This window comes from Lactuca virosa, chromosome 2, assembly GCF_052849685.1.
Source record: "Lactuca virosa cultivar CGN04683 chromosome 2, Lactuca_virosa_CGN04683_v6, whole genome shotgun sequence".
In the NCBI taxonomy this organism is placed as follows: domain Eukaryota; kingdom Viridiplantae; phylum Streptophyta; class Magnoliopsida; order Asterales; family Asteraceae; genus Lactuca; species Lactuca virosa.
The window spans coordinates 243,977,823-244,049,911 of NC_136427.1; positions in this window are offsets into that span (position 1 = coordinate 243,977,823).

The window sequence follows — 72,089 nt, forward strand, 5'->3', positions numbered from 1 at the left end:
AGGTATAATTTATGATATATAGAGAAATAATACATGATTCAAGTGTACTAGAATACACAGTTTTACAAGAAACAAAGGTTTGATTCAAAACAAATCAAGGGATATACAATTTTCATATACATGTTAAGAATACTAATTCAAGGACATACTGTCAATCATTTATTTCAGAATGATTGGGTTTTCATAACTAATATACATGTAACATTTATATGCTTTTTATGAGTCATTCAATTCAGGTTGTTTAATTCATTTAGACAACCAAGGTGAAGTCCTGATATTATAACCAGAGTCTCCAGTCAGGGGATCGAAACAAGTTGTGTGTAGATCTATGTCGGGATTGACAACCCCTCACTCAGGCTGCTAGCGACAGTCATGCATACACGCCAATGAGTGGCAATTGTTATCAATAGTTTAAACGCCTACAAAGCGTTTGTTTCAGGCCATCATGTCGTAGTATGGTTATAATAACTCATTAAAAAGATATTAACAATACGTTAGTGTATAATCAACTAAACGTAAGTACACCTTCAAAGTACCAGTTTACATAATACAAACTACAATAGTACAATACAGTTTTCAATAACAACTGGTGAAACCAGGCACACTCTCAGTTACAAGTTTTACATAAAGGAATACAAATACAAAACATTGATTTACAAATAGAACGGTTTTATGGGAATAAAACTACTTTTCATATACAACAGAAAATATAGGATTTTCTGGAACAGCTTACATATGCAAGATACAGAGACACCCTTTTCAAACATAAACACTTATGCACTCACTCAACTTTATGTTGATACTCCCTTTTGAAATTACTTGTATTCTCAGGGAAACAATAAACAGGTACTCCCTGAGCTTTTTGAGAAGATGGAGCTACTTTGAGTCATATCTTCTTCTTTTGTATAACTATTTTGGTTTCAATATACAATGATTGAACACATGTAAATACTTATACTTTTTAAATACAATGGTTGTTTGTACTTTGATTACTATGATGCATGTGTTGTGATACTACAAATGAAGTCCTCCACCCCCAGACGTTTCCGCCGTCTGGTTTGGGGGTGTGACAGATTAGTATCAGAGCATTGTTTATAGTGAACTCAATATATCAATCCATAAAAGATATACAAACTATAAATACATCGGGGCTAAGAGCTCTGACTACAAGTATACTTTTTGAAAATTCTAAGTATTTTTACAAGAAGTATACTAACATTCATACCTACAAGTACAGTCTCACAGTCATAAGAACTTAAAAGTATTTGGATGTTGAACACTATAGTCAAACCTGGGCAGTTATGTAATCATATCTGGAATTAATATAGCTTGATCAACTATATTGATTTGAGATATGACCAACATGTGTTTGGGAGTGATAGTAGTGTTGCAGCTTGTCTAAAACTTACCCTACATACTCAAAATAACTATAGAATAGAACACAAAGATTAAAATACTACAGAGAGTATTTTACTAACCTTACTTCTAATACAGAACCTATGGCTGAACACAATTTACCTGGGGACCCCTACAACCAACAAGGTGCGGGTTGGAATTCATACTCAGATGAAGAACCCTTTGAAGACAGCGAATCAAGTGGTAAAAATACAGAGCCACAAGTCTGCAACCCTGGGGAACGTCCTCTGAGACAAGATGAAGCAGAACCCATGCCCGAGTGGGGCCAATATATAAACCATTGGAGTCGGCAAGACGACCAACGCCCTCCTTACAGAATGGAACGAGGTTTCTATAATGTCTCTAGAGGAGGAACAACCAATAGAGCTCTTCCAGTTATAGTAAACCGAATGCCCGGCAAGCCGATCAATCAAGGATTTCGATCAATCGAATCCTCCATGTGAATACGGTTGCGCAGGCTAACACTGTAGATATCCTTGGTCTTGATGAAATGCATGATGACACCCATCATCATACAGAAGCCCTTTAGAGGCAAGTCAATGTTGCTCAATCAGAGATAAGAGAATTGAGAGAGCATCAAGCTGCCCAAGAAAGGCGCTGGAAAGCACAAGACGAAGCGGAACCCAGCAACCGTCGTTGCAACCGCCGCAAGTAGTGTTCGCACTACTTCTACTTTCTACTTTCTATATCAAATGTATATACTACTTTTCACGATATGTACAAAACCGGGTATCAATAAAACAATAAGCACTTTATTTCAACAAGAGTTATTACAATTTTCATAAACATCCTGTTCCAAAGTTTTGGTTGTAGTACAGACATGTTCTGGTGTTATTTTTCATGTTTTTCAATACGACCGTGAAAATTTTATTTTCGGTAGGTCGGTTTGATGTCGACACTTCCTCAGTATTGTGGTATATTATAGACCTGTTTTAAGGTCAAGTTTCCAGATTACATATACTTAATATACCAATACAGTCGACATGTATTTTCATACTCTTTGAAAAATAACCACTCAAATTCATATCATCCTATTCCAAGTAGTTTTTGCAATAGATTTCTATTTCCAATCCTTTACAAGATTCACGTTGAATTAAGTTTTCGTTCAGAGATATCAAATTCATATTCATTCTTGATATCTTACCATCTTTTATCTTTTAACTTGTATAGAAAAGATGCCTCCTCGTAGGATTTCCAAGACATGGCAATGAAGCACCGACGCCATCCCCACCACCACCTCCTCAATTTGACGCTGCTATGTTTCAAGCAGCGGTCACGGCAGCTGTAGCGGCTGTCATGTCTCATATCAATGCTCCTGGTGCTAGTGGGTCCGGAGCTGGTGCACGTCCTTCTAACCATGGCGAGGGTCATGAGCAGTCGCGAGAGTGCACTTATAAAGACTTCTCGAATGCCAAACCCAGGACCTTTAATGGAACTGGAGGAGTGATGGTTTGAAGACAATGGATTGAGAAGACAGAAGCAATTTTTGAAATTTGCGCCTGTCCGAAAGGTAGCAAAGTTAAATTTGCTGCTTGTACTTTTTCAGATAGGGCCCTAACATGGTGGAATGACCATGTTAAGTAACTAACTTTGGTAGTGGCTAATACGATGAGCTGGGAGAACTTAAAAGCCATGCTAATGAGGGAATACTGTCCGCACGGGGAAATTCAAACACTTGAGCAGGAATTTTGGGGTCTTATCATGGCTGGTGCAGACATAACAACTTACACGAATCGATTCTGTGACTTGGCGATTCTGTGTCCAAAAATGGTTGCTCTGGAGAGCAAAAAGATTGAAAGGTATATTTGGGGACTGTCGCCCCAGATACAGGCAAGTGTCATTGCCTCTAGGCCTGTTACCTTTGACAGTGCCAAGGAGCTGGCACAGTCACTTATTGACCATGGAAATCGTCAAAACTCTGTGGTTGCGGCGCCAGAACAACCTAAGGAGAACAACAACAACAGCAAAAAGAAGGGTTGGAACAAGAGGAAGGGCAAATCTCCTCTGGAACGTTTAAAGAAGCAACAAGTAGTGGCAGTCCATGCCACTACTGTACCTGCTACCATACCTGCTACTATACCTGCTGTTGCCCCTAATAACCCAGAACCAACTAAGCCCTATGCTGGTAACCTCCCTAAATGCAACAAGTTCAATTTTCACCACAACGGAAATTGCCAAGAAATGCAGTGCCGTAACTGCAACAGGAAAGGGCATACTGCCTGATTCTGTAGAACACCACCACAACCACTTAACCAAGTACCTGCCGCTGGAGTAGGTCGAGCATGCTACCAATGCGGTGATGTGGGGCATTTCAAGAGAGATTGTCCAAAAGCTGGAAATACCGGTGGAGTTGGGAGGATTCTAGCACTGGGTCACGAAGAAGCAGTGGCAGACCCTGCGGTGGTTACGGGTACGTTCCTTCTCAACAATACTTATGCATGCATTCTATTTGATTGTGGTGCTGAGAGGAGCTTCGTGAGCCATAATTTTAAACATATACTAAATCAAAACTCCCATCCACTAAATGAAACTTTCACAGTCGAAATGGCTAATGGGAAATCCGAATCCACCAACGATATATACATAGGATGTATCCTTACCTTGAATGACTTGTCTTTCCCAATAGACCTTATGCCGGTCTCTATCAAAAGTTTTGACGTCATAATAGGTATGGATTGGTTGTGCCCTAATCATGTCGACATCCTTTGCTATGAAAGAGCTATTCGCTTGAACATACCAACTAATGAAACTCTTATTATTTACGGCGACAAACCCGGAACAAACCTTCAGATCATTTCTTGCATCAAGGCACAAAAATATCTTCGTAAGGAGTACTATGCTTTCTTAGCTCATGTGGTAGACAAAAAGCAAGAGGTGAAAGACATCGCAAGCATTCTCGAGGTCTGCAATTTTCCCGATATCTTTCCCGATGATCTTCCAGGAGTGCCTTCCGAACGACAAGTCGAATTCCGAATCGACTTAATCCTGGAGCTACCCCTGTATCCAAATCCCCCTATCGTCTTGCACCTTCTGAAATGCAAGAATTATCCAGCCAGCTTAACGAACTCCTTAGCAAAGGTTTCATAAGACCAAGATTCTCACCTTGGGGAGCACCGGTTTTGTTCGTAAAGAAGAATGATGGATCATTCCGTATGTGCATAGACTACCGCGAGCTGAATAAACTTACCATCAAGAATCGATATCCTCTGCCTCGCATTGAATATCTGTTCGACCAACTTCAAGGTGCGAACTACTTCTCGAAAATAGAATTAAGATCCGGGTATCACCAGTTACGGATTTCGGAGGACGACATTCTCAAGACCGCGTTTAGAACTCGTTATGGTCATTACGAGTGTATAGTGATGCCATTCGGATTGACGAATGCACCTGCTGTGTTCATGGACCTAATGAACAGAGTGTGTCGTCCATTCCTGGATAAATTCGTCATAGTCTTCATTCACGACATCCTTATCTACTCAAGTAGCAAGGAGGAACATAGCCAACATCTTCGTCAAGTATTACAAACCCTTAGAACAGAAAAACTCTATGAGAAGTTTTCAATGCGAGTTTTGGATTAGGAAGGATGAATTCCTAGGTCACGTGGTCAGTTCAGAAGGAATACGCGTGGACCCTTCCAAAATTAAGGCAATTGAAAACTGGCCAGCACCAAAAACACCTACAGAAATCCGACAATTCTTAGGTCTCGCTGGCTATTATCGCAGATTCATCCAGAATTTCTCCCGAATCGCTAAACCGCTTACCAACCTGATGCAAAAGGGTGTAAATTTTAGTTGGGGAGAGAAGCAAGAAAGAGCATTCCAAACGCTCAAACAAGCCTTGTGCAGTGCACCGATCTTGTCTCTACCCGAAGGGACATAGGACTTTGTAGTGTACTGTGATGCTTCAAATCAAGGGCTTTGGTGTGTTCTTATGCAAAGAGGGAAGGTTATATCCTACGCCTCAAGACATCTAAAGACACATGAGGTCAACTATACAACACATGACCTTGAGCTAGGAGCGGTGGTGTTTGCTCTGAAGATCTGGAGACATTACTTATATGGCACGAAATGAACAATATTCACGGACCATAAAAGTCTCCAACACATCTTCGATCAGAAAGAGCTGAACATGAGACACCGACGACGGGTGGAGCTACTGAACGATTACGAATGTGAAATTCTGTACCACCCTGGTAAAGCAAACGTAGTAGCTGACCATGACAATCCATTCACATCTGTCCACACAGATCAAAGAAGCTCAACTTGAAGCCTTGAAACCCGAAAACGTGGCAGGTGAAACTATGAAAGGAATGGATAAGAACTTCGAAGTCGGGAATGATGGAGTCTATTATTTCATGAGCCGGATCTGGACGCCAAAGTTTGGTGGTTACAAAGACATGGTTATGAATGAAGCTCACAAAACCCGATACTCCATTCATCCAGGTTTAGACAACATATATCTGAACCTTAAGAAACTGTATTGGTGGCCTAACATGAAGGCCGAAATCGCTACCTTTGTGGGCAAGTGCCTTACTTGTGCCAAAGTCAAGGTAGAGTACCAGAAACCTTCAGGTTTATTATAACAACTTGAAATCCCTGAATGGAAGTGGGAGCGGATTACAATGGATTTCATAAACAAATTACCCAAGACTTCGGGTGGTTATGATACTATTTGGGTAATTGTCGACAGATTAACCAAATCCGCACATGTCTTGCCGATAAAAGAAGCCGACAAGATGGAGAAGCTAACAAGAACTTACCTCAAGGAGATTGTTAGACTGCATGGTGTGCCAATATCCATTATTTCGGGCCGAGATAGTAGATTCACCTCTCGTTTCTGGCAGTCTTTACAAAAATCTCTAGGAACTAGGCTGTGTTGGGTTTTGAGCATTCTAACACTTCCTAAGTGTACATGCAACCCTATTAAACCTTGGATCTATGTTTGTCTAAGATACATGCAAAATATTATTTTCCAAGGTTTATAACCTATCTAGCATGGCATGGGGTACTTTTAACCATAAAAGTACTAGATGAATTACATACCTTTTGTTGATTGTTGATTCCTTGGAGTTTGAGAGCCAAGCATCAATAATGTGAATGCCTCAAATGGAAATCACAAATCACCAAAAACTTGGAAAAAATGTATGAGAGAGTATACTAACTCTTGATTTTGGCCACCACACTTACACACACATTAGGCTGTTTTTCATGCAACATAAGCTTGTTTATATAGTGTACATGGTTAGGGTGAAACCCTAATAACCCATGTCTTTTCCTCTTCCAAGGATCCATGGGTAAAAGCTCCATGGATCATCCATGGACTTCCATATAAGCTTAGCCCATTCCCAAATGAGTGTTAGCCCACACCATATAAATATAATAGCGCATGATTTAATTAGTCTTCCTTTTAATCACTAAATTAATTCATAATTAATTCAAGATTAACACTAATTAAGTAACATGACTTTATACTAATATATTATAACTTATAATATATTAATAAATCGTAAGTATACAACTCTCATAAAATTATCCATAACTAGTTTGGGTGAAGTGCAACCCAAATGGACCATGCCGGGTCGGGTCAAGTATTTACCAAATAAGTTATGGACTTAGACACCTTATCCAACATACTCCCACTTGGATAAGTCTAATAACTGTATTTTTGCCTATATTACTTCAGGAACCAACCGGTAATCGTAGCTCTCGAAAACTCTTGTGAACTACGAAGCGCCATTTTAGATAAGTGATCATATAATCCTCTGCTCTCATGATATCAGCCGGACAAATACATGAAACAATGTCTTACTTATTGTCTAGCAGTTGTTTCTCGATTTCCGATTTGTTTGACAAAGAACTTAACTGAACACATCAATTTAGTTCTGACCGGGCCCGGTACATGGGTCAACACAAAATCATCGAGGGGCCCAGATATCGCTTCTATTTCTAGAAGGAACAGATAAACTTCGACTCATATGCTTGTTCTACTACTTATTGAATTGCACACAAAGGCACGTTTTATAACATCAAGTTACTGATGCGTTTACGTGCAATCAATGCACAACCAACTCATAGGTAACAACTCATATCTCTAGGTTTGAAGACTTATATGATATTACCGTCTCACGATCACTCGAGATAAATTCCATGAAGTGATACAAGTGAGCGTGGGTTTATTCCAATACTCATAACTTATGAGTACTCATGAATGTTGTAGCAACCATTGCTATGGCTAAACACCTTTAGTCATCTACAATCCCAATTCATGACAGTCTTGATTCATACCTACTTCCGACATATGACCGACTGTGGAGAGTTTGAATAAATTAATTATTCTGGAAGTCAAAACATGCAAAACTGAAACAATAGTAAATAATTGACAATGATAGCAACACTTTACTCATAAATAAATCACAAATTTTATTCATCATCAAACGTCGATTACATTTTACAAGTTTCAGAAAAGGCTATCTAATCTGTAAAACTAATATCGTCCCTCAGCCCGATGCGCCTCGCATGCTGCAAATGCTTCACCCTCGTCAGTCCCTTCGTAAGGGGATCCGCAGGGTTTTCATCTGACGATACCCTCTTTGCCACGAGGAGTCCCTCTTCTATCTTGTGTCTTATGAAGTGATATTTTCTGTCAATGTGTCGGGATCTGCCATGATCTCTTGGTTCCTTGGCTAAGGCAACCGCACTATTGCTGTCACAGAAAATCTCCATAGGCTCCTTAATAGCTGGTACAACTCCAAGGTCTCCGATGAAGTTCCTCAGCTATATCGCCTCCTTTGCCGCTTCACTCGCTGCTATGTACTCTGATTCACAAGTCGAATCAGCTACAGTGTCCTGTTTGGAACTCTTCCAAGTGATTGCCCCTCCATTTAAGGTAAAGACCCATCCCGACTGAGAGCGGAAGTTATCCCTATCAGTCTGAAAGCTAGCATCACTATTAACTACTACTCTCAAGTCATTACTCCCACCAAGGGTAAGGATCCAATCCTTAGTCCTCCGCAGGTACTTGAGAATATTCTTTACCGCAGTCCAATGAGCCTTGCCAGGGTTCCCCTGATATCTGCTGACCATGCTCAAAGCGAAGGCCACATCAGGACGGGTACAAGTCATATCATACATGATCGAACCAACAGCGGAAGCATAAGGTAATCGACTCATCTCAGCTATCTCATCTTCTGTACTCGGGCTCTGAGCCTTGCTCAGTTTGACATTGCTTTGGATCGGTAATTCTCCTTTCTTGGAATTCTGCATGTTGAACCTTTTCAACACCTTATCCAAGTAGATACTCTGACTAAGTCCAATTAGTCTTTTACTCCTTTCTCTTAATATCCTTATCCCTAGGATATAGGTAGCTTCTCCAAGGTCCTTCATAGCAAAGCACTTCCCAAGCCAGGACTTAACCTCCTGCAAGGTTGGGATGTCATTTCCTATGAGTAGTATGTCATCCACATACAGTACCAAAAAGCTAACTATACTCCCACTAGCTTTGACATACACGCAAGACTCATCTTCACTTCTTGAGAAACCAAACTCTTTGACCTTCTCATCGAAACAAAGATTCCCACTTCGAGATGCTTGTTTCAATCCATAAATGGATTTCTCAAGCTTGCACACTCTATTGGGGTACTCTGCACTGACAAAACCTTCTGGCTGATTCATGTAAACATCCTCAGCCAACTTTCCGTTAAGGAAAGCGGTTTTGACATCCATTTGCCATATTTCATAATAATGAAATGCAGCAATGGCTAGCATAACCCTAATAGACTTAATCTTTGCTACTGGTGAAAAGGTTTCATCATAATCAATACCCTGAGTCTGAGTAAACCCCTTCGCAACCAGTCGAGCCTTATAAGTGTGCACCTTCCCATCCGTGTCGGTCTTCTTCTTGAAGATCCATTTGCACCCGACTGTCTTACGGCCTGGTACATTGTCAACCAAGTTCCAAACTTGATTGTCATACATGGACTGTATCTCGCTGTCCATAGCCTCCTTCCATTTAGCAGACTCTGGGCCTGCCATGGCTTCCGTAACACTGTTAGGTTCATCCAGATTTACCAGTGGACTGTCACTGATAAATGTATCACCTTCCGTAGTAATATGAAATCCATAATAAAACTCAGGTGTGTTCCTAACCCTTGTGGAACGCCTCGGAAGTATAGTCTCGTCAACTGGATCAACAGGAATTTCCTCCTCAAGTTGATTGCTAGTGTCTGAGGTTCCTTCACCAATTGAGTCTTGAATTTCTTCAAGGTCAATTTGCCTCCCACTGTCTCCTTGGTTTATAAATTCTCTCTCTCGAAAGACCCCTCTCCTAGCCACAAAGACCACATTCTCACCGGGTCTGTAGAAGAGGTAACCAAAGGATTTTTGTGGGTAGCCGATGAAAATACACCTTTCACTTCGAGGTTCGAGCTTGTCATGAGTTTCGCGCCTCACGAAAGCCTCGCAACCCCAAATCTTGATATGGTCCAAATTGGGAACTTTCCCAGTCCACATTTCATGAGGTGTTTTGGCAACCTTCTTTGTAGGGACTAGATTAAGTATGTGGGCGGCAGTCTCTAAGGCATACCCCCAAAAAGAGATTGGTAGCGAAGCTCGACTCATCATAGAGCGAACCATGTCCAACAAAGTTCGATTGCGCCTCTCAGCTACACCATTCAGCTGTGGTGTCCTGGGAGGTGTCAATTGTGAGACAATCCCACACTCCTTAAGATAGTCGAGGAACTCAGTACTAAGATACTCACCACCTCGATCGGATCGAAGCATCTTAATGTTCCTGCCCAATTGATTTTGTACTTCCTGTTTAAACTCTTTAAACCTTTCAAAAGTTTCTGACTTATGTTTGATTAAGTAGACATAACCATATCTACTAAAATCATCAATAAAAGTCACATAATAGCGATTAGCATCCCTTGTGGCGGTTTTGAATGGTCCACATACATCAGTATGTATAAGGTCCAACAAACCCTCACCGCTTGCACAAGTACCAGTGAAGGGTGATTTTGTCATTTTTCCAAGTAGACAAGACTCACAACTATCATCCGACTTGAGGTCGAACGACTCCAAGACTCCATCCTTTTGGAGCTGGCCTATGCGTTTCTTGCTTACATGTCCAAGACGACAATTCCACAAAGGTGCTTTATCCAAGCTAGTAGAAGAATCAATACATAATACATTATTTCCTAAATTATCTACAACCGATACAGCTTCATACACACCATCACAAGGTAATGCTTTAAAATAAAGAACATTATTAAAGAAAGCATTAATACTACCAACTTCAGTATCAAAAGAAAAGGTAAAACCTTGTTTGTACAAAGCATGAAAGGAAATAATATTCCTCGCCATTTCAGACGAGTACACATATTTATTCAAATCTAACTTTAACCCACTATCTAGCAACAAAGTATAAACTCCAATCTTGGTAACAGGTGCAACCTTCTTGTTCCCCATGATTAAGTTTATCTTTCCGTGCTCCACATCCTCACTTCTTCTTAGGCCCTGCAAGTCACAACAGATGTGAATACCACAACCTGTATCAAGAACCCAAGAATTAGAATATGGTGAGTTATTAGACAATATAGTGTAAATACCTGCATGGGATGGTTTCACTTTCCCATCCTTGACATCCTGCAAGTACTTTGGGCAGTTTCGCTTCCAGTGCCCCTTATTTTGACAGTAGAAGCATTTAGCATCCTTAGGGATGGCAGAAGGAGTGATAGAACCACCTTTGGTTCCAGATAAGGAGCCTTCAAGGGACTTTCCCTTGGTACCCTTCGAAGGGTGCTTCCTCTTCTTCCCTTTGCCTTGCCCGATAGCCAAAACAGGGGTAGTAATAGGAGTAGGAGTAGGAACCGACTTACTCTTAAGACCACTTTCGACAGTCTTCAGAAGTCCTTGAAGCTTACTGAGTGTGACTTCCTCCTTGTTCATGTGGTATGTCATACGAAATTGATCATAACACGATGGCAAGGAGTGCAAAATGATATCAATTGCCAACTCCTCAGGGAAGTTCACATTCAGTTTCATTAGACGGTCCACATACCTTTTCATTTTCTGCATGTGGCTCGTGATTGGTTCGCTATCCTTCATACGGGTAGTGATCATGGAGGAGATTATTTCATACCGCTCTTGACGAGCACTCTGATGGTACCTTTCCATCAGATCCTGATGCATCTCAAAAGGGTAATAGTCCTCATAGGACTTTTGGAGTTCAGCTTTCATGGTGACCATCATGATGCATGCCACCTTAGTGGCATCTCTTTCATGTGCCTGATACTCAGCGACCTCCCCAGGAGTAGCAGTGGACTCATCAAGCTCCTTTAGCTCCTTATCGAGGACATATTCCTTGTCCTCGTAACGAGTGACCACCCTGATGTTCCGGATCCAATCCATGAAGTTGGAACCATCAAAGATGACCCTCCCACAAAGGTTCATGAGGGAAAAGGAGCCAGTAGGGTTAGAGCCCGAAGCTTTGTTGTTGGAAGACATCTGAAAAGAAGAAAACAAGTTTAGATTAGATATATCGAATCCTTAATAATACACCCAAATGTAATATTAAGGCTAGGATCCAACACAATATATTATAACTTATAAGAGGGATGCCGTAATCTAAGCTATAATATATTTGAAGGTAGGTGAATGACGATTCACCAATTTCCACCATGAAAACGAAATGAATTATTAGGTTTAATTGGTTTTTGAAATTCCTAGATTCTTTTGAGATTCATTGAACTTTACAATGGCATGTTTCAATCTCGATTGTGCCCTTCAAGTTTTGTGACTGGTATGCCGAGGATCACAAAACAAGGTGGGAATAACCATGCAAATTCACTTGGTACCCTTAATATTATCACCTAATCAATGTGCCGGTTAACCACACACGCTCAACCGATCTATGATAAACATTAAGTCACCCTTCGTGATCCTTACTAGTCCAAGTTAGTGTGCCGGTTAACCACACACGCTCCACCAACGACTTGGTAAGGTACAAAGTGTGAATTTCATGGGTTAGCACCATATTCACATTTTCCTAAAGTAACTAAGATTGGGAATTTATAAAAGGTTTAGTTACTTTAGAATATTCATCATACTTTTAATCAGAATTTATAAGTCCTTGTCCTACCCGTTCGGCTAACGACCCTCTACCAGTTAAGCAAGCGGTGGGTGAGAGTGGACACCCATTAAGTTGCCATTTTATAGGCAACAACCTTATACCCACCTTATAGACTGGCTTCGTGAATGAGGCGTACTAGCAGTAAGACGACTTTGATCTTATACATATATATAATAATTAACCATTAATGTTATAAATAGTATAAGGGTTGAATTTTAACTTTTAAAACTCTAAGGGTTTGGAATTAAAGTATATTAAAGTGTGTGTAACTTTACAAATTCCAAAACTTGAGGACAAGTTTTGAAACTATTCAAAACCTTTCATTTCATAACTTATGAATTAAAGGTTCATAAAAATGAAGACTCTTTATTTCCATGTGACTTATGTGTTTTAAGTGTGTGTTTAAAAGAAGTGTCCTTTGGATATCCATAACTTGAGGACAAATTATGGACTCCATTAAAACACATAAATGATCAAGAATTAATCCTAAACAATTCAGAAAATAATTCCTATCATCTTCTAAATTCATAAGAACATGAACATGATTATCAAAGTTTCAAAAATTATTTGAACACATACAAAGCATGAAATTTTGATATATGCTATTGTAAATGGATTAGAACAACCATTACACCAACCAAAAACAAGTTTTAAAACACCAAAACAGTTTAGGGTAATGTTTCTAGTCCATTTCCAGCAGCAAAAGTCAAAAATCTGCATTCTGAGGCTCCTAATCGCCGAGTGCACGAACCTACTCGCCGAGTAGGATGAGTTTGCTCATGAACTCGGCGAGTCCCCCCATGGACTCGGCGAGTTCATCAGGCAGACAGTAAAAACTTCGACTTTTTTCACTATTTTGCATCAAGTATCAAACAAACAAGCCTAGGCTCTGATACCACTGTTGGGTTTTGAGCATTCTAACACTTCCTAAGTGTACATGCAACCCTATTAAACCTTGGATCTATGTTTGTCTAAGATACATGCAAAATATTATTTTCCAAGGTTTATAACCTATCTAGCATGGCATGGGGTACTTTTAACCATAAAAGTACTAGATGAATTACATACCTTTTGTTGATTGTTGATTCCTTAGAGTTTGAGAGCCAAGCACCAATAATGTGAATGCCTCAAATGGAAATCACAAATCACCACAAACTTGGAAAAAATGTATGAGAGAGTATACTAACTCTTGATTTTGGCCACCACACTTACACACACATTAGGCTGTTTTTCATGCAACTTAAGCTTGTTTATATAGTGTACATGGTTAGGGTGAAACCCTAATAACCCATGTCTTTTCCTCTTCCAAGGATCCATGGGTAAAAGCTCCATGGATCATCCATGGACTTCCATATAAGCTTAGCCCATTCCCAAATGAGTGTTAGCCCACACCATATAAATATAATAGCCCATGATTTAATTAGTCTTCCTTTTAATCACTAAATTAATTCATAATTAATTCAAGATTAAAACTAATTAAGTAACATGACTTTATACTAATATATTATAACTTATAATATATTAATAAATCGTAAGTATACAACTCTCATAAAATTATCCATAACTAGTTTGGGTGAAGTGCAACCCAAATGGACCATGCCGGGTCGGGTCAAGTATATACCAAATAAGTTATGGACTTAGACACCTTATCCAACAGGCTGGACATGAGTACAGCCTACCAGCCACAAACTGACGGACAAAGTGAGAGGACGATTCAAACATTAGAAAACATGTTACGAGCTTACGTGAGAGACTTTGGAAAGGCATGTGATATTCATTTACCCCTTGTTGAATTCTCTTATAACAACAGTTATCACACTAGCATAAAGGCTGCTCCATTCGAAGCCCTCTATGGTCGCAAGTGCAGATCCCCTCTGTGTTGGGCTGAAGTGGGTGACACGCAGCTAGCTAGAGGTTAAACTCCTGACAGTGCTCTCACTGGTCTGGAAAATATTCGAGAAACTACCGATAAAATCGTACAAATTCGGGAGAAACTTAAAGCTTCCAGAGATAGACAGAAAAACTACGCTGACAAAAGGAGAAAACTCTTGGAATTCCAGGTTGGTGACCGCGTCTTGTTAAAGGTCTCACCCTGGAAGGGCATGATATGCTTTGGAAAGCGTGACAAATTGAATCCAAGGTACATAGGACCATTCGAGATTTTTGCCAGAATCGGTCCTGTAGCTTACAAACTTCGACTACCCCAAGAACTAAGTAACATTCATCCTACATTCCACGTTTCGAACTTGAAAAAGTGTCTATCCGACGAGACTCTTGTGATCCCACTCGAGGAAATCGAGTTAAACGAGAGCCTCAACTTTGTGGAAGAACCCGTAGAGATTCTAGATAGGGAAGTTTAGAAAACCAAACAAAGACGTATGCCGATAGTGAAGGTTCGCTGGAATGCAAAACGGGGACCTGAATTCACTTGGGAACGGGAGGATCAAATGCAAGAGAAATATCCACATCTTTTTCCCTAGTCTATCTGTAATGCTAATTTCGGGTCGAAATTCTCTCTAACGGGGGGGTAATGTAACAAACCGTTATTTCAAACCTATGTAATAATGTAGGTCAATTTGTAGTTCTTTTAAAATAATAAAGAGAAATTTTAGCATATTGTGTATATTTACATAATTGACCCTCAAAAATTAAGTATTAAACAATCTCGATTGGGATAAACCAAGTGGTAGAGATTGTAACAAGGTTTCCAAAAATATAAAGAACACTAAAATCCAAGTTACAACGAAGAAGTTATAAACAATCGAATATCCGCGACAAAACCAGCAAAACATTGTTCAGTGTAAAAACTGAATTTTCAATAAAAGGCTTTTCAGCCATAAAAATCTAAATGAAAGTTGTAGATTACGTTAAACCGGGAACTTTCATAAAAAGAACATCAAAATCTGACTTCGTATAAGGAAGTTTTGATTTTTCTACATTTCAGTATAGCAGTATACAACTAAAAACTCAAAATAAAGATCGAGTGACTTTTGGCCAACACAACCAAAACAAGAATTGAAGGTCTCGTCAATAGTAGTACAACGGTAAAAAGACAGACAAAAACGGACGTCGGATGAAGAAGTTATGAATTTTTAACGGATTTCCTGTCCCAGTCTGTTAAAAATATAAATATTAAAAATATAAATATTAAAAATAAATTCAAATTTAGCCAACAGAGCTAAACGAAAGTCGTAGAGTATAGTTTTACCTACGCGTGCATATAAAGAACGTCGAAAACGGAACTCGTATGCGAAAGTTATGAATTTCGCAAGTTTTGGGCACAAAAATCGAGAAATGTTGAAAACCGAGAAAATTCGCATGGTGTACCTTCGGCCACGTCACCCTCGCATGCGAGGCTTCTCTGTGTCTGCCTCGTGGCACCTTGTAATTGAACCGAAGTTGTTTGTGGCACCTTCTGATTGGACCGAAGTTGCGGTCCAGTAGCCAGCCGAGACCCCTCGTAGGAACACTCCACCGAGCTCGAACACGCGCCTCCTCCTGATTGGACCGAAGTTCGGTCCACTCCTGATCCGACACACCGAGCCAGCTGTCCGAAGCGAGCCCATTCCCCTCGCCACCTGTCCGAACACGCGGCAGCTTCTCCCAACTTCGGATCCAAGGCTTTGGCCTATATAAGGCATGCGAGAGCCTCTGAATATTTCACCTTTTTCACCCCATTTTCCATACTTTTTCACTTCTTTCACCACTTTAAAATATCCTACAACCCCTAAATCCCCGATATCAAGTCTAAAACCTTAAGCAAGCCTCGAAGCCCCGAGATTCCCGAGAAAAACAACTTTCTCCAGTCGAAACTCTGCTTGATTTAAGCCGGTTTTTCGTCAAATAAACTCCTTTCCAGGAAACGAAACGCTGTCCAAATCACCACCTATCAAGTGAGTTCATACCCCCATATTTTCATAATTTCTACTGTTTTAAGGGGGGGAAATACAAGTATAATACAAGAACTTTGTGTTATAAAATCATGACTTTAAATCATGATAAAACGACATTAAATCATCAAAATATTCTAAAAACATTAAACTCTTTTGTAAACTTATATTTTTCCCCAAAATTCATATTTATATATATATATATATATATATATATATATATATATATATATATATATATATATATATATATATATATATATATATATAAGATTTAAAAGGCTTAGGACTAATAACTCATTCTGGGTCCTTTTCCTTGTTTGGATGTGGGCTTATAGTACCGGTTATTTGTCCGAATGTCGTTTAAATTTTACTTATATATAATTGTATATATATATAAATATAAAAGTTATTTCATCTAGTTTAAATACCCTTTGTAACATGCTGAGCAAGGGATTACATTCAAACACAATTAAATACCAATTCAAAAAGTACATATAAATTATAATAGGTATAATTTATGAGACATAGAGCAATAATACATGATTCAAGTGTACTAGAATACACAATTTTACAAGAAACAAAGGTTTGATTCAAAACAAATCAAGGGATATACAATTTTCATATACATGTTAAAAATACTAATTCAAGGACATACTGTCAATCATTTATTTCAGAATGATTGGGTTTTCATAACTAATATACATGTAACATTTATATGCTTTTTATGAGTCATTCAATTCAGGTTGTTTAATTCATTTAGACAACCAAGGTAAAGTCATGATATTATAACAAAATTCTCCAGTCAGGGGATCGAAACAAGTTGTGTGTAGATCTATATCGGGATTGACAACCCCGCACTTAGGCTGCTAGCGACAGTCATGCATACACGCCAATGAGTGGCAATTGTTATCAACAGTTTAAACGCCTACAAAGTGTTTGTTTCAAGCCATCATGTCGTAGTATGGTTATAATAACTCATTAAAAAGATATTAACAATACGTTAGTGTATAATCAACTAAACGTAAGTACACCTTTAAAGTACCAGTTTACATAATACAAACTACAATAGTACAATACAGTTTTCAATAACAGCTGGTGAAACCAGGCACACTCTCAGTTACAAGTTTTACATAAAGGAATACAAATACAAAACATTGATTTACAAATAGAACGGTTTTATGGGAATAAAACTACTTTTCATATACAACAGAAAATATAGGATTTTCTGGAACAGCTTACATATGCAAGATACAGAGACACCCTTTTCAAACATCAACACTTATGCACTCACTGAACTTTATGTTGATACTCCCTTTTCAAATTACTTGTACTCTCAGGGAAACAATAAACAGGTACTTCCCGAGCTTTTTGAGAAGATGGAGCTACTTTGAGTCATATCTTCTTCTTTTGTATAACTATTTTGGTTTCAATATACAATGATTGAACACATGTAAATACTTATACTTTTTAAATACAATGGTTGTTTGTACTTTGATTACTATGATGCATGTGTTGTGATACTACAAATGAAGTCCTCCACCCCCGGACGTTTCCGCCGTCTGGTTTGGGGGTGTTACAGTTATTGATAATTGTTTAACAATTTTAGTCACACAAAATTCTAGTCCTTTTTCTCACAATGCTCTAAGCGTTTGAAAAATTAGAATAACTGAATATTATAGCATATATAATCGATCATATATCTGAAGTATATGGGACTCGACTCATTATATCTTATATAAGGATTTGATATATGTTCAATCTCTTGCTATAATATTTCCATATATCGAATCTCCTATGTTGAACCATTTCATAATGATATTCATATATGTCTATGACTAAGTTCTATTAAACTATACAATATAAACCTTTAGATTCGAAAAGAGTATGAGTTCCGTCTCCCTGAAGTCTATTATAGCGAAACAATTTCCAAACTTTGCAAATTGCAAATTGAAAAACTTTGTTCCCTACGAACAGTATGCAATAATAGCATAACAATTATGATTCCACTAGCTTTGACATGTACCTAGAAATCAACTGGACTTCTAGAAATCAATACTCTTGACTTTCTTACTGAAGTACAAATTTCTGTTATGCGATGATTTGATAAGTATCTAACTAGACTTCTTAAGCTTATACACCATAATTGGATAGCATATGTGTAACGCCCGTGTTTCCAGGATAGGCATTAATGATGATGAAATAGTCTAGGTGAACCTTTGTCACTCATTTTGAAGAAATGAAGAGGAATGATGTGATTATTATGCGAATTATGTGTTTTATGCTTAATTATTAGGATTTAATTAATTAAGAATAAAAATAAGCGTCGAAAATAAATATTAGATTAACCTAATATCTATGAAAGAAGTTGTAGTGGTCGTGACAAGGATTCCAGATATATATAAAGAATACCGAAATCCGAGTTATAACGAAGAAATTGTGACCTGTCGAAGTTTCGCGACAAAATCGGCACGGTGCCGAATGACGTAAAAAGTGAGTTTTTAATAAACTACTTTTTAGCCTTGGTGATCTAAATGAAAGTCGTAGTGTTCGTTAAACCGAGAGTATGTATAAAAAGAACGCCCAAATCTGACTTCATATGAAGAAGTTATGATTTTTCTAAGTTTCAGTATAGCAGTATACATCTAAAAACTCGAAATAAAGATTGAGTGACTTTTGGCTGACACAACCAAAACAAGAATTGAACGTCTCGTCAATAGTACTACAACGGTAAAAAGACAGACGAAAACGGACGTCAGATGAAGAAGTTATGAATTTTTAACGGATTTCCTGTCCCGGTCTGTTAAAAATAATAATATTAAAATTAAATTCCAAATTAGCCGACGAAGTCTAAACTAAAGTTGTAGAGCGTAATTTTACCTACACGTGCATATAAAGAACGTCAAAAACAGAGCCTGTATGCGAAAGTTATGGATTTTAGAAGTTTGGGACAGAAAAATCGAGAAAAATGCTAAAACCGAGGAATTTCGCATGGCTCAACTTCGGCCACGTCACCCTCGCTCGCAGCATGCCGTGTGTCCGATTTCCTGAGTCATCCGAGGCCACCTGTCTATGCGTGTCGCCTGCTGATTTGACCGAAGATGTGGTCCAATGGCCATCCGACGCGCCTCGCATCTGACTCCGCCCCGTGTCCGAAGCGCTGGACCAATCCGGTTCCGACGCGTGCCAGATCCGAGCCTCGCTGTCCTACTTCCCATCGCATGTCAGAACCTCACACGAGCCACCTGCCCTTCCTCGCATGTGAGCCATCTGGCGCCCCTCGCTGCTGTCGCGTGTCCACCTTCGGCCGAAGCCTCCCCTATAAATAGAAGAGCTGCAAGCCTTGCCGAGTAATTTTGAGAAATTGCCATTTTTCACCCCAAATTTCATATTTCCACTATTTCGACTTCCCCCGAAGCCCCGAGATTATTTCCCACACCCGAAATACGTTCGAAGTGCCCGAAGACCCGGAAAAATTTAACTTTTCGGTTTTGAAGCTACACCCTCGCAGGGCCAGGTTTTTCATTGAAGCCCCCGGTTTTATTGGAAACGATCTTTTTAAGAAACGAAGTGCTGCCCGATTATCGTCTTATCAAGTGAGTGTATAGTCACTTTCATCTTACACATAGATATGAAGTATTTTGTATAAAATACGTGCTATGTGAATATATATTGCTTAGTTATTTGAGATGGATGATGAATGAATGATTTATACAGATTTTTTAAACTGTATATGTATTTTTATCTACAAATATGTTGGGTATAACATGGGTAGATAGTTGATGTGTGATGAAATAAAACGATGAGAGGCCTTAATGTTATTGTGATCCAGTCATCTAGCGGAGTATGGATGACGACCACAGACTTTTCTAGATAGTCCTGTGGAACGCTGGCATACTCGCAACCTGTAGGTGTTAATGAAGTTGGGTGTTCATTTTCTGTACTCCATCCCCCACATGGTTGCCTTATTTGACATAAATTGCTGGGAAACCCCCAAAGCAGTGTTGTCGCCCCGATGAAAATCCTTACACTAGGTCCCTTGTGATAGTTGTTTTAGGGACGTAAAGTGAGGATAACGAGAATGGGTAATCGGGTTATTGTTGTTTGATGAAATTAATAAATTTATTTATTGTGGGTTGAAAACCCTCTATGCTCACCAGGCTCCCAAGCCTGACCCACTCAGTTTTCTTTGTATTACAGGTAGTGGCGCGAGAGCATAAGTTGAACAACTTATCAAGATATTTTGATTATAGGCCTGTAGTGTATATAACTGTTGTAAGGCTTATAATGTGCCGTTTATGCTTTTGGTCTGTATCGGAACATGACATGCCGAGTTTTGTTATATAATGAAAATACATTTCTTTAAGAAATGCTTTGGTAAATCCTATTTTATCATATTTCGTTTTGGTAACAAATTCCGCAACTCTTTTAATCAGAGGATTACTCTGAAATTATTTTAAAACCATAAATTAAATCGGTCTTTTCTGGCCGTGAATTTGGGGATGTCACAGTTGGTATTAGAGCATTAGTTTAAGCGAACTAGGAATTTGTAGAATTTTTAGACTTAAACTTAGAATGCTAAGTGATGGTCGTGAGATGAGTGTCTACCATATTTTAAGACACAAGCACTAGTATATTTTAGGAAAGATGCCTAAAATGCTTTTATGTGCTAAATGTTATATGTTTGCCATATATGATATTATTTGTTCGGATCTATGGTCTGCTGCCGACCGGATCTGGAAACTTTATGTGTTCAGGATTCTAAGCGTATCACTACGATATTAGAACTAGCATGTAAACGTTTCGGAGTGATAAGGAGATTTATACGTCTATCGTAAATAAAGCTTTCCTATCTTAAAATTCTCGCCTAAGTACACCGAGCATCTGCTTGGGTGTATAACGTTATCGTGAAGACTCGTAGAGAATTGAGTAGATGGAGGAAATGAAAGGCTTACGATAGTGAATGATACCTATCAGAAGATATTGTAAGAGTGGTATTTTGCCTTTGGAATATGTCTGATAAAATAATGGAACGTTTAGAGGAGTACGGTACGTCTGAAGTACACCTTCGATTGGCAGGATGATGGAGCGATTGATGTAATTCTTGAAGTTGTCCCATCGTCTGGAATTTCCATCACCAACCGTGTTGAAGTAGAATTGATGATTGAAGATACACATGGAAGAAGTCCTAGTAGAGTCTAGGAAAATTTTTATGATTATTTGGGCACATTCGTATGTGTTAAATTGTGTTTGTGATTTTAGGACTTGGGGACTGCGATACAATACTTGGGATGAGTATGAGTAGGTGTGAATAGTAGTAGAGATCTATACTACTGGAAGCACAGGACTCACACTTGGATCAGGGAAAGTCACAAGGTTACCAAGAAGGTAGTAATTGATTTCGTTTTTGTTCATGTATGTCGTTACCATCGTTTCGGTAATGACTAATGAGATGATTGTTATTCCGACCCTAGTGGTCATACCAAATTGAGTCCGACTACGATGAGTTTGTTACGTGGTTCAGAGAACCAAGTTCGATGTAACATCTGACTTAAGTCAGAAGATTGAAATCAATGCGACCAATAGCATCGCGCTCGTTGTTAATGAAGCTTGTAGCTAGAAATGCTACATGCTAAAATGTGATTATATCACATTAGAATATGAAGGAAGGTATATTCCATTCTGGAATTTGTCTCTAAGAGATCTGAGTCTAAGCATTGCATTATACGATGAAGAGATAACTTATGAAGTCATTATACAAGCCATGTCTTGATAGTGTTTCCGAAAACGAAATAAGAGATCTTCTGCTGGAAGAAGTTCACAAGACCATGTACTCGATTCATCCCGGCAGCACAAAAGTGTATAGGGATCTAAAACCCTACTACTGGTGGCCGACGATGACGCTCGATGTTGCAAAGTATGTGGCCGAGTGTGTAACATGTGCTAGGGTTAAGGCACAACATCAGAAACCGTATGGGAGTTTAGAACCTTTACCTGTACCCATGGGTAAATGGGAAGACATCACCATGGATTTCGTGACTAAACTGCCCAGAACAAAGAACGGTCATGACATGATTTGGGTGGTCGTTGATCGCTTCACTAAGAGTGCACATTTCATAGCAGCCAACGAGAAATGGTCTATGGATAAGCTTGCAAATTCTTACGTGAAGGAAATTGTGAGGCTTCACGGTGTTCCGTTAACGATTGTATCAGATCGTGACAGCCGTTTTACCTCAAGGTTTTGGAAGAGTCTACAAGAGGAATTGGGTACCAAGTTGTGTTTGAGTACAACTTACCATCCGCAAAACGATGGTCAGAGCGAACAAACAATTCAAACGTTGGAGGATATGCTGAGAGCATGTACCCTGGAATTCCAAGGTAACTGGGATGAACATTTACCTATGGTAGAATTTTCCTATAATAATAGTTTCCACTCAAGCATCAAGATGGCACCTTACCAAGCTTTGTATGGAGAAAGGTGTCGAACGCCGTCATGTTGGCTGGAAGCTGGGGAAAAGCAGTTTATGGGACCTGAGATAGTCCATCAGACTGCTGAAAAGTTGAAAGTGATTAGGGAAAGGATGTTAGCTGCTCAAGATCGTCAAAAGAGCTATGCTGACAAGAAAAGACAACCGATAACATTCGAAGTTGGAGATTCGGTTTTACTTAAAGTCTCGCTGTGGAAGGGACTTATAAGATTTGGTAAAAGGGGAAAGTTGAGTCCAAGGTTTATTGGACCATCTAAAGTTCTTCAGAGGATCGAGAATCAAGCTTACAAGCTAGAATTACCAGAAGAACTAGATGGTATTCATAACACTTTCCATGTGTGTTATTTGAGGAAGTTCACGGGAGATGTACCCGACATAATTCCAATTTCTGAATTAAGGTTGGATGAAAACAAGAGGTTAATTGAAGAACCAGAGGCAATCGTTGACCGTAAGACTAAGAGATTGCGACGCAAGATGGTCGATTTAGTGCTTGTGTGATGGAAACATACGAATGGGCCAAATCTCACATGGGAAACGGAGAGTGATATGATGAGTCGCTATCCGCATTTGTTTGCTGATGTGTGATTCCGGGGATGGAATCGTCCTAAGGGGGAGAGAATTGTAACGCCCGTGTTTCTAGGATAGGCATTAATGATGATGAAATAGTGTAGGTCAACCTTTGTAACTCATTTTGAAGAAATGAAGAGGAATTATGTGATTATTATGTGAATTATGTGTTTTATGCTTAATTATTAGGATTTAATTAATTAAGAATAAAAATAAGCGTCGAAGATAAATATTAGATAAACCTAATATCTATGAAGGAAGTTGTAGTGGTCGTGACAAGTATTCCGGATATATAAAGAATACCGAAATCCGAGTTATAACGAAGAAGTTGTGACCTGTCGAAGTTCCGCGACAAAATCGGCACAGTGCCGAATGACGTAAAAAGTGAGTTTTTGGTAAAATACTTTTTAGCCTTGGTGATCTAAATGAACGTCGTAGTGTTCGTTAAACCGAGACTATGTATAAAAAGAACGCCCAAATCTGACTTCGTATGAGGAAGTTATGATTTTTCTAAGTTTCAGCTTAGCAGTAGACAGTTAAAAACTCGAATTTTAGATCGATTGATTTTTAGCCGACACAACCTAAACGAGAATCGAATGTCTCATCAATAGTAGTACAACGGTAAAAAGACAGACGAAAACGGACGTCGGATGAAGAAGTTATGAATTTTTAACGGATTTCCTGTCCCGGTCTGTTAAAAATAATAATACGAAAATTAAATTCAAAATTAGCCGACGAAGTCTAAACGAAAGTTGTAGAGCGTAATTTCAACTACACGTGCATATATAGAACGTCAAAAACGGAGCCCGTATGCGAAAGTTATGGATTTTAGAAGTTTGGGACACAAAAATTGAGAAAAATGCTAAAACCGACGAATTTCGCTTGGCTCAATGTAACATCCCAACCGTCAGGTATTATTAATATTTTTCCTTTTAGACTTCACGTTGAAGGTCTACTCGACGAGTTGCCGCTATGACCCGTCGAGTAGCAGCGGGTTGGTTCGCGTGTTTAAGTGACCTACTCGTCGAGTCCAATAGGGGACTCGACGAGTAGGAGCTGGCAGATGAAACCCTAAATTTCGGGGGTTTGCACCCTATTTAATGATCACTTATCCCCCTTTAGCCTCTCTTACTGCTCCCCACGAATTCAGAAACCCTAATTCATGTTGTTCTCTATATTGGTGTGCTTCTTAGCTTGGAAGGGGGATTTGGTGAGGAAAGGTTTGAAGACCAAGAAGTTTTGAACAAGGAACAGCCGGGGATCTGAAGTCTACCTCAGTTTATCATCCATTTGGAGGTATCAAGTCATCACCTTGAGCTTCTTCTAGTTAAACCCCCTTTCTATATTGATTTTTGGGACCATTTTGGGCATTTGGTGTTGCATTTCGAGTGATGAACCAAGATCTGAAGTTGCAACTTTAGATCTAGGCTCATGTTGGCCCTTATCATCATAAAGTCTCAGTATTTAGCATGTTGGTGAAGCCCTTTTTCCTAGAACCCCTTCTTTAGCTTTTTTTTTCGGTCATTATAAACCACGCATGCACGTAAAGTTTGCAACTTTACGTGATAAACATGCCTTGGGAAGCCGGATCTACAATTTGGAGCCTCAGCATGTCTTAAAAAGCATCTGTATGGATGAAGGATTGAAGGGACTCGGCGAGTCGCAAGGTCGACTCGGCGAGTCATATGAAGATGGGCATGAACTCGACGAGTTGATGAACAATTCGGCGAGTCCGTTGAAGATTGCCTTGAACTCAGCGAGTCGTTCGAAGACTCGGCGAGTCGGCTAGGGTTTCTCCCAATTCTTGGACACGTATGAACTCGGCGAGTTAAAGGGGAACTCGACGAGCCAATCAAGGATTTCACGACTTCTCGAGTTCAGGAGGGACTCGACGAGTCAGTGAACTGCACTCGACGAGTCGAGTCAGCATGGACTGTTGACTTTGACTGTGGACTTTGACTTTGATCAAGAGTTGACCAGTTGACTTCTGAGGATATTATGGTAATTTGGAGATTTATGAAAAAGGGTTTTATGGCAACTATAGGTGGTGGAGTTCGTGTTTGTGATCCGGGAGTTGAGCTTTCTAGTTTCAGACGTCAGTTGCAAGGTGAGTTATCCTCACTATATCAACAGGGTCTAAGGCACCAAGGCCGACCCTTATGGATTTGTATTTGGATTATTACATAATATGTGCATTGTTTCGCATCCTGTTAGTTAGGATGGTGATATGCTTATGTTTAGTGATCGGGTTCGGTCGATATCCTAGTTACAGGATTATGCTATGATATGAACTGGGTAGTTCGGTGTCCTGGTTTAGGACGTTGCTATGCTATGTGATCTGTTAGATCGGTTTGTCTGTTATTATGATAGCCTATGAATGTATATGCACATGTTGTTTGATTTGGGTGTTGGGTTGAGGCGGTCCTGCTTTGTGCTGAAGGCCAACATACCCAGGGCGGTTCGGATAGACTACAAAACCCTAGAGGGTATGATAGTCAGACCGAAGGCCCGACGAGCGGTCCGGATAGGCTGAAGGCCTCGAGAGGCGGTCCAGACGTGCCGAAGGCTCGGAGAGCGGTCCAGATAGACTGAAGGCCTGCGAGGCGGTCCAGTCAGGCTGAAGGCTCATTATGCTTGCTGTTTGTTTATATGTTTATATGGCATGGTTATGTGGTTGGTATTTTGGGGGATAGCTCACTAAGCTTTCAGGCTTACAGTTTCAGTTGTTGTTTCAGGTACCTCTGCTGATCGTGGGAAGGCGAAGGCATGATCGTACCGCTCCTCTCGCTGTTATGACTTTTATGATTTGATACTGGGATACTCTGATAACTGTATTTTGAAAACAAACTATGTAATGACTTAATGGATTAAAATGTTTCTAAAAGTTTAAATTGGCTTGAATTTTTGGGTGTCACAAGTTGGTATCAGAGCCTTGGTTTGAGTGAATTGGAGGAACATGCGTGTGAATCCAGTCTCAAATCAAGGAAAGGTTTTCAAAATGATTTCTAAACGATTTTCAAAATAAGCGAATGAGGATGCAAGATGTACGATCAGCCGGAGCCAGTAAGAATCCCCAAAATACCATACAGTTATTTGATTATGTGATATGTTAAAACAACATGTTAGTACTAGGCTAGGGATCTTCAGAAATTGCATGATAGAATTGCCTGATTACATGATGCATGCTAGCCTAGGGTTATCTTTATATGGGATTGACATCATTACTGTAGTTGCTTAGTGTATGCATCACGGCTATACATAACTAAGATCTTATAGCCTGAGAATGTTTGATTTGGCCTTATGTTCTGTTCTTGTTTGATTGGGAGCTTAGGGTAGGATTGGATATTCGAAAGTCTATAGGGTCCAACGTTATGTATGACTAGCATACACTAGTGCTGCAGGGTTGGTGGATGTTCCATGGATGGGTGGGTTGTGTGAGGCCGCGAGGCCAATTGTGAGATATTTAGCATTTCCTCTAAGAGTGAGGATTGAGCACTTGCCATGTTGAGTATTCAGTTAGGGCATTGTGGTGATGCTTGAGGCAAATATGGGTAGGTATGGAAGGTAGTATGGGCCCGTACTACTGAAAGCACAGGACCCATACGCGTGTCAAGTAAGTCACAATCCCTAGGGATTAGTAGGGAGTTGACTCCCAGTTATTTATATGGATTATCTGATATCTTGTGCTATGTTTCAGAATGGTGATGACGAGGCGCTTTGTGGCTGGATCCGGTTCGGGATCAGGATTAGGGGATGGAGGCCAGGAGGGGCCAACAACACCTAAGTCGGTGGTACAGATGGGTACGGACGAGTTGGATGCCAAGATTTGGGAGATTCTGCATGATGAGGTGGCTGCTATGTTCCGAGCACAGCTGCCGGAGATGTTCGGGTCGATTAAGACCGCCATGGTTGGGTACTTTGATGAGCGCTACGCGGCTCTTGCAGAGACAGCTGCCGCAGCAGCTGCTTCAGTTGTATCCACGGCAGGGGGAGGAGTCAGTAGGGGTTTCCAGTACCGGGACTTTGATAACACGAAGCTCTCGACATTCGACGGTACACAGGACCCTATTCGAGCCATGAGGTGGTTATCCAACGTGGAGGGTTGTTTCTGCACGTGTTCATGTCCTAACAACCAGAAGGTCAGGTACGCCCTGAACATGCTGAGGCTCGGGGCCAAGGACTGGTGGAGACTGACGACAGGGTCATACACGGATGAGCAGAGAGCTGCAGTTACTTGGGAGCAGTTCCGCGACATGTTCCGCGCCCGTTACATTCCGCGGGTCGAGCGGGAACATTTGGCACAGGAATTTTTGAGTCTGAGACAGGATGGAGAGACGGTAACGGAGATCACTCACATGTTCACTGAGAGGGCGATGTTCTGCCCTGAGTTCGCGTCTGAGCAGGCCCAGATGACACGTTATCTGAGCATGCTCAAGACTGATATTCGACAGTTTGTTGCCACGCAGTGATGTGATACTCTATTGGAGTTACAGGAGGCCGCTAGGCGGCGTGATTTGGAGATCGAGCTGCAGTTGAGGGAGCAGTGGCCGGCCCCGGTGCAATCGCAGCCGGCGCCGAAGCGGTCTAAGACCGCTGATTCTAGGACCGGGGGTCAGCAGGGCCGCACTTGTGGAAAGTGCGGCAAGGGTTATACTGGAGCTTGTCGATCTAGTAGCGGGTGACACAGGTGTGGCAAGGAGGGGCATTTTGCTAGGGACTGTAGTCAGTCTGCCCCTGCCTCGGATATGAGGACATGCTATCATTGTCATCAGGTTAGTCACGTGAAGACCAACTGTCCACAGCTGGCGGCCAAGCCGACGCTGGCTCCAGCGCCAGCTACACTGAGGATTACCGATAGGAGACAGGGTAGGGCAGAGCCCCCGAAGGCTCAGGGGCGCGCCTTTCAGCTTACGGTCGATGAGGCTAAGGCAGCACCAGACGTGGTTGCTGGTATGTTTCTGTGCTTTATCTTATTTACTATATCTGTTGTATGCTTATCTGTTGTACCTGTGATTAGGTACGTTTTTAGTGAACTCTTTTCCTGCTTTGGTCTTATTCGACTCGGGGGCGAGTCGGTCCTTCGTATCTCAGTCATTTAGTAGGGAGTTCAGTATGCCAGTAGACGAGTTAGAGTGTCCGTTGCGAGTGTCTATCGCCAACGAACACGGGGTTTCTGCTTCTTCAGTTTATCGAGGGTGTGATTTGGAGATTCTCGAGGTGTCCTTTCCGATAGATTTGATTCCGATCCCCAAGGGGGAGGTGTGTGTGATTGTAGGCATGGATTGGCTCAGTCGGTTCGGTGCTATGATTGATTGCGAGGGCCAGCGAGTGGTAGTTCGAACCCCAAGTGGTGGAGAACTGACTGTATATGGTGAGGGCACCAGAGTGGGATCAGGGTTTTGTTCAGCTGCCAGGGCTCGGCAGTACATTTAGCACGGGTGTGCGGGTTATCAAGCGTATGTGGTAGATACGTGAGTCAGGGATCAGATTTCGGTTTCTGATGTACCGGTAGTCAGGGAGTTTGTAGATGTGTTTCCGGAGGAGTTGCCAGGGATACCTCCAGAGAGGCAGGTTGAGTTCAGGATCGACCTGGTGCCAGGTGTGTCCCCCTACCGCAAAGGCGCCGTACCGATTGGCACCGCCAGAGATGTAGGAGTTGTCGTCACAGCTATAGGAAATGCTAGGCAAGCAGTTCATCCGTCCGAGCAGTTCTCCATGGGAACACCGATTCTTTTCGTCTGGAAGAAGGACGGTTCACACCGAATGTGCATTGACTACCGAGAGTTCAATAAGTTAACGGTGAAGAACCGTCACCCACTCTCGAGGATAGACGATCTCTTCGATCAGTTGCAGGGTGCATCTTGGTTTTCCAAGATAGACTTGAGGTATGGGTATCATCAAGTCAGGGTCAGAGAGGAGGACCTGGAGAAGACCGCGTTCCGGACTCGTTATGGACATTACAAGTTCGTGGTGATGTCGTTTGGTCTCACCAACGCGCCAACAGTGTTCATGGACCTGATGAATCGGGTCTGTAGACCGATGCTCGATCGCTCGGTCATAGTGTTTATAGATGATATCTTTGTGTATTCCAAGACCCGTGAGCAGCATGAGGAGCATCTGCGGGAGTTGTTGGGAGTTCTGAGACGAGAACGGCTGTACGCCAAGTTCTCAAAGTGTGAGTTTTGGCTACGAGAGGTCCAATTCCTCGGACATCTCGTTAACCAAGAGGGGATTTTGGTCGATCCGGCCAAAATTGAGGCAGTTATGCAGTGGGAGGTTCCGAAATCTCCCTCAGACATCAGGAGCTTTTTGGGATTGGTAGGGTACTACCGGAGATTCATACAAAACTTCTCCAAGATTGCGGTACCCCTCACTCGTCTGACGAGGAAGGGGGTGGATTTCCGGTGGGGACCCTGAGCAGTAGAGGGCGTTTGAGACCCTCCGACAGCGGTTGTGCGAGGCCCCAGTCTTGACACTCCCGGAGGGAGTTGAGGATTTTGTGGTGTTCTTTGATGCATCCATCACAGGGTTAGGGGCGGTCCTCATGTAGAAAGGACGAGTGATAGCTTATGCGTCGCGGCAATTGAAGCCGCATGAGACAAGATACCCTACGCATGACTTGGAGTTGGGGCGGTGGTATTCGCCCTCAAGATATGGAGACATTACCTTTATGGGGTCCGTTGTACCATTTACATGGATCACAAGAGCTTGAGACATATCATGGATCATCCAAACCTGAACATGAGGCAGCGCAGGTGGCTGGATGTAGTCAAGGACTACGATTGCGAGATCCTTTACCACCCTGGTAAAGCGAACATGGTTGCGGATGCTTTGAGCCGCAAGTCAGCTGGGTCTTCCACCCCAGCGGTATGTATGAGGTTAGCAGTGGACTCCCCGCTTGTGAGTCTGATCAGAGATGCCCAGGTTGAGGGCATGCGACCGGAGAATTGGAAGCTGGAGAGGATCAAGGGTGAGAATACACAGTTTGAGCATGATAGTCGGGGATTATTGACCCGATGCGGTCGAGTTTGGGTTCCGATGTCTGGCGGGGTTAGGCAGACGGTTATGGAGGAGGCTCATAAGTCTTATTTCTCTATTCACCCAGGGGCCACCAAGATGTTCCGGGATTTGAGTTTAAGCTATTGGTGGCCGTGCATGAAGCGAGAAATCGCTTGGTACGTTGAGAGGTGCTTGACCTGTAGGATGGTCAAGGCCGAGCATCAGAGGCCGCATGGCAAGCTGCAGCCCCTAGAGATCCCCATGTGGAAATGGGAACAGATCACGATGGATTTTATTACCAAGTTGCCGAGGACGGCGAAGGGGTTTGATGCTATATGGGTCATTGTGGATCGATTGACCAAGAGTGCCCATTTCTTGGCCATATGGGAGAGCTCATCGGCCGAGAAATTGGCCGACGTGTACGTTCGCGAGATCGTGTCTCGCCATAGGGTTCCCGTTACCATTGTCTCTGATTGGGATGTCCGGTTTACCTCCCGCTTCTGGCAGAAGTTTCACGAGGAGCTGGGCACACGGTTGCACTTCAGCACAACCTTCCATCCGCAGACTGATGGTCAGAGCGAGCGGACCATTCAGACCCTCGAGGATATGTTGAGGGCGTGTATCATCGATTTCGGTGGGAGCTGGGATTCCCACCTACCGCTTGCAGATTTCGCCTACAACAAAAACTATCATTCCAGCATTGGCGCCCCGCCATTCGAGCTGTTGTATGGGCGGAGATGTCGCACCCCGGTTTGTTGGGTGAGGTTGGTTACAGGGTGATGGGTCGGACGGAGGTGGTCTTGCAGACTACCGAGAAGATTCAGCAGGTTAGACAGCGGCTGCAGACCGCTCAGAGTCAGAAGAAGAGTTACGCCGACCGACGCCGGTCCGAGCTAGAGTTTCAGGTCGGTGACATGGTACTCCTGAAGGTCTCGCCCTGGAAGGGTGTGATCCGCTTCAGGAAGAGGGGAAAATTGGGTCCCCGATATATTGGGCCGTTCAGGATCATTGCCAGGGTTAGCAAGGTGGCTTACAGACTAGAGCTACCGGAGGAGCTTAGTCGGATCCACAGTACTTTCCACGTTTCGCAGTTGTGAAAGTACCTTGTGGACCCGGAGGCAGTGGTTCCACTGGATGACATTCAGGTTGATGAGCGCCTGAATTATATTCAAAGGGCGATTTCCGTTTTGGAAAGGAAAGTGAAGGTCCTGCGCAACAAAGAGGTTCCGTTGGTAAAGATACAATGGGAGCATCGGAGGGGATCCGAGTGGACATGGGAGTTGGAGGCTGAGATGCTGGAGCATTACCCGGAGTTATTCGCTACAACTGACTTCGAGGACGAAGTCTAAGTCAAGTGGGGGAGAATTGTAACATCCCAACCGTCAAGTATTATTAATATTTTTCCTTTTAGACTTTACGTTGAAGGTCTACTCGACGAGTTGGCGCTATGACTCGTCGAGTAGCAGCGGGTTTGTCCGCGTGTTTACGTGACCTAGTCACCCAGTCCAATAGGGGAATCGACGAGTAGGAGTTGACAGATGAAACCCTAACTTTCGGGGGTTTGCACCCTATTTAAGGATCACTTATCCCCCCTTATCCTCTCTTACTGCTCCCCACGAATTCAGAAACCCTAATTCGTGTTGTTCTCTATATTGGTGTGCTTCTTAGCTTGGAAGGGGGATTTGGTGAGGAAAGGTTTGAAGACCAAGAAGTTTTGAACAAGGAACAACTGGGGATCTGAAGTCTACCTCAGTTTACCATCCATTTGGAGGTATCAAGTCATCACCTTGAGCTTCTTCTAGTTAAACCCCCTTTCTATATTGAGTTTTGGGGCCATTTTGGGCATTTGGTGTTGCATTTCGAGTGATGAACCTAGATCTGAAGTTGCAACTTCAGATCTAGGCTCATCTTGGCCCTTATCATCATAACGTCTCAGTTTTTAGCATGTTGGTGAAGCCCTTTTGCCTAGAACCCATTCTTTAGCTTGTTTTAGGTCATTATCACCATGCATGCACGTAAAGGTTGCAACTTTACGTGATAAACATGCCTTGGGAAGCTGGATCTACAATTTGGAGCCTCAACAAGGCTTAAAAAGCATCTGTATGGATGAAGGATTGAAGGGACTTGGCGAGTAAAGTTGAAGATTGGGCATGAACTCGACTCGGCGAGTCATATGAAGATGGGCATGAACTCGACGAGTTGATGAACAACTCGGCGAGTCCGTTGAAGATTGCCTTGAACTCGGCGAGTCATTCGAAGACTCGGCGAGTCGGCTAGGGTTTCTCCCAATTCTTGGACACGTATGAACTCGGTGAGTTAAAGGGGAACTCGACGAGCCAATCAAGGATTTCACGACTTCTCGAGTTCAGGAAGGACTCGACGAGTCGGTGAACTGCACTCGACGAGTCGAGTCAACATGGACTGTTGACTTTGACTGTGGACTTTGACTTTGACCAAGAGTTGACCAGTTGACTTCTGAGGGTATTCTTGTAATTTGGAGATTTATGAAAAAGTGTTTTATGGTAACTATAGGTGGTGGAGTTCGTGTTGGAGATCCAGGAGTTGAGCTTTCTAGTTTCAGACGTCAGTTGCAAGGTGAGTTATCCTTACTATATCAACAGGGTCTAAGGCACCAAGGCCGACCCTTATGGATTTGTATTTGGAATATTACATAATATGTGCATTGTTTCGCATCCTGTTAGTTGGGATGGTGATATGCTTATGTTTACTGATCGGGTTCGGTCGATATCCTAGTTACAGGATTATGCTATGATATGAACTGGGTAGTTTGGTGTCCTGGTTTAGGACGTTGCTATGCTATGTGATCTGTTAGATCGGTTTGTCTGTTATTATGATAGCCTATGAATGTATATGCACATGTTGTTTGATTTGGGTGCTGGGTTGAGGCGGTCCTGCTTTTTGCTGAAGGCCAACATACCCAGGGCGGTCCGGATAGACTACAAAACCCTAGAGGGTATGATAGTCAGACCAAAGGCCCGACGAGCGGTAAAGATACGCTGAAGGCCCTGCGGGGCGGTCCAGACGTGCCGAAGGCTCGGAGAGCAGTCCAGATAGACTGAAGGCCTGCGAGGCGGTCCAGTCAAGCTGAAGGCTCATTATGCTTGCTGTTTGGTTATATGTTTATATGGCATGGTTATGTGGTTGGTATTTTGGGGGATAGCTCACTAAGCTTTCAGGCTTACAGTTTCAGTTGTTGTTTCAGGTACCTCTGGTGATCGCGGGAAGGCGACGACATGATCGTACCGCTCGTCTCGCTGTTATGACTTTTATGATTTGATACTGGGATACTCTGATAACTGTATTTTGAAAAAAAACTATGTAATGACTTAATGGATTAAAATGTTTTTAAAAGTTTAATTTGGCTTGAATTTTTGGGTGTCACACTCAACTTCGGCCACGTCACCCTCGCTCGCAGCATGCCGTGTGTCCGATTTGCTGAGTCATCCGAGGCTACCTGTCTACGCGTGTCGCCTGCTGATTTGACCGAAGATATGGTCCAATGGCCTTCCGATGCGCCTCGCATCTGACTCCGCCCCGTGTCCGAAGCGCTGGACCATTCCGGTTCCGACGCATGCCAGATTTGAGCCTCACTGTCCTCCTTCCCTTCGCGTGTCCGAGGCTCGCACATGCCACCTGGCCTTCCTCGCATGCGAGCCATCTGGCAACCCTCGCTGCTGTGGCGTGTCCACCTTCGGCCGAAGCCTCCCCTATAAATAGAAGAGCTGCGAGCCTTGCCGAGTAATTTTGAGAAATTGCCATTTTTCACCCCAAATTTCATATTTCCACTCTATCGACTTCTCCCGAAGCCCCGAGATTATTTCCAACACCCGAAATATGTTCCGAAGTGCCCGAAGACCCGGAAAAATTTATATTTTCGGTTTTGAAGCTCCACCCTCGTAGGGCCCGATTTTTCATTAAAGCCCCCGGTTTTATTGGAAACGATCGTTTTAAGAAACGAAGTGCTGCCCGATTATCGTCTTATCAAGTGAGTATATAGTCACTTTCATCTTACACATATATATGAAGTATTTTAAATAAAACATGTGCTATGTGAATATATATTGCTTACTTATTTGAGATGGATGATGAATGAATGATTTATACAAGTTTTTAAACTGTATATGTATTTTTATCTACAAATATGTTGGGTATAACATGGGTAGATAGTTGATGTGTGATGAAATAAAACGATGAGAGGCCTCGATGTTATTGTGATCCAGTCATCTAGCGGAGTATGGATGACGACCATGGACTTTTCTAGATAGTCCTGTGGAATGCTGGCAGGCTCGCAACCTATAGGTGTTAATGAACTTGGGTGTTCATTTGCTGTACTCCATCCCCCACATGGTTGCCTTATTTGACATAAATTGCTGGGAAACCCCCAAAGTAGTGTTGTCGCCCCGATGAAAATCCTTAGACTAGGTCCCTTGTGATACTTGTTTTAGGGACGTAAAGTGAGGATAACGGGAATGGGTAATCAGGTTATTGTTGTTTGATGAAATTAATAAATTTATTTATTGTGGGTTAAAAACCCTATATGCTCACCAAGCTCCCAAGCCTGACCCACTCAATTTTCTTTGTATTACAGGTAGTGGCGCGAGAGCATAAGTTGAACAACTTATCAAGATATTTTGATTATAGGCCTGTAGTGTATATAACTGTTGTAAGGCTTATAATGTGCTGTTTATGCTTTTGGTCTGTATCGGAACATGACATCCCGAGTTTTGTTATATAATGAAAATACATATCTTTAAGAAATGCTTTGGTAAATCTTATTTTATCATATTTTGTTTTGGGAACAAATTCCGCAACTCTTTTAATCAGAAGATTACTCTGAAATTATTTTAAAAGCATAAATTAAACCGGTCTTTTCCAGCCGTGAATCTGGGGATGTCACAATATGTGTGTGTTTAAACCCTTTCAGAACTTGTAGATACACGTCTTGAAAGTTTAAACAATTCCTTGTCATTCCTCACAATTTGAATATGAAGAGGGATTCCGTAATCATATTATGAATTTGATAATGAAATTAACACAACCAATATCCATATTGATCTTTATCAGATCTTTAAAATATACTAGCTAAAGTATTTCCTCATAATCATTCTCATGAATTAGAGCGGAACCTTTGCTACCTACATTTTCTGGTGAATACATTCCTATCCATGTGAATCTATCATTTGAAACCTACAATCATAAGACAAGGTTTAGAACAAAAAACAAATTCAAATTTTGCTTTCTTTCATAGACCAAACTTCGCTATTCTAAATTTCTTGCCCTCTGGTAGCACAAGGGACTACCAGTGCTTCCATGTTGTTAGCAGCTTACCCATATTGATCAATGTACTTTCACTGACCAACGAGCTTTTAAAAAACATAGAAATCATAAGCATTGCCAACTCAACTTGAAGTTCACATAAATAAGAATGTGTCAACTAAACATGATATGTTATCAACCTCAGGTCGCGTGCTAGTGATAGCTAAAATGTTTATTGTCGGCTGACTCTTGAAACTCTCAAGATCAATACGACTCCCACTGACTTCTTGACATATGATTTTTATCTCAAGGAACTTTCCTTGACGATCTAAAACAAATATTTAAAAGTTTGTGTGGATTCCAAACAAGAAAGAACTCTATAGAATTGGTCTCAGTTTATCTTTTGTTTCTCGATTAACGAAAAACATCACAACTCCAATTCTGTATATGCTAGTAAGAAAACATTATTACTCCACATTTCATGAGGTGTTATCAACCTTCTTAGTTTGAAATGAGTTTCAAGATATGATTCATAGCTACTAGAGCATGGCTCTACAACTTGATTTGGAACGAAGTATGAATCATCTATGATCGAACTATTTCCCATAATATATTATTCCTCTGATTAGTCATACAACTGCACTAAGATTTTCTTCGAGGATCAATTGTGATATAAATCCACAATCACAAAGATGATCATAAAACATGATACTAAAGCATTCTCCTTTCTTATCAGATTTGAGAATCTTTTATCTTTCTGCCTAATAGATTCTTCTTGTTCATTCTGCTACTCTTTGAATCTTTTCAATGTATCAGAATTATGCTAAATCTTATAAACACAACCATATTTAATGAAACATCAGAAAATCATGACAAATAGAGTTATCGTCCTTTGTGGTGGATTTGAATAACCCATATTAACATGCACTAGATCCATTAGCCCTTCACTTGAATCACATAAACATGTGATCAGTGAATTAATTATAATTTTCCAATGAACAAAATTCTCATATACTATACAATACGATTTGTACAAAAACAAGTATATGTCCAGTTGGTGATGAGAATTCTTTTCACTTGGTCAATTATAACAATACCACATGCGATATCATAAGAATCAAATCCACAATTAATATTGCTAATATTAGAAACACAACCAATACTTTCATAAATGTCATTACAAGGAAATATAAAATAAGGCAACCGGATAAAACAAATTTTCACTTTTATTGAAAATAAACGAAAAGTTGGAACTTGTCCTTACAACGCATAAAATGAAAACTATGTTTCTAGACATCTCCGGAGAATAATAGAAATCTTTTAAATTATCCCAACTCCTTAGCAGTAGCTCCAAATTCTGATCTTCGAACCATGTGACCAAAATCCATTTCTCATGATCAGATTTAGATTACCTTGCTCAAGCTTCCTTCTTTCTCTTAGGTGTTTAATATCATCAAAGTGTGATCATCACATCATGTATTAAGAGTCTATAAATAGGAACTTTGAAAAATAATGGAGTCAGATAATGGATGTAGTTGAAGTAGAGTCATTCAAATTGACTTTACCATCTCTGAGACCTTTCAGGTACTTTGGGTAGCTTCGCAACCAATGTACCCTAAGTTGGAAGTAAAATAAAATGGACTCTTTGGGCTTAACACATGGGATGATCTCAGAACGAGCCTTTCTCTTTACCATACGATCAAACTGTTTGACTTTGGTTGATCCCTTTCCATTAGGAAGATAATTATTTTCTAAACCACCAATGTCACCATTGTTGGATTAGATGTCTAAGCCCATAACTTTATTGGTATGTACTCGACCCGAGAGTAGCATGGTCCATTTGTGTTGCATAACATCAGGACAATTTTTTAGGATGGACTTTTGAGAAGAGGTTATATATGATTTATTAATATATTATAAGTTCTAATATATTAATATGAAATCATATGATTTAATTATTATTGATCAAGAATTAGTTTGTAATTAATTTAGTGATCAAAAGAGACTAATTAAACCTATGGGGACTAATTATGGTAATTGGTTATATTTATATGTGTTGGGCTTATGATCCATATTGGAGTAATTTTATGTATGGATACATAAAGAGTTGGGCCACATGAACCATGGATCATAAAAACCATGGGTATGGATTTGGGTTATACCCATGACTCTTGGAATTCCACATATTAATATTTGCTCCATAATCTAAAAACGTGTGCTTCTATTCTTAGAGAAAGATGGACGATTTTGGTGCATGGAATTCTCTCTCAAAATGTCATCCTTTGTCCTAGGTGAGTTGTGATTCCATTTGAGGTGCAACACTTGGGGCACTAAGTTCTTAAAGCCTAAAGTCTTTCTAGCAACATCAACAACATCAAGAGGTATGTCTAAAACTTGTCTTAATATACATATGTTATTTGTATGCTACTTGTAGGCTTAAAGCTTTGGAAACCATATGCATGTATAATTAGAGACAACATAGATCCAAAGCTTTTAGGGTTGTATGTGCACCATAGGATGTTGTAGTATACAAAACCCAACAGTGGTATCAGAGCCATGGGTTGTTTTCTATTATACTTGACGCTTCTTGTTTTTCCAAAGTTGAAAATGTGCCATTTTTCGCATCTGACTGCTCACCACGACGTGGCAACTTTTACCACGACGTGGTGATGCACATGTGAGCAAAATTTCGTGTTTTGGCTTGCAATTGGATTCAGATCATTACCCTAAACTGTTTTTTGAGCCTAGAAACCTGTTTTTTATTAGGGTAATGTTCATGCTTGTCCAATTAAAAGATAATTGTCAAAGTTTCATGTTTTGTAATTGTTTATATGATTAATTACATGAAATATGGATGATATGAATTATCTTGTTATTATGAGTTTAATATAGATCATGGAAAAATTATTTGACTATTGTGTTAATTGGAATATTTGATCTTAATGGTTTTTATGAACTCCATAACTTGTCCTCAAGTTATGGAAAATGAAGAGTTTTTCTTTTAAAAGTAGATTATGTCTCATAGGTTATGAAAATGGAAGAGTCTCTCATTTTTTAATGTTATCATAAAATAGTTTTATGTCTTCCTTAACTTGTCCTCAAGTTATGGAACTTGAAAAGTCTTCCATAAAAACCATATTAAACTCATAAGTTATGGAATCCAAGAGTTTTGAAAAGTTTCAAAACTTGCCCTCAAGTTTTGGAATTTGTAAAGTCGCTCTCATGATTACTTTAATTCCAAACCCTAGAATTTTAAAATTCAAACCTTATGGACTTTATTAAATTAATTAAAGTGTCTAATTAAAAGAAAGTTAATAACTCCATAATGACATGGTTTAAGTTTAATTAAATTAAGAGTATAGTTTAATTAATAGATTAAACCACCAAGTATTTTAAATGTGTAAAATACACCCTTATACTATTATAATATTATAGGTTTAATATTTATATATATGTATAAGAGTAAGTCAGTCTTACCGTTAGTAGGCCTCCTTCACGAAGTCGGACTATAAGGGGGTATAAGGTTACTACCTATAAAATGCCAGTTTAATAGGTGTCAACTCACACCCACCGCTTCCTTGACTGGTGGAGGGTCGTTAGCCGAACGGGTAGGACAGGACATTAATTCCCCCTTCATTAAAAGTAAAATGATAAATATAAAGTAACTAAACTTTATTAAATTCCCAATCTTAGTTACTTTAGGAAAATGTGAATTTGGTGCTAACCCATGAAATTGCACTTTGCACCTTGTTAAGTCGTTAGTGGAGCATGTGTGGTTAACCGGCACACTAATCTGGGACTGACAATGTGTGGCAAAGGGTATCTTGATGTTAATCCTAGATCAAATGGAGCGTGTGTGGTTAACCGGCACATTGATTAGGTGGTTGTAACATTAAGTGTACCAAGTTAATTTGCATGGTTATTCACTACTTGTTTGTGATCCTCAGCATCCTAGTCACAAACTTGAAGGGCACAACCGAGATTTAAACATGGCATTGAATAGTTCAATGAATCTCAAAAGATCTAGGAGTTTCAATTCATTTAAAAGCTAATGTTAAATTTCGTTTTTCATGGTGGAAATTGGTAAATCGTCATTTACCTACCTTCAAATATTTTGTAACTTGGATTACGACATCCCACTTCCATGTTATAAAATATTGTGTTGGATCCTAGCCTTAATATTTCATATTGGGTGTTATATTAAGGACTTAAATCAACTAAACTTGAATTTCTCCCTCATAGATGCCTAGTTATGACAACTATGGTCTTCCTTATCCTTTTGGATAAAGCTATCCTAATGAAGATGATATCCCAAATGGCGATCAAGGTGAAAGATTAATCCCTTTGTTGTGCATTAATGGGACTGGAAATCATACTTCACTTCCTCCACCTCCTCCAATTATTCTCCCTAACCCACAACTTCTTGAAAAGTTCAAGGTCACTCAATCCCCATTGGCAAGCAGTGTCTATATGTACTCATATCTTAGAGATGAAGTCTCATATTGACAAGCTGGTAGAGTTGGGTGTCGAAGTCTCAAGGAAGCTGACTGTTGACTGGGTTCTTCAATAACTTTCCGAGTCATATAGTGAGTTCATTAAGGACTACTATGTGACAGACCACGACATGACCCTTAATGATCTTACCTATTTGCTTGTTGCTGCTGAATCAGCAATGATTCGGAGCACCGGTGTCACACCCCCAAACCGGACGGCGGAAACGTCCAGGGGTGGATGACTTCATTTGTAGTATCACAACACATGCATCATAGTAATCAAAGTACAAACAACCACTATATTTAAAAAGTATAAGTAGTTACATGTGTTTCATCATTGTATATTGAAACCAAAATAGTTATACAAAAGAAGAAGACAAGACTCAAAATAGCTCCATCTTCTCAAAGGCTCGGGGAGTACCTATCTACTGATTCCCTGAGAATACAAGTAATTTGAAAAGAGAGTATCAACATAAAGTTGAGTGAGTGCATAAGAGTTTATGTTTGAAAGAGTGTTTTCTGTTTCTTGAATATGTGTACTGTTCCAGAAAATCCTGTATTTTCTGCTGTATATGAAAAGTAGTTTTAATCACATAAAACCGTTCTGTTTGTAAACCAATGTTCTGTATTTGTATTCCTTTTGTAAAACTTTTAACTGAGAGTGTGCCTGGTTCCACCAGCTGTTATTGTAAACTGTAATGTAACACTGTAAATTGTATCTTGTAAAACTAGTACTTTGAAAATGTACTTATGTTTAGTTATTTATACACTAACGTATTGCTAATATCTTTTATATGAGTTATTATAACCATACTAACTAGATGGCCTGACCCAATGCTATGAATGTGTTGAAAGTTGTTGATAACAACCGTCACTCGTAGGTGTGTATGCCTGACTGTAGCTAGCAGTTTGGGTGCGGGGTTGTCAATCCTAATATAGATCTATACACACATTGTTTCGATCCCCGGCTGGAGATTCTGGTTATAATGTCAGGACTTTAACTATACTGTTTAAATGAATTAAACAACATGTATCAAACGACTCATAAAAAGCATATAAATATTACATGTATAATAGTTATGAAAATGCAATCATTCTGAAATAAATGATTGACAGTATGTTCTTGAATTAGTATTTAACATGTATATGAAAGATGTATACTCTTGATTAGTTTTGAATCACACCTTTGTTCTAGTAAAACAATGTACTTTAGTATACTTGCATCGTGCATTAGTGTTCTGTGAATCATAAATTATACCTATTATAACTTATATGTACTTTCTGAATTGATACCGAGTATTCATGAATGCAACCCCTTGCTCAACATGTTACAAAGGGTATTTGAATTGAATGAAATAGATTTTATACTTATATACATATACAAATATATATAAGTAAAATTTAAATGACACTCGGACAAATAACCGATACTATTATAATCCCACATCCAAACAAGGAAAAGGAACCAAAGTTGGTTATCAGTCCTAAGCCTTTTAAATCTTATTATATATATATATATATATATATATATATATATATATATATATATATATATATATATATATATATATATATATATATATATATATATATATGGTTTCTGGGGAAAAATATAAGTTTATAAAACATTTAAAAGAAATTTAATATTTTGAAATACTTTTGGTCACTTAATGTCATTTTAACACAATCTTTGAAAATCAATTGAATTGATGATAACTGAAATCCATTTTGATAAGCTTATTGAAATCTTTTGTTCTGTAATACAAAATCTTTGTGTTAGACTTGTATTCCCCCCCCCCCCCCCACCCCCCATTAAAACAGTGAAATCTATGAAAATACAGGGGGTATGAACTCACCTTTGTAGGTGATTCAAATGATGATTTGATATAGGATGGTAAGTGTCAAGTGAAGCCTCGAGCACAAACGGATCCCATTATAATGACACATATATGGATATAATTAGTGTATATAACAACTAATCATGAATTGGAACCACCTTAGGGACTAGGAAACACTTGGAATAAATTGTTACAATCACATGTGATTGTACTAAAGGCGTTTACGGCCACACAAGTGTGTTCACGGCCTTGGTGTTTACGGCCAAGGTGTTTACGGCCATGGTGGTTTACGGCCATGGTGTTCACGGCCATAGGAGTTTACTGTCAATGAAGATCTTGAGGAGGGTTTACGTCCAAGGGAGATGCTCATGGCCATAAACTCTTATTGTTCTTGGGAAATGGTTGTTTTCAAGGGTGTATGTTAAGACCTTCTATACGATAACTAGTATATGGAAGGATACTTACGTTTTGAAGCTTGAAGGGGGTGTTCACGGTTCAAGAACTAGTATGTGTTCTTGGTGTTCTTGGTGTAAGTGATGAAGATTTGAAGATCTACTCAAAAGAGATGAAATCATGGATGAAATCATAGGGCTTCACTAGATTAAGCAACGTATCAACTAACAAATGGAAGAAACACTTACATATTTGAAGATAAAGATGAAAACTCTTGATGATAGTTGAGAGAAAATCGAGTTTCTTGAGTTGGAAGTGTGATAAATGGTGAAAAATGAAGGAATATCATCTATATGGGAGGAGTTTACGGCCATCCAAGAGTTTACGACCGTAATCTCTAGTTTATGGCCGTAAACTCCAAGACTTGGAGTTTTCCGGCTTGAATGTTGTACAATGAACTCTAGCAGATATTTCCTAACACCAAATCCTTGAATGTACTCGACTTAGAACACTCAAACAGACTCTTAACAATGCTAAAAGATAGCAGAAACAAGTCTGACTGTGATTGAATTGAATGATTGTACAAGATAGAAATTTCGGGTTGTCACATCATCCCCCCGTTAGAGAGAATTTCGTCCAGAAATTAGAGTTTAAGCAATTAAGCAATTAAGCAATTTCAAACAACTAAGTAAAAAGATGAGGATATTTCAGTTTCATTTGATCCTCGCGCCCCCAAGTGAATTCAGGCCCTCGCTTGGCGTTCCAGCGAACCTTCACTATCGGGATACGACTTTGCTTCATTTTCTTGGCCTCTCGGTCCATGATCTCTACTGGTTTTTCCACGAAGTTGAGGCTCTCGTTGATCTTGATATCGTCGAGTGGGATTACAAGAGTCTCGTTGGACAGACACTTTTTCAAGTTCGAGACGTGGAAGGTAGTGTGTACCTTACTAAGTTCGCGAGGTAGTTTGAGTTTGTAAGCTACATGGTCGATTCTAGCGAGAATCTCGAAAGGTCCTATGTACTTTAGATTCAGCTTGTCATGCTTTACAAAGCGTATCATGCTCTTCCAGGGTGAGACCTTCAACATGACGCGGTCACCAACCTGGAATTCCAAAGGTTTTCTCTTTTTGTCAGCGTAGCTTTTCTGTCTATCTCTGGAAGCTTTAAGTCGCTCCCGGATTTGTACGATTTTCTTCGTAGTTTCGCGAATGATTTCCGGACCAGTGAGAGTACTGTCAGGAACTTGACTTCTAGCTAGCTGTGTGTCACCCATTTCAGCCCAGCACAGAGGTGATCTACACTTGCGGCCATAGAGGGCTTCGAAAGGAGCAACCTTTATGCTAGTGTGATAACTATTGTTGTAGGAGAATTCGACAAGGGGTAAATGAGTATCCCGTTCCTTTCCAAAGTCTATCACGCAAGCTCGCAACATGTCTTCTAAAGTTTGAATCGTCCTCTCACTTTGTCCGTCGGTTTGTGGATGGTAGGCTGTACTCATGTCCAACCTAGTTCCCAAAGATTTTTGTAAAGACTGCCAGAAACGAGAAGTGAATCTACTATCTCGGTCTGAAATAATAGATATTGGCACACCATGCAGTCTAATGATCTCCTTGAGGCAAGTTCTTGTTAGCTTCTCCATCTTGTCGGTCTCTTTGATTGGTAAGAAGTGTGTGGATTTGGTTAATCTATCGACGATCACCCAAATGGTATCATAACCACCCGATGTCATGGGTAACTTAGTTATGAAATCCATTGTAATATGCTCCCACTTCCATTCCGGGATTTCAGGTTGTTGCAATAAACCTGAAGGTTTCTGTTATTCTACCTTGACTTTGGCACAAGTAAGGCACTTTCCCACAAAAGGTAGTGATTTCGGCCTTCATGTTAGGCCACCAGTATAGTTTCTTGAGGTCCAGGTACATCTTTTCTGAACATGGATGAATGGAGTATCAGTTTTTGTGTGCTTCATTCATAACCACGTCTCTGTAACCACTGAACTTTGGTGTCCAGATCTGGTTCATGAAACAATATACTCCATCATCCCTGACTTTGAAGTTTTTATCCATTCCTCTCAGGGTTTCACCTGCCACATTTTCAGGTTTTAAGGCCTCGAGTTGAGCCTCTCTGATATGTGTGGACAGATGTGAATGGATTTTCATGGCCAACGACTTTACTCGGCGTCCCGAGTATTCTTTTTTGCTAAGGGCGTCAGCTACTACGTTAGCTTTACCAGGGTGATAAAGAATCTCACAATCGTAGTCGTTCAGTAGCTCCACCCATCGTCGTTGTCTCACGTTTAGCTCTTTCTGATCGAAGATATGCTGGAGACTTTTATGGTCTGTGAATATTGTGCATTTCATGCCATATAAGTAATGTCTGCAGATCGTCAGAACAAATACCAGTACTCCTAGTTCAAGGTCATGTGTTGTATAGTTGACTTCATATGTCTTTAGCTGTCTTGATGTGTAGGATATAACCTTTCCTCTTTGCATAAGAACACATCCAAGCCCTTGACTAGAAGCATCACTGTACACTACAAAATCCTCTGTCCCTTCAGGAAGAGACAGGATCAGTACACCCTTTCGTGTCAGGGTGGTAAGAGGTTTAGCGATTCGAGAGAAATTCTGGATGAATCTGCGATAGTAGCCAGCAAGACCTAAGAATTGACGGATTTCTATAGGTGTTTTGGGTGCTGACCAGTTCTCAATTGCCTTTATTTTGGAAGGGTCGACGTGTATTCCTTCTGAACTGACCACGTGACCTAGGAAATTAAGCTTCCTAATCCAAAATTCACACTTTGAAAACTTCGCATAGAGTTTCTCTGTTCTAAGAGTTTGCAATACTTGACGAAGATGTTGGCCATGTTCCTCTTCACTTACTGAGTAGATAAGTATGTCATCAATGAATACTATGACGAATTTTTCCAGGAATGGACGACACACCCTGTTCATTAGGTCCATGAACACAGCAGGTGCATTCGTCAATCCGAATGGAATCACTACAAACTCGTAATGACTATAACGAGTTCTAAACGCGGTTTTGGGAATGTCATCCTACAAAATTCGTAACGGATGATACCCGGATCTTAAGTCCATTTTCGAAAAGTAGCTCGTACCTTGAAGTTGGTCGAACAGATCGTCAATTCGAGGCAGAAGATATCGATTCTTGATGGAAAGTTTATTCAGCTCGCGGTAGTCTATGCACATATGAAATGATCCATCCTTCTTCTTCACGAACAAAACCGGTGCTCCCCAGGGTGAGAAGCTTTGTCTTATGAAACCTTTGCTAAGGAGTTCGTTAAGCTGGCTGGATAATTCCTGCATTTCAGAAGGTTCAACACAATAGGGGGATTTGGCTACAGTGGTAGCCCCAGGAATTAAGTCGATTCTGAATTTGACTTGTCGTTCGGGAGGCACTCCTGGAAGATCATCGGGAAAAATGTCGGGAAAGTTGCAGACCTCAGGAATGCTTGCGATGTCTTTCACTTCTTGCTTTTTGTCTACCACGTGAGCTAAGAAAGCACAGTACTCTTTGCGAAGGTACTTCTGTGCCTTAATGCAAGAAATGATCTGGAGTTTTGTTCTTGGTTTTTCGCCGTAAATAACAAGAGTTTCGTTGGTTGGCAAGTTCAGACGAATGGCTCTTTCATAGCATAGGATGTTCGCATGGTTAGGGCACAACCAATCCATACCTATTATAACGTCGAAACTTTTGATCGAGACCGGCATAAGGTCTATTGGGAACGAAAAGTTATTCAAGGTAAGAATACATCCTATGTATATATCGTTGGTGGACTCGGATTTCCCGTTAGCCATTTCGAATGTGAATGTTTCATTTAGTGGTTGGGAGTTTTGATTTAGAAAGTGTTTGAAATTATGGCTCACAAAGCTCTTCTCAACACCACAATCAAATAAAATGCATGCATAAGTGTTGTTGAGAAGAAACATACCCGTGACCACCGCAGGTTCTGCTACTGCTTCTTCGTGACCCAAAGCCAAAATTCTCCTAACTCTACCGGCATTTCCAGCTTTTGGACAATACCTCTTGAAATGCCCCACATCACCGCATTGGTAGCATGCTTGACCTACTCCAGCGGCAGGTACTTGATTAATGGGTTGAGGTGGTGATCTACAGAATCGGGCAGTATGCCATTTTCTGTTGCAGTTACGACATTGCATTTCTCGGCAATTTCCATTATGGTGAAAATTACACTTGTTGCACTTAGGGAGATTACCAGCATAAGGCTTAGCTGGTGTAGGGTTAGTAGGAACAGCAGCAGGTACAGTAGCAGCATTGAATGACACTATCTGTTGCTTCTTTGAGGATTCATGTGAAGACATGCCCTTCCTCTTGTTCCAACCTTTCTTCTTCTTCTTGTTGTTGTTGTTATTGTTGTTGTTGTTGTTTCCTTTCGGTTGTTCTGGTGCAGCAACCACTGAGTTTTGACGGGCTCCGTGGTCAATAAGAGATTGTGCCAGCTCTTTGGCGCTGTCAAAGGTAACATGCCTTGAAGCTAAAACACTTGATTGACTCTGCGGTGACAGTCCCCAAATATATCTCTCAATCTTTTTGCTCTCCAGAGCAACCATATCTGGACAAAGAATTGCCAAGTCACAGAATCTATTGGTGTAGGTTGTTATGTCCGAACCAACCATTGTAAGACCCCAGAGCTCTTGTTCAAGTTTCTGAATTTCTCCTCGCGGACAGTATTCCCGCATCAACATAGTTTTTAAGTTCTCCCAGTTTATCGAGTTAGCCACTACCAGAGTCAGTGACTTAAGATGGCCATTCCACCATGTTAAATCTCTATCCGAAAAGGTAAATACAACGAATTTGACTTTGCTTCTCTCTGGACACGAGCATATTTTGAAAATTGCTTCTGTCTTCTCAATCCACTGTCTTAATGCCATAACTCCTCCAGTCCCGTTAAAGGTCCTGGGTTTGGCATTCGAAAAATCTTTATAAGTGCACTCTCGCGAGTGCCCATGACTCTCTCCATGGTTAGAAGGATGCGCACCAGCTCCCTACTCACTAGTACCAGGAGTGTTGATATGAGACATGGCAGCTGCTACAGCCACCGTGACCGCCGCTTGAAACATAGCAACGTCGAATTGAGGAGGTGGTGGCGGAGGTGGTGTCGGTGCTTCATTAACAGTGTTACGTCTTGGATTTCTATGAGGAGGCATCTTTTTCTATAAAAGTTAAAATATGAAAAGATGGTAAGATATCAAGAGTGAATATGAATTTGATATCTCTGAGCTAAAACATTTAGTTCATCATGAATCTTGTAATTAATTGGAAATAGAAGTCTACTACAAGTATAACTTGCAATAGGATAATATGAAATCGAGTGGTTATTTTTCAAGGAGTATGAAAATTCATGTCGATTATATTGGTATATTGAATACATAAAGTCTGAAAAACTTGAACCTAAACAGGTCTACAATATACCAAATTCTGGGAAAAACGTCGACATCATACCGACCTACCGAAAATGAAATTTTCGCGGTCGTACTGAAAAACATGAAAAATAACGCTAGAACATATCCGCAGACTTAACTATAACCAAAAGAGTGAACAGAGAACGAGTAGAGTATTATCCATTTCTCAAACCAAAAGAAAGGATAAGTAGAGTATCTCCTACTGACGACGGGCATCACTCGTACGAACCCTCAACTCAGCCAGTTGACACTCCATATCAAGCAGATATCTTTCGTACACTGTCTGGCGTGCTTGGAGCTCTATAACTTCAGCTCAAGTTACAGCTAGCTCTTGCAGCAGGGCCTCATTGTCTCGCATTTCTCTATTATGAGCAAGTTCAAGATTGCGAATATTATCCGTATTGGCATTCGTGTCCGCATCTAGCTCTATGGTTTGCTGAATGGCTGCCACTCCTAACTCAACATTTCGAGCCACTCGTCGAACCAAAATAGGGAGAATTCTGTCTGCAGAGCCTCCCTCGCTTATGTTGTAGAAGCTTCGGTCTTCGTTGTATGGTAAGGGTTGACCTTGCTCTCGGCTCCACCTACCCAAGTTCTCAGCCCATGAAGGCGTCGGACCTTGGAAGTTATGTCGTGGATTAGGATTCTGGACAACTGGTGGTGGATTATAGGCTTCTGATTCGGAATCATTGTCTTCAGGAAAATTTTCTGCAAAATCATCATCTAAGGGAATTTCATGCTTCTCTTCTAGCTCTGCATCTTGTCCTTGATTGGGAAAGTATGGGTCTCCGGGTAAATGAAATCCTGCCATTGTTATCTAAGCGAGAATAGGGATAAGAGATATATAATATAGTTAGTATCGATAGATTAAAGATACAAGTTTCTACGAGAGAAACCTACAGTTAACAAGTAATGTATTCTTTATGACTTGTTCTAGGTATTACTATAACTATAAAGTGTATACTAGTTATATATAACTTGGGTATAACCGACCTTCGATTAAATGACCCGGCTCTAAATCCACAACCAACCAAGGAACAGGAAATGAAGCTAGATCACATATTCTAAGTCTATATAACTTTAATTATATATAACTGTAATATACCCTTAATATTTATAATTCTACCCACAATTGTTCAATTGTTTTCACATGTTTGTTATTAGTACATAGTGCCTAAAATACCCCTATAGTATTTTAATCTTTATGTTCTGTTGTGGAGTTCTTCTGTATATGTATAGTTGGTAAGTTTTAGACATGCCGCAACACCACTATCACTCCCAAACACATGTTGGTCATATCTCAAATCAATATAGTTGATCAGGCTCTATTAATCCCAGATATGATTACATAACTGCCCAGGTTTGACTGTAATGTCCAACATCCAAATACTTTTAAGTTCTTATTACTGTAATACTGTACTTGTAGGTATGAGTGTTAGTATACTTCTTGTAAAAATACTTAAATTTTTAAAAAGTATACTTGTAGTCAGAGCTCTTAGTCCCAAATGTATTTATAGTTTGTATATCTTTTATGGATTGATATACTGACTTCACTATAAACAATGCTCTGATACCAATCTGTCACACCCCCAAACTAGACGCCGGAAACGTCCGGGGGTGGATGACTTCATTTTTAGTATCACAACACATGCATCATAGTAATCAAAGTACAAACAACCACTGTATTTAAAAAGTATAAGTAGTTACATATGTTTCATCATTGTATATTGAAACCAAAATAGTTATACAACAGAAGAAGACAAGACTCAAAATAGCTCCATCTTCTCAAAGGCTTGGGTGTACCTGTCTACTGATTCCCTGAGAATACAAGTAATTTGAAAAGAGAGTATCAACATAAAGTTGAGTGAGTGCATAAGAGTTTATGTTTGAAAGAATGTTTTCTGTTTCTTGAATATGTGTACTGTTCCAGAAAATCCTGTATTTTCTGTTGTATATGAAAAGTAGTTTTAATCACATAAAACCGTTCTGATTGTAAACCAATGTTTTGTATTTGTATTCCTTTTGTAAAACTTGTAACTGAGAGTGTGCCTGGTTCCACCACCTGTTATTGTAAACTGTAATGTAACACTGTAAATTGTATCTTGTAAAACTAGTACTTTGAAAATGTACTTATGTTTAGTTATTTATACACTAACGTATTGCTAATATCTTTTATATGAGTTATTATAACAATACTAACTAGATGGCCTGACCCAATGCTATGAATGTGTTGAAAGCTGTTGATAACAACTGTCACTCGTAGGTGTGTATGCCTGACTGTAGCTAGCAGTCTGGGTGTGGGGTTGTCAATCCCAATATAGATCTATACACACATTGTTTCGATCCCCGGCTGGAGATTCTGGTTATAATGTCAGGACTTTAACTATATTGTTTAAATGAATTAAACAACCTGTATCAAATGACTTATAAAAAGCATATAAACGTTACATGTATAATAGTTATGAAAATCCAATCATTCTGAAATAAATGATTGACAGTATGTTCTTGAATTAGTATTCTTAACATGTATATGAAAGATGTATACTCTTGATTAGTTTTGAATCAAACCTTTGTTCTATTAAAACAATATACTTTAGTATACTTGAATCGTGCATTAATGTTCTGTGAATAATAAATTATACCTATTATAATTTAAATGTACTTTTTGAATTGATACCGAGTATTCATGAATGCAACCCCTTGCTCAACATGTTACAAAGGGTATTTGAATTGAATGAAATAGCTTTTATACTTAAATGACACTCGGACAAATAACCGATACTATTATAATCCCACATCCAAACAAGGAAAAGGAACCAAAGTGGGTTATCAGTCCTAAGCCTTTTAAATCTTATTTATATAAATATATATATATATATATATATATATATATATATATATATATATATATGATTTCTGGGGAAAAATATAAGTTTATAAAACAGTTAAAAGAAATTTAATATTTTAAAATATTTTTGGTGACTTAATGTCATTTTAACACAATCTTTGACAATCAATTGAATTGATGATAACTGAAATCCATTTTGATAAGCTTATTGAAATCTTTTGTTCTGTAACACAAAATCTTTGTGTTAGACTTGTATTCCCCCCCCCCCCCCCTTAAAACAGTGAAATCTATGAAAATACGGGGGTATGAACTCCCCTTTATAGGTGATTCAAATGATGATTTGATATAGGATGCTAAGTGTCAAGTGAATCCTCGAGCACAAACGGATCCTATTAAGCATATAATGACACATATGTGGATATAATTAGTGTATATAACAACTAATCACGAGTTGGAACCACCTTAGGGACTAGGAAACACTTGGAATGAAGTGTTACAATCACATGTGGTTGTACTAAAGGGGTTTACGGCCACACAAGTGTGTTCACGGCCTTGGTGTTTACGGCCAAGGTGTTTACGACCTTTGTGGTTTACGGCCATGGTGTTCACGGCCATAGGAGTTTACGGTCAATGGATATCTTGAGGAGGGTTTACGGCCAAAGGAGATGCTGATGGCCGTAAACTCTTATTGTTCTTGGGAAATGGTTGTTTTCAAGGGTGTATGTTAAGAGCTTCTATAGGATAACTAGTATATAGAAGGATACTTACGTTTTGAAGCTTGAAGGAGGCGTTCACGGTTCAAGCACTAGTATGTGTTCTTGGTGCTCTTGGTGTAAGTGATGAAGATTTGAGAGATGAAATCATGGATGAAATCATAGGGTTTCACTAGATTAAGCAAGGTATCAACTAACAAATGGAAGAAACACTTACATATTTGAAGATCAAGATGAAAAATCTTGATGATAGTTGAGAGAAACTCGAGTTTCTTGAGTTGGAAGTGTGAGAAATGGTGAAAAATGAAGGAATATCATGTATATGGGAGGAGTTTACGGCCAGCCAAGAGTTTACGGCCGTAATCTCTAGTTTACGGCCGTAGACTCCAAGACTTATAGTTTTCCGGCTTGAATGTTGTACAATGAACTCTAGCAGATATTTCCTAACACCAAATCCTTGATTGTACTCGGCTTAGAACACTCAAACAGACTCCTAACAATGCTAAAAGATAGCAAAAACAAGTATGACTGTGATTGAATTGAATGATTGTACAAGATAGAAATTTCGGGTTGTCACAACTGGTAAGGCAAATTTGATTGGAAGATCTACTTCCCAAACTTCCATGGACATTGAAAATGGTAACATTAGAAATCCATAAAAGCTTTATCTTCCCAATGGAAAGGGATCGGCCATAGTCAACCCAGTTGACCAAATGGTAAAGAGAAAGTCTAAGTCTGAGATAGTCCCATGTACCATTACCAAAGAGTCCATATGTTTCTATTGCCAAAGGAAGGGGCATTGGTTGCGAAGCTGCCTTATTTACCTGAAAGTTCACTAGGATGGTAAAAGTCAAAAATTTACTATGCTTCAGGTAAAGTCCACTATCTAACTCTATTAAGTTCCTATTTGAAGATTCTTATTACATGATGTGACTAGGTCGCATTTTGATGTTTTGTAGAATCGAAAAAAGGAGAGGAAGCTTAGAAGAAGAGTTTGTTGAATCTGATCGCAAAGATGGATTTCGATCGCGTGATTCGAAGATCAGAATTTTGAAGCTGCTTCTAAGAGTTATGATAGATTGCTTAGGAGTAGATAACAACATAGTTTTTATATGTATTTGCATTGTAAGGATAAGTTTTTTCTGCAATTTTAAAATAAAAGGAAAATTTTTTATTTTATTTATTTTAAGTATCCTTACAATGGGATTTGTGAAAATTGTTGTTTATATGATTCCATTGATAGCAATATTGGAAAATGGATTTGATTCTTTCGTTTGTGGTAGTGTCATAATTTAGCAAATAAGGAAAGATTTTCATCACCCACATTTTAGTTGGATAGAAACTTGGAATCATGCAACTTGTATTGTATGATGAATGAGAATTTTCATCTTTAGGAAATTAAGACTAATTCCTTTTTCACATGTATATGTGAGTCAAGTGAAGGACTAGGAGATCGGGTACACTTGATTATACGCTGATCAGGTCCACCAAAAAGAACGATAAGGCTATTCGTCATGATTTACTAAAGTTTAGTAAATATGGTTGTGCTTACAAGTTTAAGTATAATTCTGAAACATTGGAAAAGTTTCAATGTATGGCAGGACGAATGAGAAGAATCAAATTAGGCAGAAAGATAAAAGTTTCTCCAATTTGAAAAGATGGGAGAGTACTTCAGTATCATGTTTTATGATATCCTAATGATTATGAAAAACCATATCACAATTGATTCTCTAAGGACATCTTAGTGCAATTGTTTGACTAAGAAGATGAATCATGAATTGTTGAAATGGTTAAATCAAAAGATGAATCATACTTCGTTCCAAAATTGAGTCTTAGAGTAACACTCCAAGATCGAGCCTTGAGTGACATAATGTTAAGAAGGTTTAAAACACTTATCAAATGTAGAGTAAAATGTTTTCTACTCATGTACATTTGAAACTAGTGAGTTGTGATATTTTGGATAAAACAATGACCAACTAAGGCCAATTGTGTGAAGTGTTTGTCTTGATAAGAATCCACACTAACTATTGAATATGTGCTTTGTCAAGGAATGGTTCTTGACAAGAGAATCTTTTATGTCAAGAGGTCAGTGGGAGTCTTAATGATCTTGAAAAGGGTCTCAAGAACTAATCAAGAATAAAACCTGTTGTTTATCACTATCACACGACTTGAGGTTTATAGCCTATCGTGTTGACATATTCTTGTGTCTGTGCCCATTCCAGTTAAAGTTGACTATGCATGTGAGTTCTATGAGTTCTCAGTTGTTTTCATAACTACTTGGAAGCAATGGTAGGCCCTTGTGCTGCCAGGTGGCAAGAAGTTAAGATTGAATGAGTTCAGTCCATATGAGTTTGGATTTGTCACTAACCTCCCCTTGTGGTTATTGACAAATTCATATGGATCGGAACACATACACCATAAATCTAAGTGTCATAAGGTTTCTCTTTGATTCCTGAAAATGATGGTGAAGAAACGCTTTCACTAAGAAGATTTTAAGGAGATAGAAATTGTGATATTTGCATTCTCAAATTCAATTATGATTACGACATCCCTTTTCATAATTTGAATTGTGAGCAATGGCAAAGGTCTAAACATTTGAGACTATGATTACGACATCCCTTTTCACAGTTCTAAAATTGTTTAGACACACATGTGAGCTATCTAAGGAAAGGTGTATGATTTTGGGAAGCTTAGATAAAGTCTTATCGAAGCATCTCGTATCAGAAACCTAAACTTTGGTAATGAAAGTCAATAAAGTACTGATTTCTAAAAGTCCAGCTGATTTCTAGATACATATCAAAGCTAGTGGGAGCATAAGTGTTATGCTGATAAGGATATAATTATCATGTTAGTGGGCGCATGATTATTATGTTAAGTGTTGCAAGTTAGCAATGTTAATTATAGAAAACAAAAGTTTCAATTTGCAAAGTTTCAGGGTTTGAAAAGTTGTTTTGCTATAATTAAGGGAGATGAAATTATACTTCATTCCAATTCTAAAAGCTTAAATTGAGATTTTAATCAAATTTAGTCAAGTATATATATGAATGTTATGTTGGAATGGTTCAACATAAGGAAATTCTATATATGGAAATACTAATTGCTTTCTCAATATTCGATTATGATTACGTCATCCCTCTTCATAGTCCGAATTTTGAGAACATGGCTAATAAAAAAATTATTATAGCAAAAGACTGGTCTAGGATCATGTCTTTATGTGAGACATTATGAATCGTATCTCATATGCTTCAGGTATATGATCGATTGCATATGCTATAATATTTCTATGTGTTCTGAATTTTCCAAATGCCTTGGGCATTAAGAGGGAAAAAGGAGCAGAACTGTATATGACTAAAATGATTAAGCAATTGTTGAGGACAATCTGAGGCTTACCAAAGATTGGTTACTCATGGACAGTTGGAAGTATATTGTTAATTTTGGAAGGACCATATTGACATATTCTGAAAAGAGGCAACTCTTGTTCAGAAGTAATAGTCAAAATGGGAATATGGAAATGTTTCCATAAGTGGAAGTTATTCTTTAAATCTGTGTAAGATTAGAAAACTTATTGCAAGAAGGATGTTCAAAGGAATGTACTTTGAATGTGATACTTCGTTTCCATGGAATTGCTCTCCATTGGAATACATTGTAATGTCTGTTGCCAAGTCTTTGTGACTTTTGTGCATAGTCATTACAAGAGGATCATTGCATATAAGTTTAGAATCTAACAGATTTCAGTAAATGGCAAAGAATCTTGTATTCTTACATTTGTCATAAGGATTAGGAATTGTTAAATGAGTATCATTGAAATGTTTTCAATTGATATATTTCACAAAGAAAGGACCATAGGTAAACATAGTGTGCATGTTTGTAGCATGGGACAACTATTGTTTTAGTTCAAGTATTAAGTTGATTATTTGAAACATTATACAATGATTAATGAGTAATCAATATGACTCAAAAGTTTTGGGGCCATATAGGATTAGTATTATTCTTGTGTTTCATTTTGCATGTTTTGACTTCCCGAATAACTAGGTTATACAAACCATCCACATTCGATCATACTTTGGAAGTAGGTATTGAGGTAAGACTGTGATGAATGGGTCTGTAGTATGTCTAGTTGTTTTAGACATAGCTGCAGTATTCATGAGTGCTCCTGGAATAAGATTCGAGTATTGGATTAAAGTCACGCTCATTTGAATCACTTCATGGATTTTATCACGAGTGATCATGAGACGATAATATCTTATATTCTTCAAACAGAGACGTGTGAGTTGTAGTTGCGAGTCGGTTGCACATTTACATATGTAAACGCACCAGTAACTTGGATGTTATAAAACATATCGTTGTGTGTAATTTGATGAGTGAGTACAAGCGAGCATTTGGGTCGAATTTTATATGTTCCTTTTACCCCATGTGGATAAAAGCGATATCTGTGGGCCCCTCGATGATTTAGTGATGACAACCCTAAGTGCTCGGCCGGGCCTGGACTGATTTGATTTGTTCAATTAGTCGGTCGTCATAAATCAGGAATCGGGAAACAACAGATGGACAGATAGAATAATTCTAATCCATGTCTCAGTCCATATGATATCTAGAATGGAGGAATATATGATCCCTTATCTAATGGACACGTCATTGACTAGGTCAGAGTTCAACAACGGCTTTTAAGAGCTACGATTGATAGTCGGGATTTTGGAGTCGTATTTGCAATAATAGTTTTAGACTTATCCAAGTGGGAGACTGTTGGATTAGATGTCTAAGCCCATAACTATTATTGGTATATACTCGACCCGAGAGTAGCGTGGTCCATTTGGGCTGCATAACATCAGGACAATTTGTTAGGATGGACTTTTGAGAAGAGGTTATATATGATTTATTAATATATTATAAGTTCTAATATATTAATATGAAATCATATGATTTAATTAGTATTGATCAAGAATTAGTTTGGAATTAATTTAGTGATCAAAAGAGACTAATTAAATCTATAGGGACTAATTATGGTAATTGGTTATATTTATATGTGTTGGGCTTATGATCCATATTGAACTAAGTTTATGTATGGATACATAAAGAGTTGGGCCACATGAACCATGGATCATAAAACCCATGGGTATGGATTTGGGTTATACCCATGACTCTTGGAAATCAACATATAAATATTTACTCCATAACCTAAAAATGTGTGCTTCTATTCTTAGAGAAAGATGGACGATTTTGGTGCATGGAATTCTCTCTCAAAATGTCATCTTTTCCTAGGTGAGTTATGATTCCATTTGAGGTGCAACACTTGGGGCACTAAGTTCTTAAAGCCCAAAGTCTTTCTAGCAACATCAACAACATCAACAGGTATGTCTAAAACTTGTCTTATTAGACATATGTTATTTGTATGCTAGTTGTAAGCTTAAAGCTTTGGAAACCATATGCATGTATAATTAGAGAAAACATCGATCCAAAGCTTTTAGGGTTGTATGTGCACCATAGGATGTTGTAGTATACAAAACCCAACAACCATCACCAATGTCCATGGAAACCTTAGAACTAGACCCAATAAGCATCTTTGCTTTATATGTGCTCTTAAGTCTTTCTGCTTCAGCAACAATCAACATTTGGGTCAGATCAATTAGGTCCACGTCGATATTCCTCATCTAAAAGATGTCAACAAACTAATCATATGACTTTCGAAGCGAAAGAAGAACCAAATCAATTCCTTGGTCCCTTGGGAAAATGACACCCAATCTATCCAACTTGTCAATGTACGATTTCATTTTCAGAACATGCGTAAATACATAATTTCCATCTTGATGTCTACATGTCAATAGGGCTTGAGTTGTCTCATATCTTTCAAGTTGAGGAAAATGTAAAGTTGAGAGAGTCACAAGAGGAGGAGGTGGAAGAGTTGAAGAAGCATGATGTCCAGTTCCACTAATTCCCAAAGAAGGGAAAACATTTTCACATTGATCAGAATGTAGAAGATCATCTTCAGAAGGAAGAGGAAAACCATTTCCAAAAGAACGAGGAAGAACATTTCTATCTTCATAAGACATATAAAATTACGAGAAAAGAGAATTCAAGTTAGTTGATTTTAATCCTTAATTATTAACCCAAAATTTTAAATTAAGGCTAGGATCCATATTTTCAATTCGAACTTTGAAGAGGGATGCCATAATCAAATTCAATTCTATTTTAGGTAAGTAAGGCTTTTACAAATTCAAGTATTATGAAACTCCTAGATCTTTTGAGATTCATTGAATCTTATAAATGGTATGTTTAATCTCAGATTATGCTCTCATTTTTTTGACTGGGATGCCGAGGATCACAAACGAGATGTGAATAACCATGCAAACCCAGTTGACAACCTCGATGTCATTTATCATCTCACATTGATGTACCGGATCACCACATACGCTCCATCAACAATGATAATTTTCGAGATGCCCATCATATCTCTTTATAGTCCCTATTAGTGTGTCGGTTAACCATACACATTCCACTAACGACATATAAAGCAGGATGTATGTTTTCATGGATTAACATACTTTTCACATTTTTCTTAAAGTAACTAAGAGTGGGATTTTTAAAAGTGGTTTAGTTACTTTATGCCATTATACTTATTAATGATATTATGTCCTATCAAATCCGTTCGGCTAACGGATATTATGTCATTTTAAAAGTGGTTTAGTTACTTTATGCCATTATACTTTATGCCATTATACTTATTAATGATATTATGTCATTTTATAGGACGCTTCCTTAAACTCTCATTATAGCATGTCTTCGTGAATGAGGCATACTAATGATTTGACTGACTTGTCTTATACATATAATATATTAATCTTTTAATTATATATATAGTATAAGGTGTATTTTAAAACCTTTCTAAAATACTAGGTTTAAAATTAAATTTTTGAAATTAATAAAAAAAATATTAATTTAACTTGAAAATAAACCAATTTTGATTTAATCTTTATCTTTTAATTAAATAATTAATTAAATTATTATGGATTAAATAATTATTTATAATTAACCAATTAATATTCAAATTTAATCCTAATATTAAGCCTTATAATTTTTTAACATATGCTAGGGTTTATCAGGTTTTAATTGTTCAAATTTTAATGTTTTTAAAATAAAAAATAAGGAAACAAGGAAAACCCTAAAAGGGATCCTTAATTTTCGAAAATTAGGCAAAAGGGGCTAGGGTTTCTAAAACCCTTGCAAATTTCGAAAATATAGGGTGGATGCTAGGGTTTTAAGAACCCTATGGAATTTCAAAAATTGCCTCCTTAGGGTTTAGTTTCTATAAACCCTAATTTTGATCTATTCAACTTCGTGCAAGATCAATGAGAACAATGGATCTGATACCACTGATGGGTTTTATGTGTTACAAATTTTATTTTCGCGGAAAAACATAAAACCCTAAGTTCACATGCAACCTAAAGGATCTATGTTTTCACTATGATTTGCAACAAACAAATGAATATCAAGAACCCTAAAAGTACATTGATATTTTCAAAATTAAGAAAGGTTTTATAGAAATTGCATACCTTTAGTTTATTATAGAAAATAAACCAGTATTCCTTCTTGAATTTTCTTTAGAAAGCAAGCACCAGAAGTCTCGTGTCTCTAATAGCTCACACCCAAAACCCTAGCAATTGGAAGTTAAAGATGAGAGAGTAGAATAAGGAAGATCTTCGATCTAAGACTCTTATAATGAGATGAATTTCGAAATTCTAAACCCTTAGGGATTTATATAGGTGTTAGGAAGGTTGTATGTCACACAAATTCCTTTTAGATAACCCTTACCATATTGCTTCCTCCCTAAGGCATTCCAAGCTTCCTTAGAGACCAAGAATACCTCTAGAAACTGTCCCCTCTATGAGAGGTTCTAGAATTGGTCAATGTTCAACATTTGAACATTGTCACCTTTAGTCCTTCTACTTTTAATTAATCCAATAAATCCCAAAATTAATTCTATATAATCTCTGATTAAGTTTTAATCAAACAATACTATTTCTAATTAATATATTATCTTAAAATATATTAATAAATTATTTATTTTTATTTCTAATTAATTTATTAACATTATAATAAATTAATAAATCAGTCTCTCTCTCCAAAAAGCATTACAGTCAATTATTAGGTTTGAGGGAACCCAAAACGACTTTGCTAATTATTCAAGATTATACTAATTTAGTTATTGGCTTAGACACCTAATCCAAAAAAATGACCATTGTGCCTCTAAAACCACCTTTGATGCCATTTTTCGTCCCTCGTGTGTTAAGTCCATGTAAAATCACCATTTTGCCGCTAAAACTACCTTTGTTCAAACTTTTTGTCCCTGAACTGTTAAGTCTATGTAAAATGACTAAATTTCCCCTAAAATCATATTTGGTAACACTCTTCATCCATGGGGTGTTAAAATTCACATAAAATACCCATTTTGTCTTTAAAACCACCTTTCGTAAGGCTTTAAGTCTGTGACATGTTATATCAAAGGAGCATCAAATTTACAATATATGGTTGTAAGTCAAAATGGTAATAAGGATTATAGTAAGTTATAGTGTTGGTCCTTTAGTATACCTGGTTTTTATAATTTTTGTTGCAAAAATTCACTTGCAGTTTTGGCTATTTTTTGAAGTATCGTAACAATTTTGATCCTCATCCCCAATAAACGACTATAATTGATTTTTTTTACTCTTAAATAAATATTTGTTATTTAATCTAATTTTGTGATTTCAAAGTAAAACTAAATAACATATTTCTATTAAAAAAGACAAAGAAAGGTTAATATAGTCATGTTTCGTGGAACGAGGACGAAAATTATTAAGAGAACTAAAAATAAGGACCAATATTTGCCGAACTCATCCATAATCAGGCCTAATAGACTATAAATCTAGTTTACGCCTTAGGAGTATCTATTAGACTATAAATCTAGTTTACGCCTTAGGAGTATCTATTGGAAAGCTGAAATTAATACATTTAAATGATATTAATGATATATTGCTATCAACTATAATTGCTTTTATTACTCTTATGTTTGTAATAAGATTTTAGGTTCATAGATTGTTAACAGGTAACCTGTAAAAATCGTGTAAAAAAACTCTTTAAACATGTTTTTAGAGGCCAGGACAGATACAATAACAAAGACAATTTCTTGAATTAATATTGAAGTAGATTGAAGATGTTTCAATGCAGAGGATGAACAAAATAAAAATTGCGAAATTTTAGGGTAAGAAAATCCAAATCACAATGGGGCAAGTTAGATTTTATACTTTTGAATAGCAATGTACGTGCATTTCTTTACTTATAATATCACATTCTTACATTTCAACATCCTTACTTTTTGTATAGATAATAGCAATATGTAATTCCAAAACAACAAAGTACTTACATTTCTTTATAGTTTACATATAAATAGCAGCATACTTGCAATTCCTTATCTACAATAGCAATCTACTTAAGTTATTTACTAATAATAGAAATGTGTGAACGATATAACTTATGTAATTCAGCTACAGATTCTAGGCTAAGTCTTCATTTATTGGCTTGACAAATAATAATTTTATGTCTTCCACAATAACAATCTGATAATAACCCTTTGTTTTCCTTGTGTGCAGGGTTTGGGTAGCATTTGAATGCTGATAAATGATTATTACTTTGCAATCGAAGGTACATTGCTATTATGGGTAAAAACCATATTTGTAAAAGTGGCTAAAGTACGTTGCTATTTCTTGCAATTTGGATCTATTTCTGATCCTTTCCGTCGGACGCGAAGCACAAGATATTTTCTAGTTTTTTGTAATTCTAGGAAGTTAATTTGAGAACCTAGATATTTAGATAACATTGGATTAGATTTTTAATGTTTAAATTGGCAAACTTTGTAAACCATCAAAATTACAAAACTCATATGTATTGGATCTTTGAAAAGTGTTATATATATATATATATATATATATATATATATATATATATATATATATATATATGAAAATAAAAAAACATAAGAATTCTAAGAAATTAGGTTGATGTGGCGGTTGAATTGGTTGAATCGAGAACCACACAGAGCGATTTGACAAAAAACCTGTTTTTTAGAACACTGATTAACATTATATATATATATATATATATATATATATATATATATATATATATATATATATATATATATATATATATATATATTCAAACAAGAACAATTACTAAATCGAGAACACAATAATGAATGTTGACTATTCATTTTAAAATATTATTTTCAATGAGAATAGTATATGGAAATGGATCTCCATTTAAAAATAACACAAATTAAAAAAAATTGAAATATTTGGAAATTTTATTTAAATAAAATAAAATATTGAAATTTATGTGGACAAAATTTGTTCTTGCGTTCTCGAATCTTTACTTTTTCTCATTTGTACTTCCTCTTATTTATATATATATATATATATATATATATATATATATATATATATATATATATATATATATATATATATATATATATATATATATAAAAGTTGCTTCCATTGAGATTTTATAAAAAATATAGATCTTGTGATTCTAGCCACATATATTTCATCCGTCGCTCTAACACTCCAGCGTATTGTAACAAATCGTAATTCCAAACCTATGTAATAGTTTAGGTCAATGTGTAGTTCTTTTTATAATAACAAAGAGAATTTTAGCATAATGTGCATATTTACATAATTGACCCTAAAAAATAAATTATTTAGCAATCTCGATTGGGATGAACCAAGTGATGGAGATTGTAACAAGGTTTCCAAAAACATAAAGAACACTAAAATCCGAGTTATAACGAAGAAGTTATGACCAATCGAAAATCTGCGATAAAACCGGCAAAACACTGTTCAGTATAAAAACTGAATTTTCGATAAAAGGCTTTTTAGCCTTAACAATCTAAATGAAAGTTGTAGTTTATGTTAAACCGAGAATTTTCATAAAAAGAAAGGAAAAATCTGACTTCGTATGAGGAAGTTATTATTTTTCTAAGTTTCAGTATAACAGTGTACAGCTAAAAACTCGAAATAAAGATCAAGCGATTTTTAGCCGACACAACCTAAACGAGAATTGAAGGTCTCGTCGGTAGTAGAACAACGGTAAAAAGACAGACAAAAACGGACGTCGTATGAAGAAGTTTTGAATTTTTAACGGATTCTCGTCCCGGTCTGTTTAAAATAATAATATTAGAAATAAAGTTAAAATTAGCCAACGAAGTCTAAACGAAAGTCGTAGAGTATGATTTTACCTACGCATGCATATAAAGAACGCCAAAAACGGAGCTCGTATGCGAAAGTTATGATTTTTGCAAGTTTGGCACAAAAATAAAGAGAAAATGGGAAAAATCGGGCAATTTCACATGCCACGTCACCCTCGCACGTGGCAGCTGCTGAGTGGACCGAAGCCATGCGTGGCACCTCCTGATTGGACCGCAACCGAGGTCCACTTAGAAGCGAACAGCTTCGCATGAGATGCCCCGGAGACACCCCTCGGACACCCTCCTTCGCACGTGATCTCTTCCCATTGGACCGAGGTTTGGTCCAATCCGAGCCTAACACCCTGCGAGCCTTCGGTCCGAAGTAAGCCACCTGTCTGACGCGTGTCAGCCTCGCATAGGCTTGGGTCCGAACCTTCGGACTATATATAGCATGCGAGGGCTTCCGAATTTTTACACTTTTTCACCCCAATTTTCATTCTCTTTCACATTCTCCACTCCCATAAGCTCATATACAACCCCTAAAGCCCCGGTATCAAGTCTCGAACCCTAAGCAAGCCTCGAAGCCCCGAGATTCCCGAGAAGTAACCTCTCTCCTGTCGAAACTCTGCCCAATTTGAGCCGGTTTCCCGACAAATAAACTCCTTTTCGTGAAACGAAACTCTGTCCGGTTAACCATCTATCAAGTGAGTTCATACCCCCGTATTTTCATAATTTCTATTGTTTTAAGGGGGGAATACAAGCATAACACAAGAACTTTGTGTTATAAAATCATGATAAAATAACATTAAATTATCCAAATATACTGAAAACATCAAACTCTTTTATAATCTTATATTTTCCCCCAAAATTCATATGTGTATATATATATATATATATATATATATATATATATATATATATATATATATATATATATATATATATATATATATAAGATTTAAAAGGCTTAGGACTGATAACCCATTCTAGGGTTTTGATACAGAAAAAATCAAAGTTTACACTTATTAAATACATGTTTGAAATACTAAATCAAGAACATACTGCCAATCATTTATTTCAGAATGATTGGGTTTTCTTAACTAATATACATGTAACGTTTATATGCTTTTTATGAGACATTCAGGTTGTTTAATTCATTTTAGACAACCAAGGTAAAGCCCTGACATTATAACCAGAATCTCCAGCCTCGGGGATCGAAACAAGTTGTGTGTAGATCTATATCGAGATTGACAACCCCGCACTCAGGCTGCTAGCTACAGTCAGGCATACACGCCGATGAGTGGCAATTGTTATCAACAGTTTAAACGCCCACAAATCGTTTGTTTCAAGCCATCCGTCATAGTATGGTTATAAGAACTCATTAAAAAGATATTAACAATATGTTAGTATATAAACAAGTAAACGAAAGTACACCTTCAAAGTACCATTTTTCAGAATACAAACTACAATGGTTCAATACAGTTTTCAATAACAGCTCGTGGAGCCAGGCACACTCTCAGTTACAAGGTTTCATAAAGGAATACAAATACAAAACATTGATACAAAGAGAACGGTTTTATGAGAATATAACTACTTTTCATATACAACAGAAAAAATAGGATTTTCTGGAACAGTTCACATATACAAGATACAGAGATACTCTTTTAAACATAAACACTTATGCACTCACACAACTTTATGTTGATACTCTCTTTTCAAATTACTTGTAATCTCAGGGAAATAATACACAGGTACTCCCCGACCTTTTGAGAAGATGGAGCTTTGTTGAGTCATATCTTCTTTTGTATAACTATATTTTGGTTCAATATACAATGATTGAACACATGTAAATACTTATACTTTTTAAATACAATGGTTGTTTGTACTTTGATTACTATGATGCATGTGTTGTGATACTACAATTCAAGTCCTCCACCCCCAGACGTTTCCGCCGTCTGGTTTGGGGGTGTGACAGATTGGTATCAGAGCATTGTTTATAGTGAACTCAGTATATCAATCAATAAAAGATATACAAACTATAAATACATCGGGGCAAGGAGCTCTGACTACAAGTATACTTTTAAATATTTAAGTATTTTTATAAGAAGTATACTAACACTCACAAGTAAAGTATCACAGTCAAAGAGCACACTCATACTTACAAGTACAATATCACAATCATAAGAACTTAAAAGTATTTGGATGTTGAGCACTATAGTCAAACCTGAGCAGTTAGGTAATCATATCTGGAATTAATATAGCCTAATCAACTATATTGATTTGAGATATGACCAACATGTGTTTGGGAGTGATAGTAGTGTTGAGACATGTCTAAAACTTACCATACATATTCAGAAGAACTATAGAACAAAATACAAAGATTAAAATATTTTGCTAATCTTATTTCTAATACAGAACCTATGGTTGCACCCAATTTACCGGGAGACCCCTACAATCCACAGAATGCAGGCTGGATCACAGACTCAGATGAAGAACCCTTTGAGGACAGCGAGTCAAGTGGTGCGGATACAGAGCCACAAGTCTGCAACCCTGGGGAGCGTCCCCAGAGGCAAGAGGACGCAGAACCAATACCTGAGTGGGGCCAATACATAAACCATTGGAGTCGACAAGACGGCCAACGCCCTCCATACGGAATGGCACGAGGTTTCTATAACGTATCTAGAGGAGGAACTGCTGACAGAGCTCTTCCAGTTATAGTAAACCGGATAGCCCGACAGTTCGATCAATCAAGTATGTCGATTAATCGGATCCTAGAGGTGAATGCAGTTGCACAGGCTAACACTGCAGATATCCTTCGTCTTGACGAGATGCAAGATGACACCCAGCACCATACTGAAGCCCTTCAAAGGCAAGTTAGTGCTGCTGAATCAGAGATCAGAGAACTAAGGGAGCATCAAGCTGCCCAAGAAAGGCGCTGGAAAGCGCAAGACGAAGCGGAACCTAGCAATCGTCGTAGAAATCGTCGCAAGTAGTGTTCGCACTACTCCTACTTTCTACTTTCTATATCGAATGTGTATACTACTTTCTACGTTATGTACAAATCACGTATCAATAAAACAATAAGCACTTTACTTCAACAAGAGTTATTACAATTTTCATAATCATCTTATTCCAAAGTTTTGGATCGCAGAAATGTTCCAGTGTTATTTTTCATACTTTCGATACAACTGCGGAAATTTTATTTTTCCGGTAGGTTGGTTTGATGTCGACACTTTCTCAGTATTGGGGTCCTGCTTTAAGGTCAAGTTTTCTGGACCTTATATACTTAATATACCAATACAGTTGACATGTACATTCATACTTTTTGAAAAATAACCATTCAATTTCATATTATCCTGTTGCAAGTTGTACTTGCAGTGGATTTCTATTTCCAATTCTTTGTAAGATTCATGTTGAATTAAGTGTTTAGTTCAGAGATATCAAATTCATATTCATTCTTGATATCTCACTATCTTTTTATCTATTTGACTTTTATAGCAAGAGATGCCTCCTCGTAGAAATCCAAGACGTGTCAACACCAATGAAGCACCGACGCCATCCCCACCACCACCTCCTCAATTCGACCCCGCTATGTTTCAAGCGGCGGTCACGGTGGCTGTAGCGGCTGCCATGTCTCACGTTCATACTCCTGGTGTTAGTGGGTCGGGAGTCGGTGCATATCCTTCTAACCATGGCGAAAGTCATGGGCATTCGCGAGAATGCACTTATAAGGATTCCTCTAATGCCAAACCCAGGACCTTTAATTGGACTGGGGGAGTTATGGCACTAAGGCAGTTGATAGAAAAGATGGAGGCAATCTTTGAAAGTTTCTCCTGTCCTGAGGGTAGCAAAGTTAAATTTGCTGTCTGTACTTTTTATGATAGGGCTCTAACGTGGTGGAATGGCCACATTAAGTCACTTACTCTAGTTGTGGCTAACTCCATCAGCTGGGAGAGCCTAAAAGCCATGTTAATGCGGGAATACTGCCTGCGAGGGGAGATACAGAAACTGGAGCAAGAACTATGGGCTCTTACAGTGGTTGGTTCTAATATATCAACCTATACCAATAGGTTCTGTGATCTGGTAATTCTTTGCCCGGATGTGGTTCCTATCGAGAGCAAAAAGATTGAGAGATATAATTGGGGTATGTCGCCCCAAATTCAGTCAAGTGTTTTAGCTTCAAAGCCTATTACTTTTGACAGTGCCAAAGAACTGGCACAATCTCTCATCGACCACGGAGCCTGTCAAAACTCTGTGGTCTCTGCTCCAGAACAACCCAAGGAGAACAACAACAACAGCAAAAAGAGGGTTTGGAACAAGGGGAAGGGCAAATCTCCTCTAGAATTAGCAAAGAAGCAACAAGTAGTGGCAGTCCATGCTACTACTGTACCTGCTACCATACCCGCTACTGTACCTGCTGCTGTCTCCAATAACTTTGCACCAACAAAGCCCTATGCTGGTACCCTCCCTAAATGCAACAAGTGCAATTTTCACCACAACAGAAATTGCCAAGAAATGCAGTGCCAAAACTGCAACAGGAAAGGGCATACTGCCCGATTCTGTAGAATACCACCTCAACCACTTAACCAACTACCTACCGCTGGAGTAGGCCAAGCATGCTACCAATGCGGTGATGTGGGGCATTTCAAGAAAGATTGTCCAAAGGCTGGAAATGCCGGTGTAGTTGGGAGGATTTTAGCACTGGGTCATGAAGAAGCGGTGGCAGACCCTACTATGGTCACAGGTACGTTCCTTCTCAATAATACTTATGCATGTATTCTATTTGATTGTGGTGCTGAGAGGAGCTTCGTGAGCCATAATTTTAAACATCTATTAAATCAAAACTCCCAACCACTCAATGAAACATTTACAGTAGAAATTGCTAACGGGAAATCCGAATCCACCAATGATATATACATAGGATGTATCCTTACCTTGAATGACTTGTCTTTTCCAATAGACCTTATGCTGGTCTTTATCAAAAGTTTTGACATCATAATAGGTATGGATTGGTTGTGCCCCAACCATGCCGACATCCTATGTTATGAAAGAGCTATTCGTTTGAACTTACCAACTAACGAAACTCTTATTATCTATGGCGACAAACCCGGAGCGAACCTTCAGATCATTTCTTGCATCAAAGCACATAAATATCTTTGCAAGGAGTATTGTGCTTTCTTAGCTCACGTGGTAGACAAAAAGCAAGAAGTGAAAGATATAGCAAGCATTCCAGAGGTCTGCAACTTTCCTGATATTTTTCCCGATGATCTTCCAGGAGTACCTCCCGAACGACAAGTCGAATTCCGAATCGACTTAATCCTTGGAGCTACACCCGTAGCCAAATCCCCCTATCGTCTTGTACCTTCTGAAATGCAAGAATTATCCAGCCAACTTAACGAACTCCTTAACAAAGGTTTCATAAGACCAAGCTTCACACCTTGGGGAGCACCGGTTTTGTTCGTAAAGAAGAAGGATGAATCATTTCGCATGTGCATAGACTACCGTGAGCTGAATAAACTCACCATCAAGAACCGACACCCTCTACCTTGTTGGGTTTTGCGCATTCTAACACTCCTAAGTGTACATGCAACCCTAAATACCTTGGATCTATGTTTTCTCTATTATACATGCAATTATGAACTTTCCAAGGTATTACCCTATCTAGCATACGATACTTGATACTTGGGGTAATCAAATGGATAGAATACATACCTTTGTTTGATGTAGCTTGTCTCCATGAAGCTTGAGTGCCTAGTGCCCCAAGTGTGACACCTCAAATGGTTCACACAACACCAAATGCACATGGAATGACTTGAGAGAAATGGAACACTCCTTCAAATCACCTAGCCCTCATATTCACACATTAGTGCACGATTTCTTGAGCCATGGGATTCTTTTATATGGTGGCTATTAGGGTTACACCATGTAACTCATAACTTTACCCATTCCTTATGCTCCATGGATTTTAACCTCCATGGAGTATCCATGGGTCACCCCATGGACTTAGTCCAACATAAGGAATCTTGGATCACAAGCCCACATATATAAGAATGAATGATTTACACAATCAACCCATATATTGAATTAGTCTCCTTTTGATCACTTAATTAATTCCAAATTAATTCTTGATCAATACTAATTAAATAACCTTATTAATATATTAGAACTTATAATATATTAACCAACCTTAAGTGTTATTTCTCTCATTATAGTCTATCCAAATGCATGATGCCATGCAACCCAAATGGACCATGTCGGGTCGGGTCAAGTCTTACCAATTATAGTTATGGACTTAGACATTAATCCAACAGTCTCCCACTTGGATAAGTCTAAAACTATTATTGCGTATGACTTCAGGAACCGATCAGCAATCGTAGCTCTCAAAAGCTTCTGTCGAACTCTGACCTTGTCGATGAACTCTGACCTTTGTCAATGACTTGTCCATTAGATAAGGGATCATATATTCCTCCATTCTAGATATCATATGGACTGAGACATGGATTATCAATCATTCTCTCTGTCCATTTGTTGTTTCCCGATTTCCGATCCATGATGACTTACTGATTAAACAAATCAAATCAGTCCTGGCTTGGCCAAGCACTCACATGTATCATCCTTAAATCATCGAGGGGCCCACAGATATCGCTTTTATCCCGAAGGTAAAAGGAATGGATAAACTTCGACTCATATGGCTTGTTCTACTACTTGTTGAATCATACACAAAGGCACGTTTTATAACATCGAGTTACCGAATGCGTTTTCGTGCAATCAATGTACAACCAACTCATAGTAACAACTCATATCTCTAGGTTTGAAGAATATAAGATATTATCGTCTCATGATCACTCGTGATAAAATCCATGAAGTGATTCAAATGAGCGCGGGTTGAATCCAATACTCAGAACTTATGAGCACTCATGAGTGTTGTAGCACCACTTTGTCCACCAACTTGGACCTCTACAAACCAACCCATGACAGTCTTGATTCATATCTACTTCCAACATATGACCGACTGTGGATGGTTTGAATAACTTAATCATTCAGGAAGAGCGACTTAGTTATTCTGGAAGTCAAAACATGCAAAGTGAAACACAAGAATAAATGAATCAAATATGGTATCAAACCCTATGAATATAAATAAACACTTTTATTTATCACCATACTGATTACTCATTATTCATTGTTTCGGTTTTATCAACTTTATACTTGAATTAAAAACACTAGTTGTCCCATGCTCCAAGCATGTACACTATGTTTTTCTTAAACAATAGCTTTGCCATACACCAAGTATGCACTCTATGTTTGTCTATGATCCTTACTTTGTGAAATAAACCAATTGAACATAAATTCAATGATTCTAATTTCACACTCCCAAATCCTTATCGAAAAATATGAGAATTTCAAATTCCTATCATTTATCGAAATCTGTTTAGATTTTAAACTTATATGCACTGACCCTCCTGTAATGAATATGTACAAAGTCACACAGACTTGTCAACAGTCATTATAAGGTATTCCAATGGAGATCAACTCCATGGAAACTAAGTCTCATATTCAAAGTACATTGCTTTGGACATGCTTCTTCCATTATGTTTTCTAATCTTACACAGATAACTTCCACCTATGGAGACAACTCCATATTCTCATTTTGACTATCACTTCTGAACAAGAGATGCCTCTTTTCAGAATATGTCAATATGGTCCTTCCAAAATTATCACTATACTTCCAACTGTCCCTGAGCAACCAATCTTTGGTAAACCTCAGATTGTCCTCGACAATTGCTTAATCATTTTAGTCATATCCAATTCTAGACCTTTTCCCTTCTTAATGCCTCTGGGCATTTAGAAAAATTTAGAAATGACAAATATTATAGCACATGCAATCGATCCTGTACCTAAAGCAAATGGTACACGATTCATGATGTCTCACATAAAGACATGATTCTAGACCAGTCTTTTGCTACAATATTTTTATTTGCCATGTTTTCAAAATTTGACCATGAAGAGGGATGCCGTAATCATAATCGAATTTTGAGAACGCAATATATAGAATTTCCTTAAGTTGAACCAATCCAACATGAAATTCATATATATATTCTTGACTAAAGATGATTAAGGTCTCAATCTAAGCCTTTAGAACTGAAATGAAGTATATCCTCTCCCTTAATTATAGCAAAACAACTTTTTCAATCCCTGCAGCCTGACGAATTGAAACTTTTGTTTTCTATAATTAACATTGCTAACTTGCAACACTAACAATAATTATCATGCTCCCACTAACATGATGATTATTAGCATAACACTTATGCTCCCACTAGCTTTGACATGTACTCAGAAATCAGCTGGACTTCTAGAAATCAATACTTTATTGACTTTCTTACCAAAGTTCAGATTTCTGATACGAGATGCTTTGATAAAACTTTATCAAAATCATACACCTTTCCTTAGATAGCATGCATGTGTGTCTAAACAATTTCAGAACTATGAAAAGGGATGCCGTAATCATAGTCTCAATTGTTTAGACCTTTTGCCATCTGCTTCAAATCTACTTGGTGGAAGTGTTTCCTCACCATCATTTTCATGAATCGGAGAGAAACCTTATGACCCTTAGATTTTATGGTGTATGTGTTCTTATCCATGTGAATCTGTCAAAACCATAATCACAAGACAAGGTTAGTGACAAATCCAAACTCATATGGACTGAACTAAATCTTAATTTCTTGCCACCTGGCAGTACAAGAGCCTGCCATTGCTTCCAAGTTGTTATGCAACCAATTGAGAACTCTAAGAACTCATATGCAAAACCAACTTTAACTGGAATGGGCACAGAAATAGAGTATGTCAACAGGAAAGGTTATAAACCTCAAGTCGTGTGCTAGTGAAGAACCTTAGGTTTTACTCTTGATTAGTTCTTGAGACTTTCAAGACCTTTAAGACTCCCACTATCCTCTTGACATATAAGACTCTCTTGTCAAATATTCAAGGGATAGTGCGGATTCTTTATCACGACAAACACTTCACACAATTGGCCTTAGTTGGTCTTTGTTTAATCCAAAACATCACAACTTACCAACTTTAAATGTACAAGAGTAGGACACTTTTACTCTTACATTTGACAAGTGTTATAAACCTTTCTTTAAGATATGTCACTCAACTTGTAGTCTTGGAGTATGACTCTAAGACTTGTTTGGAAACGAAGTATGACTCATCTTCTTGATTTAACCATTTCAACAATTCATGACTGCTCTTCTTAGTCATAAGAATGCACTAAGATGTCCTTAGAAGACCAATTGTGATGTGGTTCTTAAATCATTAAGATGATCACAAAATATGATACTAATGTACTCTCCCATCTTTTCAGATTTGAGAAACTTTTATCTTT